Genomic DNA, 72089 nt, shown 5'->3' with positions numbered 1-72089 from the left:
GACCCCTGGGGTGCCACAAATGCATATGGAGAACCACATAACAGCAGTGATTTTATCAAAACTATAGCCAGCAGCCCAGTAAGTAACACAGCACTGGAATCAGGGTCACTGTCTCTACATACTGCTGCTCCTAGATTAAGTTGCAAAAACCTGATGACAGATTTTTTTTAAGTCAGTCAGTGGTTGGGCAATTTTGGAAAATGTGTTAATAAATTTACAATAGTAAATAACAAACTCAAGAAAGTGCTGCAAAACCTTGGGTTGCACCAAATTGAATGCTCAGCAGCTCTGTTCAAACAGATTACATCAGGTGAAAAAACAGTTGATTGGTGGGGGTGGCGCGTATCGGACCCCCACTGTTCTGGTATTGATAACCTGTACTGTAGATAGGTCATCAAATACCTATACCTGGACAATGCCTGTTATAGCTTGGACCTTTGAAGAATCCATTTGGTAACCTTATTGCAGACAATATATACCCCAGGAAGTTTACTTCCTTAACTATGATAACATATTTTTCAAGTATAGAAAATAAAGTATTGTCTCTGAGTCTTTGGAGCACCATACAAACATGTCGGATTTGTTATTCACAATCAGGGGAATAAATTAAAATGTTATCTAGACAGACAACCATGCTTCTGAATATGTCATATTTTGAAAAACTTATAAAAAAAAACTCAGCACGCAATAACTCTTTTGCAGTCCAAAAGTTAACAAACAGACGTTTTGGTCAATATGACCTTCATCAGTATCCCGACTGCTGTGGGTAATCAAGATTAGGAAGAAGGGGCAGGAGGATGCAATGTCTCAACCGTAATGGGTCTGTGCAATCTGAGACCCCAGTGTACCGGTGAGCGTGGTGAGGAACGCAGTGATCACCGCTGGTTCCAGTGACTGCAGTGGGCAGAATTTTACCGATAGCAATGACACGCAAAGGAAATACAATTTTGTTACTTTGGTATAAACAGTTTAAGACAGAACCACTTAAATCACAAAGATTTTTTAAGATAATACAAATAAGCAGGGAACAATAATTTTGCAGAATCCAAGGGAACTACCTGTGTGCCTAGGTAGGCATCACTGGATCCACCTAGGTGCTGGCACATTATTGGCGGCAATTGTAGTGGGCAAGCATGTGTCTGACATCCAGATTCTCCACAATAGCAATTAAGATCCAACTTTTGGCACTAGACTCTTTGAAGTTGATGCCACTGCATTACTACAGTCTACATAGGCTCCTCAGTAATTGTAAGTATTCAAGTGTTAGATAGAGGTGCAGAATCAGTGGTGTGTTCCTGCATGCGTTCACGCAGCCACCTATCAAGGCAGATTGGCTGAAAATGGCTGATTCAAGGATAACTTGAGGAGGAAACTGTAGAAGCATATTGTTATGATCTGCTACAGGAACTAAGGAAAGACATGAGATCTGTCCCTACAATATAACTAAACTAGATCCCTACGATGTAACGGGGAACCTGATCCTGCGATCAGACCCGCTAAAGTCCTCGGCTAGTCTGTACGAAGACCTATAGATGTGACGGAGGGATCCCTAGAAGAACTAGGGACTGGGATAAGTTGGACACCTCCTAGCAGAAATAGTAGCAGTCAAAGACAAACACACAACAAAAAGCATAGAGGTCAGAAGACCTAGCAAAACTAACAGAGAACGGGAACAGAGCACCAAGCTAGCTCAAGAGTAGTAAATACAATGAAGTCCAGCAAGGCCAGGAGGGCGGAGCCGGATTAAATAGGCAAAAATGGTCATGTGACCAGCAAACTAAAAAAAACCTAACAGGAGAGTTCTAACAGTACCCCCTCTTCTAAGAGGATCATCTGGATCCCCTAGGCCCGGGCTTATCAGGAAACCTCCTGTGAAACGCTCTGACAAGTCTGGAAGCAGAAACATCATCCGCCCTCACCCATGAGTTATCCTCAGGTCCGAAACCCTTCCAAGCGACGAGATACTGCAAACTCCCTCTATACCGTCTAGAATTTAGGATGCGGGAAATTTCATATTCCCCGTCCTCCACCACTGGAGGAACAGTGGCAGAGGCGTCATCATCCGACACGTCAGCTCTTTTCAACAGAGAAACATGAAACACCGGGTTAATCTTCCAGGAGGTAGGAACCTCCAACCTAACAGCAGATTGGTTAACTATCTGAAGCACCTTAAAGGGCCCTACGAACTTGGGACCCAATTTTTTAGAAGGAATCCTCAATCGCAGATTCTTAGAGGACAACCAAACCATGTCACCAACAGCAAACAAAACCTCTTGCCGTTTCCTATCAAAGTACCTCTTAGATTTTTTGTTAGCCTCCTGAAGATTACCACGTACATCCGTCCAAACTCTCTCCAAATCACCGGAAAAACTCTCCTCCTCAGGCCCAGCCGATACCAATTTGGAGAATGACCCAAAAGACGGATGTCTCCCAGAACAACAAAAAAAAGGCGAACACCCAGCAGAAGAGGATGTATGGTTGTTAAGAGCAAATTCAGCAAGTGGCAGAAACTCAGACCACCTCTCTTGATTGTCTGCCACAAAACAACGCAAGAACTGCTCAACATCCTGGTTCTTCCTTTCTGTCTGGCCATTAGACTCAGGATGATATCCGGATGAAAACGACAAATGAACTCCCAACCTGTCACAAAAGGCACGCCAAAAACGAGCCATGAACTGAGGTCCCCTATCTGAAACAATGTCAGTAGGAACGCCATGTAGTCTGACAATTTCCTTGACAAAGGCCTTAGCGAGTGTCTTAGCGCAAGGCAGTTTGATGAAGGGAACCAAGTGACACATCTTGCTAAAACGGTCCACGACCACCCAGATGACCGTGAAACCTTCAGAGGGGGGAAGGTCAGCAATAAAGTCCATAGCCAGATGTGTCCAAGGTGCACTAGGAACCTCCAGAGGGCAAAGCAACCCCGCAGCAGGAGCATGCGAAGACTTGGATCTAGCACACACAGTACATTGACGCACCCACTTAATGACTTCCTTCTGCCATCCAGGCCACCAAAAACTGCGACCCACAAGTCTCTTGGTCTCAGAAATTCCTGGATGACCTGCCAACCGAGACTCATGACACTCAACAAACAAATCTCTCCTAAAGGTCCTAGGCACAAACAACCTCCCATGGGGAGTGTTAGATGGGGCATTCTCCTGAGCTTTAAGAATCTCATCCTCCAAAACGGAGTCCAAAGCAGCAATCACAACACCTTCTTGTAAAATGCTCTCCTCTTCCTCCTCAGCACCGACCATGGGAGAAAAGCTGCGAGACAAAGCATCCGCTTTAACATTCTTGGTACCCGGGATGTAAGTAACGGAAAAATGAAACCGCGAGAAAAAAAGTGCCCACCTAGCCTGACGGGCATTCAAGCGCTTGGCAGCATCAAGATAGATCAGATTTTTATGATTAGTGAAAACTTGAATGGGAAATTCAGCACCTTCCAAGAGGTGACGCCAGTATTCAAATGCGAGTTTAATAGCCAGCAATTCCCGATTACCAATATCGTAATTAAGTTCAGTCTCAGAAAATTTTTTTGAAAAAAAGGCACAGGAATGTATTCCATCCTTATTTTCCTGAGACAACACCGCACCGACCCCCACAGAGGAAGCATCAACCTCAACCAAAAAGGCTTAGTCACATCAGGCTGAATAAGGATGGGAGCAGAGGTGAACCTCTCCTTAAGAAGCACAAAAGCCTCAATGGCCTCAGAAGTCCACTGAACCGCATTAGCACCTTTCCTGGTGAGATCGGTCAGCGGTTTGACAATAATAGAAAAATTTTTTATGAATTTTCTGTAATAATTGGCGAAACCCAAAAACCTCTGTATCGATTTCAAACCAATAGGCCTAGGCCATTCCTGCACAGCTTGAACTTTAACCGGATCCATCTCAAAACCTTCACTGGAGATAATGTAACCCAAAAAACTAATTCTCTGTACAGCGAACTCACATTTCTCTAGCTTAGCAAAAAGCGAATTGTCCATTAATAACTGTAAAACCTCACGTACGCTCTGCCAATGAGACTCCAGATCAGGCGAATAAATCAGAATGTCATCCAAATACACAACCACATTTTTGCCGATTAAAGGTCTAAGGATGTCATTAATAAGATTCTGAAAAAATGCTGGAGCATTGGTAAGACCAAAAGGCATAACCAGATTCTCAAAATGACCCACAGGAGTGTTAAAAGCAGTCTTCCATTCATCACCCTCCTTCATGCGCAACAAATTGTATGCCCCCTGGAGATCAATTTTAGAGAACCACTTGGCCCCCACTAACTGGTTAAATAAATCAGGAATCAATGGCAGTGGGTAAGGATTGCGTACAGTAATTTTATTAATCTCACGAAAGTCCAGACAAGGACGTAACCCGCCATCTTTTTTTTTAACAAAAAATAATCCAACAGCCACAGGAGACTTGGAAGGCCTAATGTGACCGGCGGCCAAGCTTGTCTGTATGTATTCCTCCAAAGCCTTTCTCTCAGGAATAGTAAGATTAAATAAACGACTTTTAGGAAGAGTCGCTCAAGGGACAAATTCAATGGTACAATCATAGTCTCTATGGGGAGGCAAAATTTGTGACTCCTCCTCAGAAAAAACTCTCCAAAAATCCTGAATAGGTACAGGTAATTCCCCTTTATCCACAGCAGCAATGCGCCCGTTACAACACTTGTCATAACACTTAGGGCTCCAGGACTTAATTTCATTGGTAGACCAATCCAGTACAGGATTGTGCAATTTTAACCAGGGCAACCCCAATATTACTGGAGAAGGCAAATTATTTAATACTACCAAATCCAAATTCTCTTGATGAATACCATTAATATTGAGGGGAAATTCACAGACCTTATGAGTAACACTCTTCAAGGGAGAGCCATCAACAGAAACCACAGTAATAGGGGATGACAAAGTTTTAGGTTTTAATTTAAGTTTTTCCAAGAATCCCCCATCAATCACATTCAGAGTAGAACCGCAATCCACAAAAACCCGAAATTCAATTAATTCATCCTGAGCAGCAGTAGTAGCAGATAGGAATACTCCCTTAGAATTTAAACAGGCTATTCGTGCATCACTGACCATTTTTTTTCTTTCTTCATACGAAGCACACAGTTCTTAATAAAATGACCAGAATTTCCACAATAGAAGCACAAACCTTCAGAAAGCCTGCGCTCTTTTTCCTGAGAGCGGGGTGCCATCGCCCCAATCTCCATCGGCTCTCCTTTGTCAGCACAGACCCTCTCAGGACTCGGAGCTGACATAGCAGAGGATTTGCTCTCATTAACCCTTGCACGCAGTCTCCTGTCCACCCGTATAGCTAATTGCATTGCCTCCTGCAAGTTTCCAGGTGTGGGATAAGCAATCAGTAAATCCTTAACCCTTTCACCAAGCCCTGCAAGAAACAAGCTTTTCAAAGCTGAATCGTTCCACCCCACCTGGGAAGACCACCGACGGAAGTGAGAACAATATTTTTCCACATTACCTGAACCCTGCCTCAGATGTCTCAATTTAGACACAGCAGATGAGACACGATCAGGATCATCGTACAACAAACCCAAAGCAGAAAAAAAACTATCCACTGATCTAAAGCACGGATCACTAGGTTGGAGAGAGAAGGCCCATCCCTGAGGATCTTTGCGCAAAAGTGACATTATGAACCCTATGCGCTGTGATTCATCACCAGAGGATCCGGGTCTCAAACGAAAATACAATAAACAAGCATTTTTAAAAGAAAAAAAATCTTGTTGTTCGCCAAAAAATAGATCAGGCAGACGTACCTTTGGTTCCACAAAATGTGCTCCAGAACAGCTACTCACGTGTTGTTGGAGCTTGTCCACCTCCAGAGAGAGTCCCTGCAAGCGTTGAGCCAAATCTTGAACCGAGACCATGATGGAAAACTGGAGGTCTTTCCTTAGAAAAAATTATTATTTTTTTTTTTAGGCTGGACTTACTGTTTTGATCTGCTACAGGAACTAAGGAAAGACAGGAGATCTGTCCCTACAATATAACTAAACTAGATCCCTACGATGTAACGGGGAACCTGATCCTGCGATCAGACCCGCTAAAGTCCTCGGCTAGTCTGTACGAAGACCTATAGATGTGAGGGAGGGATCCCTACAAGAACTAGGGACTGGGATAAGTTGGACACCTTCTAGCAGAAATAGTAGCAGTCAAAGACAAACACACAACAAAAAGCATAGAGGTCAGAAGACCTAGCAAAACTAACAGAGAACGGTAACAGAGCACCAAGCTAGCTCAAGAGTAGAAATTACAATGAAGTCCAGCAAGGCCAGGAGGGCGGAGCCGGATTAAATAGGCAAAAATGGTCATGTGACCAGCAAACTAAAAAAAACCTAACAGGAGAGTTCTAACACATATCTTTGACATGGTCATCAGATAATCGGTCAAGGAGGTTCTCCTTCAGTTCTAGAATTCATAGGATGCTATTGCAAAGGCTTTAATAGCTTCCTTACTTTGGAGCCGTTCTGTAAAATCCTGGAAAAATTGGACTTGGACCAGCATTTAGTCGACCACAGCTTGTAGGTGATTGGCCAATTATACTATAAAGTTAAGCTATGAATGGAAGCCTGTCAGTTCTTAATAGGAGTTCCACAGATGGACTTTGCCCTAGCCACTCCGTTTACCAGGTACCAGGTGAACCCTGTCCTTTACATTTTAACCCATATACAGAGATCTAGATTTACACAGGATCTCTTGGGTTATGTCTGTAGGCATAACAGGCCCACCAGAGTTGATGTGTAGGCCAGATTAGAGGTGTTGTGATGAACGAGCTTGGAGAATCAATACAGCACACACACATAGTGTTCAGCAAAAGATTTTGCTTTAATGAAATGTTAGTGGGTGTAGCGCTGGCGTCCCTGCCCTCTGCTAGGCAGGGACGCTGCTCCCCTCACCGCTCTGCTCCGTGCCCGGCGTCCTCTCCCCGCTCTGCTGTCAGCGCGCGCTCCTTCCCGGCGTCCTCCTCCCGCTCTGCTCTCAGCGCGCGCTCCTTCCCGGCCCCTGTGCTTAGGGCGCGCGCGCGCGCGCTCCCCTCCTCTTAAAGGGGCCGCGCGCGCCGTCCTAAGGAGTCCCCGGCCAATGGCCGGAGGACTTCATCATATATAAGGCACCTCCTCCAAAATGGAGGTGCCCGAGCAATGTTGTTTGCACCTGTGTCTCACCTGTGCTTCAGCCCTCAGGTCCCGTTGCCAGTTACCTGCCAGTTACCTGCCAGTTTCCTGCCAGTTTCCTGCCAGTTTCCTGCTAGTTACCTGCCTGATTCCTGCCTGAATACTTGTTACCTGCCTGCCTGCCTGAGGTCCGACGGTCTGCCTTACAACTCCGGTCAGTCTGTCTAAGGACCAACTTGTCCGCTCACCTGGGAGCGCACATCAGCTACCTGCCTGCTTGCCTGAGGTCCGACGGTCTGCCTTACAACTCCGGTCAGTCTGTCTATGGACCAGCTTGCCCGCTCACCTGGGAGCGCTTCTCCGTTACCTGCCTGCTTGCCAGCCCGGAGGCTCCGTTGTCACGTGCTGTGACCACCAGCTATCTCAGAGACTCTTGTCCGCTCACCTGGGAGCGCATCTCCGTTACCTGCCTGCTTGCCAGCCCGGAGGTCCCGTTGTCACGTGCGGTGACCACCAGCTATTCCAGGGACTCTTGCCCGCTCACCTGGGAGCGCTTCTCCGTTACCTACCTGCCTGCCAGCCCGGAGGTTCCGCCGTCACGTGCCGTGACCACCTGCTATTCCAGAGACTCTCGCTTGCTCACCTGGGAGCACACATCTACCATCTGCCTGCTAGCCTACCCGGAGGCTCCGCCATCACAGGTCGTACCTACCCCTTACCCAGAGACTGCCCTGATCACTTGCCGTAACTCCCTGTCCGTTCACCCAGAGACTGCCACCCGCTCCCTTACAAGGGCCGCCCCCTTGTATAGTAGCTCAGAGGTTCCGCCTCCCGGACCCGTTACAGTTTGCTCGGGCCATGGAACCCGGTGGCACCCAAGCTCCCTCGCTCTCGGACCTCTGTCTTGAACTGTCCCGTCAGAGGTCCCAACAGGAGGCCATCCTGGGTCACCTGCGGAATGTTAATACTCGCCTGAACACTCTGTCTGATCCACCAACAACCTCCGCCAGTGCCATATCTTGCAATCCGGCAGCTCCGCTGCCCACTAATACTATGGTATCCTACCCCGGACCCCGGCTCTCTGCACCTCCTCGCTTCGGAGGCGACCCCGTCCAGGCTCGGGGCTTCATAAATCAGTGCACCCTGCACTTTGAACTTTTGTCCCATCAGTTTAATTCCGACCGGGCCAAAATTGCCTTTATCATGTCCCATCTCACCGGGGAGGCCCTGGCCTGGCTAAATCCTCTATGGGAGAGAGGAGACCCCCTGGTGTCCAACTTGCCTGCTTTTCTCTCGGCTTTCCGGAAAGTCTTCGACGAACCCGGACGGAAGACCTCATCCGCATCCTCTCTGCTACGCCTCCGTCAGGAGGGTCTCACCGTGGGCCAATATGCCATACGGTTCCGCACCCTTGCCTCGGAGCTGGCCTGGGATAACGACGCTCTGGTATCCGTCTTCTGGGAGGGTCTGTCCGGTCGTATTAAAGATGAACTTGCTGGTCGGGACATTCCTACCTCTCTCGATGATCTAATAACCCTTGCCACCCGGATTGACCTACGGTTCCAGGAGCGTGCCAAAGAGGTCACCCGTGAGAGAAGGATTCCACGTTTAGCTCCTACTTTCCAGAAACCCGTCATTCCCTCCATCTCTCCCCAGGTACACTCTCCTGAGCCTATGCAGGTCGACCAGACCAAGATGGTCAAAACCCGTCAGGACTCACGCCGTGCCGAGGGGAGCTGCTTCTACTGTGGCAGTAAGGAGCACCGGATCCGTGCCTGCCCGGAGAGGTCGGGAAACGCCTGTGTCTAGGTTCGCTCAGAGAGGTCCACCTAGACAAGAATAAATCCTCTCCATCCCTGCTGTTGTCAGTTTCGATCATCTACGGGGAGAACCGTTATTTCGAACTAGCCCAACTTGACTCTGGAGCAGCCGGGAACCTTATTTCACAGTCCCTGGTTGAAAAATACCGCATCCCCACCAAGCCTCTGGCTGTACCCTTGTCTGTCGCTGCCGTGGATGGGGGCCTCTTACCTCGCCCCATTCAACTCATCACCGAATCCATTACCCTGCAGGTGGGAATGCTGCATTCTGAAAGTATCTCCTTTCATGTTCTGCCTGGACTCTCTCACGCCCTCTTGCTAGGTCTGCCCTGGCTCCAGAGACATGCACCCGTGCTAGACTGGCAAACCGGAGAGGTCCTTCGCTGGGGACAAGACTGTCATAAAACCTGCCTGGTTCCCGTCCATCCCGTCCGTCCCTCTCCTACCCCAGCTAATCTACCTGGACTTCCGATTCCTTATTGGTCTTATGCAGATGTCTTTAATAAAAAGGAGGCAGAGACATTACCACCACATAGACCATACGACTGTCCCATCGATCTGCTACCCGGTACTACTCCTCCCCGTGGGCGTATCTATCCTTTATCCGCTGCTGAAACCCGGTCAATGTCCGAATATATTGAGGAGAATCTGGCCAGAGGATTCATCCGGAAATCTACCTCCCCGGCGGGAGCAGGCTTCTTTTTCGTCAAAAAGAAGGACGGCTCTCTCCGTCCCTGTATAGACTATAGAGGCCTAAACCTGATCAGGGTGAAGAATAAGTACCCCCTTCCGCTCATTCCAGAATTATTTGATCGCCTGAGGGGGGCTAGGATCTTCACCAAACTGGACCTTCGTGGGGCGTACAACCTGGTTCGTATTCGTCAGGGGGATGAATGGAAGACGGCATTCAACACCCGGGACGGCCACTATGAATACCTGGTAATGCCCTTTGGTCTCTGTAACGCTCCTGCCGTCTTTCAAGAGTTGGTCAATGACATCTTCCGGGACCTTCTCTACTCCTGCGTAGTGGTGTACCTGGACGACATCTTGGTCTTCTCTCCGGATCTCCAGACTCACCGGAGGGACGTTCGTCAGGTCCTGCTCAGGCTAAGGCAGAACCATCTCTACGCTAAATTTGAGAAGTGCCTCTTTGAGCAGACCTCGCTTCCGTTTCTGGGCTACATTATCTCTCAGACCGGCCTACAAATGGATCCTGAGAAACTGTCTGCCATCGAGAAATGGCCCCGACCGGAGGGGTTGAAGGCCATTCAGCGATTCCTGGGCTTCGCCAACTACTACCGCCTCTTCATACCACACTTCTCTTCCCGGACGGCCCCAATTTCTGCGCTCACCCGTAAAGGTACTAATCCCAAAGAGTGGCCACCCGAAGCAGAGGAGGCCTTTCTTTCCCTTAAACAGGCCTTCTCTTCCGCCCCGGTGCTGCATCGCCCAGATGGCAACAAACAGTTCTTCCTGGAAGTTGACGCCTCCTCCTCTGGAGCCGGAGCGGTACTTACTCAAAAATCATCTTCCGGGAGGATGGTAACTTGTGGCTTCTTCTCTAAACTCTTCTCCTCCTCTGAGCGCAACTATTCCATAGGAGACCGAGAGTTATTGGCCATCAAACTGGCATTGGAGGAGTGGCGTTACCTGCTCGAGGGGGCTCTTCACCCAGTAATAATTTACACTGACCACAAGAACTTGGCTTACCTCCAGCATGCCCAGAGACTTAACCCGCGCCAAGCCCGGTGGTCCTTGTTTTTTGCTCGTTTTGATTTTGTCCTTCATTTTCGCCCGGCTGACAAAAACGTCAAGGCGGACGCCTTGTCTCGGTCCTTTCTGGTGTCTGATCTCGAGGAGGATCCGAAACATATCATCGATCCCGCCAGAGTAATGCAGGTGGCTCCCGTGAGTCTAAATCGTCTTCCTCCTGGTAAGACGTTCGTACCAGTACCTGATCGGGAGAAGATCCTACACTGGGGTCATTCGTCTAAACTAGCTGGCCACGCCGGTCAGAAAAAGACCCTCCAGCTTATTACCCGGCACTACTGGTGGCCTAACCTGCACAAGGATGTAATAGACTTTGTTTCTGCCTGTGTGTCCTGCGCCCGCAACAAAGTTCCGAGACACCTGCCGGCCGGCCGTCTCCTACCTCTGCCAGTACCTGCTGCCCCCTGGCAGCATATAGCGATGGACTTCATTACTGATCTACCCGTCTCTGCCGGTTGTACGGTCATTTGGGTGGTCGCTGACCGCTTCTCCAAGATGGCTCACTTCATTCCACTGCCAGGTCTTCCGTCTGCACCCGAGCTGGCTAAAGACTTTATCCGCCACATCTTCCGTCTTCATGGCCTGCCCCGTCACATCGTGTCGGATCGTGGGGTACAGTTCACTTCCCGTTTCTGGAGAGCCACTTGTAAATTGCTGGACGTCACCCTGGACTTCTCCTCCGCTTACCACCCACAGTCTAATGGTCAAGTGGAGCGGATCAATCAGAACCTGACCAGTTACCTTCGGCACTTCGTTAATGCCCACCATTCTGACTGGGTGGATCTCCTGCCATGGGCCGAATTCTCGTACAACAATCACGAGAGCGAGTCTTCCTCCAAATCCCCGTTTTTTGTAGTCTACGGTCAGCATCCTCGGATCCCGTTTCCCGTCTCCACCTCGGCGGACAATCCGGCTGCGGAATCTCTTGTTAACAAATTTTCCTCCATATGGGAGAGTACCCGGTCCGCACTCCTTCTGTCATCCGAGCGTATGAAAAGACACGCTGACAAAAAACGTCTGGACCCTCCTCAATTCCGCCCTGGGGATAAAGTCTGGCTCTCGTCCAAATATGTCCGGCTCAAGATCCCTTCCTATAAGTTAGGGCCTCGGTTCATCGGCCCACTGGAGGTCATCAGTCAGATCAACCCGGTGGCCTATAAATTGAAACTCCCGGCCAACTTACGGATCCCTAACTCCTTCCATGTGTCTCTCCTCAAACCTGTGGTGCTTAACTCTTTTTCCAAGTCTACAGGTACGCCTCCTGCTCCGGTTTCTGCTGAGGACGAGTTTGAGGTAGAGAACATTCTTGCCACCAAAAGGGTAAGAGGAAAGACCTTTTTTCTGGTAGATTGGAAGGGGTTTGGTCCTGAGGAGAGAACGTGGGAGCCCCGGGAGAACATCCATGCCCCTCTCATCCTAGCTAAATTTCTATCTGGCCTAAAAAAGGGGGGGCCTAAAGGGGGGGGTACTGTAGCGCTGGCGTCCCTGCCCTCTGCTAGGCAGGGACGCTGCTCCCCTCACCGCTCTGCTCCGTGCCCGGCGTCCTCTCCCCGCTCTGCTGTCAGCGCGCGCTCCTTCCCGGCGTCCTCCTCCCGCTCTGCTCTCAGCGCGCGCTCCTTCCCGGCCCCTGTGCTTAGGGCGCGCGCGCGCGCGCTCCCCTCCTCTTAAAGGGGCCGCGCGTGCCGTCCTAAGGAGTCCCCGGCCAATGGCCGGAGGACTTCATCATATATAAGGCACCTCCTCCAAAATGGAGGTGCCCGAGCAATGTTGTTTGCACCTGTGTCTCACCTGTGCTTCAGCCCTCAGGTCCCGTTGCCAGTTACCTGCCAGTTACCTGCCAGTTTCCTGCCAGTTTCCTGCCAGTTTCCGCTAGTTACCTGCCTGATTCCTGCCTAAATACTTGTTACCTGCCTGCCTGCCTGAGGTCCGACGGTCTGCCTTACAACTCCGGTCAGTCTGTCTAAGGACCAACTTGTCCGCTCACCTGGGAGCGCACATCAGCTACCTGCCTGCTTGCCTGAGGTCCGACGGTCTGCCTTACAACTCCGGTCAGTCTGTCTATGGACCAGCTTGCCCGCTCACCTGGGAGCGCTTCTCCGTTACCTGCCTGCTTGCCAGCCCGGAGGCTCCGTTGTCACGTGCTGTGACCACCAGCTATCTCAGAGACTCTTGCCCGCTCACCTGGGAGCGCATCTCCGTTACCTGCCTGCTTGCCAGCCCGGAGGTCCCGTTGTCACGTGCGGTGACCACCAGCTATTCCAGGGACTCTTGCCCGCTCACCTGGGAGCGCTTCTCCGTTACCTACCTGCCTGCCAGCCCGGAGGTTCCGCCGTCACGTGCCGTGACCACCTGCTATTCCAGAGACTCTCGCTTGCTCACCTGGGAGCACACATCTACCATCTGCCTGCTAGCCTACCCGGAGGCTCCGCCATCACAGGTCGTACCTACCCCTTACCCAGAGACTGCCCTGATCACTTGCCGTAACTCCCTGTCCGTTCACCCAGAGACTGCCACCCGCTCCCTTACAAGGGCCGCCCCCTTGTATAGTAGCTCAGAGGTTCCGCCTCCCGGACCCGTTACAGTGGGGTTTATATACACCCCCTGCAGAAAGGTCTTTATGCCAAGAAGCGAGAAACTATCTTGTGAGATTTAGAGATAGTTGTGTCTGGTTCGATCCAGTTTTCTCAGACACTTGGAATGTTTAGGGGAAGGTATCTGTATTAAAGTGCTACTTGATAGATTTAGATCATAAAATGGGGACTGAGAAGATAAAAGGATCCTGATTTCCCACATTTCCCTCCTTTTGTGATTTCAGGAGACCAGAAATGTTCCTGTGTCCATACTTCAGGAGCTAATCCATCCTACCAGACTTATTAACTCTTCCAGACATCAGATAATTTCGGGCCTCTTTGAACTAACAACATTCTTTCTTCCCATAGGAGGCGTCTTCTCGAAAATGCAGCCTTTAACTTAAAAAGAAAAACAGTACACATTTAGAACTATCATAACAATAAAGCATACAAACAACAGTACTAATGGTTGGAAAAGGTAATTGACTATCTGATTTCCTGAAGGTCTAAATCCCATAAAAGTATCATTCCAGTGATGTCCAGCAAGGTGACCTATAGATGAAAACATGCACTAGCTTATTTTTAACAAAAGCTGCATCTACCAAAGCTTCTTGTAAAGTGAGAGTATGATCCTTTATGTGAAAATTGTAATCACGTGTTTTCTACTAGTATACTCTTTAGGAAAATCTACTTCTAAATTCTCAGGAAAAATTAAATGTTTCATTATACTGTATTCCCTGTACTTACTGTACAATCCTGTATTCACTGTCCTTCCAAAGAGTATCTCAAAGGGTGTCAATTATGGAGTAACCATTGGCCGGAGGATTGAGCTGACAGAGAAGGGTCATCTGGCTGGAGAGGGCAAATACTAGATTAAATCATAGAGTAGAAATGAGGTCAAGATAGAGCCAGGTCAAAACCAGCAGACAGAGTCGCAATCATAAGGCAAACGGAGAGTTAAGTCTGTCCATTGTCAGCTACTGGTATAAAAGCTAATCAGACAGCTGAGAATTGATTTAACTTGATGGACACGTGTCTTTTTTCAACAATACTAACTAGGAGTTCCCTCACAGATTCAATATTATTGAGATGCACAGGTAGAATACAAAGCACAAAGTGTATCCTGATATTTCACAAAGGCTATGTGCCCACGATGCAGAAATGCTCCGGATTTTTTCCTGAGCGTTTCTGCATCTCCCTGGCAGAAAAAAATGCATGTGGATTGTACATGCGGATTGTACATGCGGATTGTACATGCGGATTGTACATGCGTTTTTCCTGCCAGGGACATGCGGATGTGAAGCGTTCTTCACTTGCATTTCCGCATGCGGGTTGACAAGCGCTTTCCAAGTGATTTTAGCATCACTTGGAAAGTGCTTGACAACTTGGTCACACTATATAAATCCATGCAAACGGCATGGATTTATATAGTGTGACCTTAAAGAATGGTAAAAAATAAAAAAATAAATCTATACTTACCTTCTGATGGCCCCCGCAGTCTTGCTTCGCTCCGTCCTGGCTGCCGGCAGCTCACGGTACACTGCACTGAAGGACCTGCCGTCACATGACTATGACGTCAGCGCAGGTCCTTCAGTGCACCGCGAGTTGCCGGCAAGGGAGGACAAGTGCAGCGGGGGCCGTCAGAAGGTAAATATCATATTTAGTTTTTATTTTATTCTTTTTTTTACAGGTACTATGGTACCCGGGTCTGGAGGAGTATTCAAGCGTTCCAATGCAAGTAAATGGCGGCAATTACGCTGCGTGTCCGCAAAATTAATGGACATGCTGCGTATTTTTCCCGCAATGATAATCTGCAGCAGAAATTTCCGCAGCATGTGCACATCACATGCGGATTATCATTGGGGAACATGGCAGGTCTTCTACCAAGCGTTTTTTAAGAGTTTCTGCAGCGATTTTGCCTCTGCGGAAACACTTAAAAAATGCATCATGGGCACACAGCCAAACTCTTATTAGGATTACAAACTACATAGTAAAGCTATTTACAAACAGCTGGCAAGCAAATTGATGTTTTGTTTTAAAATATTGCCTTCTTATGCGATAATAGTCATTGTAGTTATCATTTCAAGGATCCATTGTATGTTTTCTCAAAGTCTCACAGCAGTTAGTAAACGTTCTGTGAATGTTGTCATTTCCTGGATTCTGTCTCAGTCTTGGTTCCAAAAGCAAATAATTGGTACAACATTTTGGAAATTCCCTGTCTAGGATAATATGTGACCAAGAGCGTAACTAGAGTTCTTAGAGTTCTTTAGGCCCCTTGGCAACATTTGAACCTGAGTTTCACTGTGACACTAATGCATTTACTGTATATATTTATACAGTACAGACCAAAAGTTTGGACACACCTTCTCATTTAAAGATTTTTCTGTATTTTCATGACTATGAAAATTGTACATTCACACTGAAGGCATCAAGAGAATGCCAAGAGTGCGCAAAGTAGTCATCAAAGCAAAAGGTGGCTACTTTGAAGAACCTAGAATATAAAACATATTTTCAGTTGTTTCACACTTTTTTGTTAAGTATATAATTCCACATGTGTTAATTCATAGTTTTGATGCCTTCAGTGTGAATGTACAATTTTCATAGTCATGAAAATACAGAAAAATCTTTAAATAAGAAAATCTTTAAATAAGAAGGTGTGTCCAAACTTTTGGTCTGTACTGTATATATATATATATATATATATATATATATATATATATATATATATATATATGTGGCACCCCAGGGGTCTGGTTTCCACAGTAATAGCAATATTACGTCTGTGAGCAGGTGGGAGGTCTCCTGGGCAGGAATCCTAATCATGCCACACCTCCTGCCCAGTCCTGGGAGGGGAAGAACTTCCCCTACATAAACTGGGGCTGAGGCAGGGTTAAGAGAGAGGAGTTCCAGACAGAGACGGAGTCTGGTCTGGACACGCAGAAACAGGGACAGATAAACATCAGGAGCTCTGTAGGAGCCAAGGAGAAGCGCCAGGGGCTGGAGCTGTGCAGAGCTCGCCCTGGGAGAAGGTACAAAAACCGGACACAGGAGTCCGAGGCTGTGGGGACTAAGATATACCCAGCAGCAGAATCCATCGGGCAGGGGATTCCAGGTCCTCTGGCCATAAAAGCCCGGAGGCTCAGTCACAACGAAGGGACCAGCACCGCCATCCCAGAGCGGAGGCTAACAGGAGGCCCCAGGTCACCAGCCATACGGGTGAGCACCACACGGTATACCCAGGGACGTGGGCTACTTGTAACCGCCGAAAGCAGGGTAGCCAGGAAGGGTACAGACTAACGGGAAGGCCTACAACTCCACCTGGCCAGGGGAACTCCGGCTTACTCGCAGACTAACCAGGCCCCAACTACTAGCCAGTACTCCCGGGGGAATTTGCCTTGTACCATCAGTAAAGACCCTGAACTGTACCCTCGCGTCTCCGTGCTTCCTTGTCGCACCATTAGTGCTGGGACATCCACACCATCACTCCCAACATCAACCTCATCCTCTGCCCTGAGGCCATACCCCTCCCGTTGGGGGTTATACCATCCACGCTGCACATCCGTACCACCGGCCTCAGCGGACTGCCCTGCAGCGGCGGCTTCATAGCCGCATTCAACGGGTGGCGTAGTCGGATACTAATACCATCATACCAATAACTGCCACTTAGTTTGACCACCCTGGGCACGGACCGGGTCACCGCCACACGAAGACTACTACCCCCATCGGATCCGGCTCCGGGTATTCCCCGCGCGCACGCGCGCCGCACTATAGCACTGGCCCAGGGGGCGAGTCAATTTTTGGCGTAGTCGGCAGGATTACGTGCCCGCAACCACCGGGTACTGCGTGCCTGAAAAAAAAGAGACTTTTATACTTACCTGTGGTGAAGTTCCCGCCATCTGGAGCCGATTCCCGCCATCCGACGCCATCTTCTGCCTTCTTCCCGCCATCCGTGGAGTTTTCCCGCCATTGGACGCCATCTTGAGGGCGCCGCGCGGGAAGAAGAGGGGCGTGGACTCCGAAAGCCCGCGAGAACTGAAGCCCCGCCTCACGTCCGGACGTTGCGTAAGGTCCTGGAAGGAGCCCAGCAGACGCCGACGTCACAGGAGCGCGACGGAAGGTCCTCAACCCTGACGATCCACTGCGGAGCCGCGGCCTACGGAAGAGGATCATCGCAAGGTAGGCCACGGTCCACTAGGGGGGAGGAGGATGTCGGATACGGAGGAGAGCTTCACCGCCACAGCCGCCGCCAGCGCCACCGCTGCTGCGGTCATGCCTTTCACCATGCCCTATATCCCGGGGGCAGCCTGGCTACCCCAGTACTCAGGGGAGTCACATACCCTAAATGACTTCAGAGAAAGGCTGGATAGCCTCTTCCAGGTGTATCCCCTCACGGAGGCGCAAAAAGTGAGCATCCTGGTGGCCCAATTAATCGGGGCAGCCCAAAGGGAGGTAAAGTCCTGGCCACCTGGGAGGAAGAGGACTGTCAGAGACATACTAACCCGGCTGAAAGACACATTTGACACCCGCACCTCAGCCGAAATAAAACTAAGATTTTATGGGTGCAAACAACGGGCACATGAGAGTATAAGAGACTATGCTCTAAACCTACAAGAGGCCCTGAGAGCCATTAAGCAGGCAGACCCTGACAGCGTGGGAAATGAAGATAAGCTGTTAACTGAACAATTCATTGAGGGTCTACTGTGCAATGCCCACCGAACCCAGTTGCGGGCAATGGCCTTACAGGACCCTGACCTGGACTTTGCACAGTTCAAGGACAGAGCCATCCGGGTGCTCCGAGAACCGGCACCAGGTGGCGCTGTGACCCACAGGCGCCCTGCTATCACTTATCACCAGGAGACGGCGCCCTTGTCTGCAGGGCCTGTGGGAGCTGATGCGCAGGCTTTAAACAATGACCCAGTTACAGACCTGCACCATCAGGTCCAAGAGCTAACTAAAAGCGTTGCCGCGCTAACCCGAACTGTGCAGTCTTTACAGGTTTCTACTGCAGGGAAGATCGAGCTGGCATCCGGACCGGAGGACATCCCGTGGCGCCGACCAAGGAGGACCCCACCGGCCAGAGGAAGACCCAGCGATCGATACAACGAGGACGGACGACCTATTTGCCGCCGCTGCAATCAACCCGGACATGTGGCAAGGTACTGTCATTTAAACGGGCACAACCTGGGGTAGAGGGCCAACCCCCAGGCATAAGACCATCAGGCCCATCAAACTGGCGTGATAAATACGTAGGGGGACGTCCAATCTTGCCTGTGGTACTGGATGGCATTCCTATGAGTGCCCTACTAGACACTGGGTCACAGGTCACCACCATCCCGTACGTGCTCTTCAAGCAGTACTGGAATGATTCGGACATAACCCGCTACCCAGACGACGACCTGAGTATCAGCGCCAGCAATGGTCAGCCCGTGCCGCAGGTGGGATGCAAGGAGGTGACCATTAAAATCGGTAAAGTCGAACTAGCGGCACAAGGACTGATTATAGTGGACATCGACCGTCATGAGAGTCACCCTAGAATCACCCTGGGAACCAATGTAATTGAAAATTGTCTTGCAGAGGTGATTCTCATTTTACAGCAGGTTGCCAAGAACGCCAGTTCCGGCCAGCAGCGTGTGCTCCAAAAAGAGATCCGGGCACTGATGAAGCGGCAACAGGTGGAACTATCTGGTGGTGAGATAGGTAGCGTGAGAATGTGTGACCCGTTCCCTATTGCCATGCCCCCAAAAAGTGAGATGATGATTTGGTGCCGGGCAGCTATTGGTCTAAGAGGTAGAGACTACCAAGCAATGGTAGAACCCGTCTACTCAGACAGTAGGCCCACCATTTTGACAGCACGGGGGGTGGTCGATGTACGCCATGGGAGGGTGCCCGTTCGCATCATAAATATCGGTGAGAGAGAAGTACACCTGCCCCGGTATGCCACGCTAGCTAAATTGTTCACCATAAACCAGAATTCTGTACAGGCCGTGGAACCCTTGCCTCCATCTCAACCAGAGGAAGGTAACGGCTCTAAGAAACCAATGGAGGACTGGTGTCAGCAACTACATCTGGGTACTGACTCCACTCCCTCACACCAGAAACAAGGAGTCTATCGGGTGGTTCAAGAGTACGAGAGAGTGTTTAGTAAACACCCGTTAGACTTCGGGCGAGTAAAGGGGGTAGAACACCACATCCCCACGGGAGACCATCCTCCCATAAAGGAGAGATACCGACCCGTACCCCCTGCACACTACCAACACGCCAAGGGGATGCTTAGAGACATGAAGGAGGCTGGGGTAATCAGGGACAGCTGTAGCCCCTGGGCAGCTCCACTAGTCTTAGTGAAAAAGAAGGACAACACTATGAGAATGTGTGTAGACTACAGGAAGGTCAACCGTATCACACACAAAGATGCGTACCCGTTACCAAGGATAGAAGAGTCCTTAGCTGCATTAAAATCTGCTAACTTCTTCTCTACTTTGGATCTCACTAGCGGGTACTGGCAGGTTCCTGTAGCAGAGGCAGACCGGGAGAAGACCGCATTCACCACCCCGATGGGTCTCAGCGAATTTAACTGTATGCCGTTCGGGCTCTGCAACGCACCAGGAACCTTCCAACGGTTGATGGAATGCTGTCTGGGACACCGGAACTTCGAGACGGTCCTGTTATACCTGGACGATGTCATCGTCTATTCCAAGACCTACGAGGACCACCTGAAACACCTGGCGGAAGTGTTTGAAGCTCTGGCAAACTACGGCCTAAAGGTGAAACCCTCCAAGTGTCACCTCCTGAAACCAAAGGTGCAATACCTGGGACACGTGGTGAGTGCTGACGGAGTGGCTCCCGACCCTGATAAGATCACCGTAATTAAGGACTGGCCAAGACCCTCCAGCATAAAGGAAGTGCGGCAGTTCCTCGGGTTGGTAGGCTACTACCGAAGATTCATTCCCGGTTTCACCAAAATGGCAGCCCCTATGCAGGACCTCCTGATAGGTCAATCTCGGAAAGCCAAAAACCAGAAGCCGCCCTTCAGGTGGGAAAAGCTGGAAGAGGAGTCCTTCTGCCAGCTGAAGATGGCCCTCACGGGGGATGAAATCCTGGCATATCCAGACTACAGCCAGCCCTTTATCCTCCACACGGACGCAAGCAACATCGGGCTAGGAGTCGTACTGTCCCAGATCCAGCAGGGGAAAGAACGGGTAATCGCTTACGCCAGCCGAAAGCTACGGCCCACGGAGAGGAACCCTGAGAATTATAGCTCATTTAAGCTGGAGTTCCTGGCAGTAGTGTGGGCAGTGACCGAACGTTTCAAGCATTACCTTGCCTCCTCCAAATTCATCGTGTACACGGATAACAACCCGTTGACACACCTGGACACTGCAAGGCTCGGTGCTCTGGAACAGAGATGGATGGCTCGCCTGTCCAACTTTGAATTCACCATCAAATACCGGGCAGGACGCTCAAATGCCAACGCGGATGCCCTGTCTAGAATGCCGAACTTACCGGACGTAGGGGAAGATCCAGAAGATCTGGAAGAAGTTGAGCTCCCTGCGTTCCACCGTCATGGGATTACCCTGTATTCCAGCCGTGTGAAGGACAGGCGCTCCGCGACGTTCAATCCCTTGCCCCACTACAACTGGGGGGAGACGCAAGACAGTGATCCCGCAGTCCGTCTGGTGAAGGAAATGCTGACCCAAGCCGATGCCAGTCTGGACCCAGACGCCCCAGAGGAGACTAAGCAACTGTGGAAGGAGAAAAGTAGGCTGTTCCTCTACAGGGAGAAGTTGTGCCGGAGAATGGTTAACTCTCGAACACATGAGTTGACCTGGCAGGTAGTGGTCCCCAGACGAGACGCGGCTATGATTCTGGAGGCGTACCACAACGGAGCAGGACATTTCAGGTGGAAGAAGCTGGAGTTCTTGTTGCGTGAACGGTTCTACTGGGTAGGCATGAGAGGAGCCATCGAGAGGTGGTGCAGAGACTGTGGACCGTGCCACCTAAGAAGGAAGGACCGTGCCAGCCAGAAGACCCCCTTGCAGCCCATCATCACCCGACAGCCACTGGAACTGGTAGCCCTGGACCATGTGAAACTGGCTCCAAGCAGATCTGGGTATGTCTACGCCCTCACAATCGTAGATCATTACTCCCGGTTCCTGGTGGTGGTCCCGGTCAAGGACTTAACGGCTCAAACAGCAGCTAGAGCCTTCCAGCAGCACTTCTGCCGTCCACACGGGTACCCGGACCAAGTGCTGACAGACCAAGGGCCAGCCTTCGAAGCGGAAGTCTTCCAGGAGTTCTGCAACCTGTATGGCTGCACGAAGATAAGAACAACGCCCTATCACCCTCAAACCAATGGACTCTGCGAGAAGATGAACCAGGTGGTGATGGACCTCCTGAAAACATTGCCCCTGGAAGAACGCAGTATGTGGCCTGTGAAGCTGCCTGATCTGGTGGACCTATACAACCACATCCCTGTAGGTTCTACCAACTGTACCCCGGCTTACCTAATGAGAGCGAGACCTGGTAAGCTGCCTATCGACCTGGATATGGGAGTTCTGACGCCCGAGGACACCTCGCCAGAGGCAGACTGGGATACAGAACGGCAGCAGCAGTATCGGAAAGTACAGGAGAGCGTCGAGCGAAGTCTGTCTCAAGCTAGAGAAAGGCAAGAGAGGGCTTATAATCAGTATGCTCCCGCTGTTCCCCTGGTACCTGGAGAGCAGGTCTTGAAGAGGAAAAGACGGCTCCACAAGTTGGACGACCAGTGGGAGAAGGACCCGTACACCGTACTGCCATCAAGCCATGAGAGTCCAAAGATTTGCGTGATCAGTAAGGATGGAGGAGAAACCACAGCCGTTGTCTCCAGAGACCACCTGAAGAAGTGTCCCGAGCAGCTGCAAAGCCCTGAAGAAGAAGATCAAGAAAACCCTCGACCCGCAGAGGAAAGGGAAGAAATGATCAGGACTGTACTCGGAGACTTCCCCCGGTCTTGGACACAAGTAAACGGTGCTGTCGTGGTACCCGTCCTCACCTTTCTCCAGCCAGCCCCGCAAGTGCCTACAGAGGAACCGGAAGAGCTGGAAGAGCAGCCGGCCCAAGAGGCAGAAGAGTCCACACCAGCAGTACAGGAGGATCAACCCTCTGCTAGTAGTGAGCCTGCCGTGCCCCTAGTGAGCCAAAGAGTGCGCAGAAAGCTGCCCAGCCTGCCCATAACACCTCCTACACCCTGTAGTGCAGGACCAGTTAGTGAGCTCTGTAGGTCCACTAGGGTTACCAGAGGCCAGATGCCCGTACGTTGGAGAATCTAAGTTGGCTAGTTGCTTTAACTATTTTATGTTTACCTGTTTTGTTGTAGCCGTTGCTAATTATGTTTTTCAGTTACAGATTTCTTTATATGGACTGACAGGTTATGGACAGTGAGCAACCGGAACTCTGTTGTAAATATGTTTGGAGCGTAACCCAGGAATGGACTACAGACTGTTAAAGACTCGGGGCAGGACAGACCCCTACCTGGTTACGGCTCCCTGTTCTTTGGTGAAATGGACACCCTTATTGCTTCCCGGTTACGGACACGCCGTGACCATCTCATGTATTTAATTGTTATTGTTTATACCCTGTTATGTTTAGTCCGGGAGTACTAAATTTCACTAGGGGGGAATGTGGCACCCCAGGGGTCTGGTTTCCACAGTAATAGCAATATTACGTCTGTGAGCAGGTGGGAGGTCTCCTGGGCAGGAATCCTAAGCATGCCACACCTCCTGCCCAGTCCTGGGAGGGGAAGAACTTCCCCTACATAAACTGGGGCTGAGGCAGGGTTAAGAGAGAGGAGTTCCAGACAGAGACGGAGTCTGGTCTGGACACGCAGAAACGGGGACAGATAAACATCAGGAGCTCTGTAGGAGCCAAGGAGAAGCGCCAGGGGCTGGAGCTGTGCAGAGCTCGCCCTGGGAGAAGGTACAAAAACCGGACACAGGAGTCCGAGGCTGTGGGGACTAAGATATACCCAGCAGCAGAATCCATCCGGCAGGGGATTCCAGGTCCTCTGGCCATAAAAGCCCGGAGGCTCAGTCACAACGAAGGGACCAGCACCGCCATCCCAGAGCGGAGGCTAACAGGAGGCCCCAGGTCACCAGCCATACGGGTGAGCACCACACGGTATACCCAGGGACGTGGGCTACTTGTAACCGCCGAAAGCAGGGTAGCCAGGAAGGGTACAGACTAACGGGAAGGCCTACAACTCCACCTGGCCAGGGGAACTCCGGCTTACTCGCAGACTAACCAGGCCCCAACTACTAGCCAGTACTCCCGGGGGAATTTGCCTTGTACCATCAGTAAAGACCCTGAACTGTACCCTCGCGTCTCCGTGCTTCCTTGTCGCACCATTAGTGCTGGGACATCCACACCATCACTCCCAACATCAACCTCATCCTCTGCCCTGAGGCCATACCCCTCCCGTTGGGGGTTATACCATCCACGCTGCACATCCGTACCACCGGCCTCAGCGGACTGCCCTGCAGCGGCGGCTTCATAGCCGCATTCAACGGGTGGCGTAGTCGGACACTAATACCATCATACCAATAACTGCCACTTAGTTTGACCACCCTGGGCACGGACCGGGTCACCGCCACACGAAGACTACTACCCCCATCGGATCCGGCTCCGGGTATTCCCCGCGCGCACGCGCGCCGCACTATAGCACTGGCCCAGGGGGCGAGTCATATATATACAGTACAGACCAAAAGTTTGGACACACCTTCTCATTTAAAGATTTTTCTGTATTTTCATGACTATGAAAATTGTACATTCACACTGAAGGCATCAAAACTATGAATTAACACATGTGGAATTATATACTTAACAAAAAAGTGTGAAACAGCTGAAAATATGTCTTATATTCTAGGTACTTCAAAGTAGCCACCTTTTGCTTTGATGACTGCTTTGCACACTCTTGGCATTCTCTTGATGAGCTTCAAGAGGTAGTCACCGGAAATGGTCTTCCAACAATCTTGAAGGAGTTCCCAGAGATGCTTAGCACTTGTTGGCCCTTTTGCCTTCACTCTGCGGTCCAGTTCACCCCAAACCATCTCGATTGGGTTCAGGTCTGGTGACTGTGGAGGCCAGGTCATCTGGCGTAGCACCCCATCACTCTCCTCCTTGGTCAAATAACCCTTACACAGCCTGGAGGTGTGTTTGGGTAATTGTCCTGTTGAAAAATAAATGATGGTCCAACTAAACGCAAACCGGATGGAATAGCATGCCGCTGAAAGATGCTGTGGTAGCCATGCTGGTTCAGTATGCCTTCAATTTTGAATACATTTCCAACAGTGTCACCAGCAAAGCACCCCCACACCATCACACCTCCTCCTCCATGCTTCACGGTGAGAACCAGGCATGTAGAGTCCATCCGTTCACCTTTTCTGCGTCGCACAAAGACACGGTGGTTGGAACCAAAGATCTCAAATTTGGACTCATCAGACCAAAGCACAGATTTCCACTGGTCTAATGTCCACTCCTTGTGTTCTTTAGCCCAAACAAGTCTCTTCTGCTTGTTGCCTGTCCTTAGCAGTGGTTTCCTAGCAGCTATTTTACCATAAAGGTCTGCTGCACAAAGACTCCTCTTAACAGTTGTTGAAGAGATGTGTCTGCTGCTAGAACTCTGTGTGGCATTGACCTGGTCTCTAATCTGAGCTGCTGTTAACCTGCGATTTCTGAGGCTGGTGACTCGGATAAACTTATCCTCAGAAGCAGAGATGACTCTTGGTCTTCCTTTCCTGGGGCGGTCCTCATGTGAGCCAGTTTCTTTGTAGCGCTTGATGGTTTTTTCAACTGCACTTGGGGACACTTTCAAAGTTTTCTCAATTTTTCACACTGACTGACCTTCATTTCTTAAAGTAATGATGGCCGCTCGTTTTTCTTTACTTAGAATTTGTATTATGGCAAGAAAAAGCAGCTAACAGTCTATTCAGTAGGACTATCAGCTGTGTATCCACCTGACTTCTGCACAACATAACTGATGGTCCCAACCCCATTTATAAGGCAAGAAATCCCACTTATTAAACCTGACAGGGCACACCTGTGAAGTGAAAACCACTTCCGGTGACTACCTCTTGAAGCTCATCAAGAGAATGCCAAGAGTGTGCAAAGCAGTTATCAAAGCAAAAGGTGGCTACTTTGAAGAACCTAGAATATAAGACATATTTTCAGTTGTTTCACACTTTTTTGTTAAGTATATAATTCCACTTGTGTTAATTCATAGTTTTGATGCCTTCAGTGTGAATGTACAATTTTCATAGTCATGAAAATACAGAAAAATCTTTAAATGAGAAGGTGTGTCCAAACTTTTGGTCTGTACTGTATATATATATATATATATATATATATATATATATATATATGGGTCAATTGAGGAGGACATGACATCTACTTGTTTATACTGTAGAGCAGTGGTCCCCAACCTCTCTTACTTTGTGAGTCACATTCAACTCTTAAAGATGGGCGAGAGCTACATACAGTGCCCCCTCACTTTCCAGAGTAGTAATAACCATAGCCATTACCAGTATAATGGCAGCCAAAGCTTTTCCCCTGAGTGCACTCAGATGTTGTGCCCCTTCCTTTGTAGGCAGTATACTTACATCCAGAGGCTCCCACTTTACCCCCGTTTTTAATTTTCACATCAAGCATGCTCATCACACTTTTGTATTCAACTTTAAGCACCCCTCTTACTGGTAGTATAATCTATCTTTTTCATATTTATCCCTCCCCTACCATCACACCCATAATATCTGCATCCAAATCTGCTGTTCTGTAAAGGGCTACTCATAAAAGTCACAATCTGGAGGCATTCTCTTCATAGCTGATTGCAAAACCTGGTGCTAATGCACTAAGCTGGCAGGCAGCTGTGAGCCACCCAACATCGGCCTGTGAGCTATATGTGGCTACCGAGCCACAAGTTGTAGAATCCTGCTGTAGAAGCTACTGTTGACCAGACTCATGAGCGGTAAGGTGGGGGTTGGGGGACAATGATTCCCCGCCACCCACTCACCAGTGTAGCAGAGCGCAACTCCTGTTACACTCACAGCCAGTGCCCTCATTGAAGCTCTGTACAGGAATGTACAGCATGATATGTGCAGTCCCTAGAATGGCAGATGTTGTCTTGGGACAAAAACGCTGCCCCTAAGTGGATGCATTTTCTATTTCATTCATCGTCCTGGGATGAGCTATCTACTAGTAAAGATCTATGTACCTCTGTATTTAAAACACCCCCTCCTTAAATATATATATATATATATATATATATATATATATATATATATATATACAGTGGGTCAAATAAGTATTGAAAACGTCACCAATTTTCTAAGTAAATATATTTCTAAAGGTGCTATTGATTTGAAATTCTCAACAGATGTCAATAACAACCCCTCCAATACACACAGGCAAAGAAATCAAACCATAGATGTCCATAAATTAAGTTATGTGTAATAATGAAAAATTACATAGGGAAAAAGTATTGAACACATGAAGAAAGAGAGGTGCAAAAAGTGATGGAAAGTCATGACACCAGCTGAAATCTATCAGTAATTAGAAAGCAATCCTGCTACTTAGTGAAAAATAATATCAGCTGGTTCAACTGATGGCCTATAAAAAGATGTCTCATTACCAAGGTGCCACACAAGAAACATCTCATGAGGGGTAAAATCAGTGAGCTGTCTCAAGACCTTTACAACATTATTGTTGCAAAGCATACTGATGGCATTGGTTACAGAAGAATTTCTAAACTATTAAAAGTTATAGTGAGCACTGCTGGGGCCATAATCTGGAAATGGAAAGAACATAATTTTACCATAAATTGACAACGACCAGGTGCTGCCCGCAAGATTTCAGACAAAGGAGAGAAAATAATTATCAGAAGAGTTGTCCAAGAGTCAACTGTGGAGAGCTACAGAAAGACTTGGATTCAGCAGGTGCAATTGTTTCAAAGAAAACTATAAGTAATGCACTCCACCTCCATGGCCTGTATGTACGCTCACCACGCAACACTCCAGTGCTGAACAAAAATCATGTTCAAGCATGTTTAAAGTTTGCTCAATGACATTAAGACAAACCTGTGAAATATTTGGAGAATAAAGTCTGGACAGATGATACCAAAAGTATCCTCTTTGCACTTAAAAACACCAATATTGTCCCTTTTGTGCTTCCACGTGCTTTTCAAATTCGTGCAGGAAGGAAGGGTTTGGGTTCATGGAGAACTGGGCTGACTTTGCTGTCAGCAACAAGCTATACAGTAGGGATGGGTTGCACCTCACTGGGGAGGGTGCTGTTGTGCTTGGGGAAAAAAATTGTCAGATGGATGGAGGAGCTTTTAAACTAGGATCTGGGGGGATGAAGGGTAGTTGTGCTAAGAATGGGATAGATAGAGTGAGACAATAGGGGTTAATGAGGATTTAGGAGGGGCTGGGATATGCAAGGAAAGTAGGGGGCTGAGTAGGAGTAACAAAGGTACGAATAGTATTAAATGTCTGCTGGCAAAATGCAAGAAGTCTTGCAAGCAAGATGAATGAACTGGAGACTCTTATGTAGGTCACAGAACACGATGTGGTGGGCATTACGGAAACTTGGCTAGATGAAATCCATGACTGGTTGACAAACGTAGAGGGATACGCTACATCTAGGAAGAACAGGAAAGACAAAAAAGGAGGAGGGGTGTGTATTTTTGTAAGATCTAACTTAAAATCTGTGCTGAACAATGACATTGGGGGGGGCTGCAACAATGTAGAGTCAGTATTGGTAAATGTACATGGGGATGGCAATCATGGAAAGCTTCTAATTGGAGTTTGTTGCAAGCCTCCTAATATAGCTGAACAGGTAGAGGAGGAAGTGCTGCAACAAATTAAAAAGGCAGCAAATAACAATAGGGTCCTTATTATAGGGGATTTTAACTATCCAAACATTCAATGGGACATATAATCCTCTGATTGTGCTAAAAGCTGGAAGTTCTTATCCACATTTCAGGACAATTATCTCTCTTAGCTGTTAGATGAACCAACCAGGGGAGGTAAACTGCTGGATCTGGTTCTGTCAAATAGACCAGATACAATTTCAGAACTACAGGGCAGGGAGCATTTGGGAAGAAGTGACCATAATATGGTAAGTTTCAATGTAATCTTCAATTAAACATTCAAAAGGGGAAATGCCAAAACCTGGAACTTTCGGAAAGCTGATTTCAACAAATTAAGGGGAGAGCTTAATCATGTAGACTGGGACCATGTCATGGTAACTGGGGATATCGAACATAAATGGGGCATGTTTAAGGAAATACTACTAAAATCCTGTAGAAAATGTATACCCTCTGGTAATAAAATGTCAAGAAATAAAAAGAAACCACTATGGATAAATAATACAGTACAATGTTTAATAGGACAAAAACAAAGGGCATTCAAAATCTTGAAGGCCGAGAATACACAAACAGCATTTCAGGAGTATAAAGACCTAAATAAGAAATGTAAAAAATAAATCAAGCTAGAAAAGTTAACTACAGAGAAACAAATAGCTAACGACATTAAAATAAATTCCCAAATTTTCTATGAATATATCAATGCCAAAAAGAAAAAAACAGAAGGTATCGGCCCCTTAAAAGACGATAATAACAAGATAATTATAGAGGACAAAGAAAAGGCTGAGATATTAAACAGGCACTTTTCATTCATGTGCACCAATGGACCGTCTGTTCCAGGGATCTTTCAACAAGGCAAAAATCAAAGTTCACCACCTGATATAACTAGTTTAACACAAAAAGAAGTACACCTGCGTCTGAGCAAATTAAACATTGACAAATCCCCGGCCCAGATGGTATTTATCCACGGACTACTGAGGGAATTGAGCTCAGTAATTGACAGACCACTGTATCTCATATTCTTAGACTCTCTTGTAACAAGGGTGGTGCCATAGGATTGGAGGATAGCCAATGTGGTACCGATATTTAAGAAAGGTAAGAAGGTGGATCCAAGTAACTACCATCCAGTAAGTCTGACATCGGTAAAGTGCAAGGTTTTTGAGGGCATGGATTCATGAAAAATAGGTTGTGTCTAACCAACATGTTTGGGTTCTATGAGGGGGTAAGTGCAAATCTGGATGTTAGTAATGCGGCTGATGTGATTTATCTGGACTTTGCAAAGGCATTTGATACTCTACCACATAACAGCCTTATATTGAAGCTACAGAAGCAAGGACTTGGGGGAACTATATGTAGATGGGTAAGGAATTGGCTAAATGACAGGAAACAAAGAGTCATCATAAATGGTACGTTCTCTAAATGGGATATAGTCAGCAGTGGGGTGCCGCAGGGATCTGTGCTAGGACCGATTCTTTTTAAACTTTTTATTAATGACCTTGTGAATGGGATTTACAGTAAAGTGTCGACACCAAACTATGTAGGATATTAAAATCTGATCCTGACATTACGATATTGCAGAACGATCTGGATAGGATGACTGAATGGGCAAACACTTGGTAGATGAGGTTTAATGTAGATAAATGCAGAGTAATGCACCTAGGACGGATTATTCCTATTGCTGCATATACATTAAAAGGGAGTATACTCGGGACTACAGAGCAGGAGAAGGACTTGGGTATTCTGGTTACAAATAAGCTGAGCAGCAGTACTCAATGTCAAGCAGCAGCCGCAAAAGCGAACAAAATTTTAGGATGTATAAAAAGAGAGATAAAATCCCGCGATCCCAACGTATTGTACCCCTTTATAAATCATGAGAGAAAGAATTAGAACAGAGTATTAAGTTGCCTATTATAATTAAATATATGATATATACACCATTTAAAAATCACTGGTGAGGCCACATCTGGAATATGGGATCCAATTTTGGGCTCCACATTTTAAAAAGAATATTCAGAAGTTAGAGTCAGTTCAATGGTGGGCAACTAGATTGTTACAAGGGATGGAAGCCCTCTCATATGATGAGAAGTTGAAAAAGTTGAGCTTGTTCGCGTTAGAAAAAAGATGCCTCAGAGGGGATCTCATTTACATTTATAAATATACAGTCATATGAAAAAGTTTGGGCACCCCTATTAATCTTAAGCTTAATGTTTTCTAAAAATTGGTGTTTTTGCAACAGCTATTTCAGTTTGATATATGTAATAACTGTTGGACACAGTAATGCTTCTGCCTTGAAATGAGGTTTATTGTACTAACAGAAAATGTGCAATCTGCATTCAAACAAAATTTGACAGGTGCATAAGTATGGGCACCCTTATCATTTTCTTGTTTTAAATACTCCTACCTACTTTTTACTGACTTACTAAAGCACTTTTTTTGGTTTTGTAACCTCATTGAGCTTTGAACTTCATAGCCAGGTGTATGCAATCATGAGAAAAGCTACTTAAAGTGGCCACTTGCAAGTTGTTCTCCTGTTTGAAGCTCCACTGAAGAGTGCCATCATGGGCTCCTCAAAACAACTGTCAAATGATCTGAAAACAAAGATTATTCAACATAGTTGTTCAGGGGAAGGATACAAAAAGCTGTCTCAGAGATTTAACCTGTCAGTTTCCACTGTGAGGAACATAGTAAGGAAATGGAAGAACACAGGGACAGTTCTTGTTAAGGCCAGAAGTGGCAGGCCAAGAAAAACTTCAGAAAGGCAGAGAAGAAGAATGGTGAGATCAGTCAAGGACAATCCTCAGACCACCTCCAGAGAGCTGCAGCATCAACTTGCTGCAGATGGTGTCACTGTGCATCGGTCAACTATACAACGCACTTTGCACAAGGAGAAGCTGTATGGGAGAGTGATGCGAAAGAAGCCGTTTCTGCAAGCACGCCACAAACAGAGTCGGCTGAGGTATGCAAAAGCACATTTGGAGAAGCCAATTTCTTTTTGGAAGAAGGTCCTATGGACTGATGAAACCAAGATTGAGTTGTTTGGTCATACAAAAAGGCGTTATGCATGGTGGCAAAAAAACACAGCATTCCAAGAAAAACACTTGCTACCCACAGTAAAATTGGGTGGAGGTTCCATCATGCTTTGGGGCTGTGTGGCCAATGCCGGCACCGGGAATCTTGTTAAAGTTGAGGGACGCATGGATTCCACTCAGTATCAGCAGATTCTTGACAATAATTTTCAAGAATCAGTGATAAAGTTGAAGTTACGCAGGGGATGGATCTTTCAGCAAGACAATGATCCAAAACACCGCTTCAAATCTACTCAGGCATTCATGCAGAGGAACAATTACAATGTTCTGGAATGGCCATCCCAGTCCCCAGACCTGAATATCATTGAACATCTGTGGGATCATTTGAAGAGGGCTGTCCATGCTCGGCGACCATCAAACTTAACTGAACTGGAATTGTTTTGTAAAGAGGAATGGTCAAAAATACCTTCATCCAGGATCCAGGAACTTATTAAAAGCTACAGGAAGCGACTAGAGGCTGTTATTTTTGCAAAAGGAGGATCTACTAAATATTAATGTCACTTTTCTGGTGAGGTGCCCATACTTATGCACCTGTCAAATTTTGTTTGAATACAGATTGCACATTTTCTGTTAGTACAATAAACCTCACTTCAAGGCAGAAACATTACTGTGTCCAACAGTTATTACATATATCAAACTGAAATAGCTGTTGCAAAAACACCAATTTTTATAAAACACTAAGCTTAAGATTAATAGGGGTGCCCAAACTTTTTCATATGACTGTATGCAGTACAAAGGACTAGCACATGACTTATAATTTCCAAAGATCATACTAAGGACCAGGGGGCACTCATTAAGGGTGGAAGAAAGGCGATTCCAGCACCTAAACAGGAAAGGGTTCTTTACAGTCAGAGCAGTCGGACTGTCGAATGCCGACCACAAGAGGTAGTAATGGCAGACACTATAACAGTTTTCAAAAAAGGGCTGGACGATTTCCTTGATACACATAATGTGGCGCCCTGCTGCGCAATAGTGCCACAGATCCTAGAGGGGTGCATTAAAGGATTTCTCCACAAGAGGCCGCTCACAGCATGCACACACCTCCACCCTACCTCAGACCACCAGAGGGAGCCCGGATAGGGATATAAATACGGAGGGTGGAGTTAGGCAGTTCAGTTCAGTTTTCAGTTTCAGTTCAGTTCCTGCTGACAGGCAGAGAGGAACAAAGTCTGCTTAGGGAACAGAGTCAGTTCCTGCAGAGTGAGACACAGAAACAGGTCAGTCTGCAGTGGATCTCAGTCTAGTTTCAGTTTGCAGTCTAGAGAACACAGCTAAAGGTTCAGCAGCGGAGCACGAGGCTCCTGCTTGTCTAGACTCAAGCAGCTCAGGTTAGTGAGCCAGGAGCGTTGCCAACGCTCAGAGAGCGGCAGAAGAGGCAGCCAGCTAACTGCCAGTGTGTATAGCCTAGTGAGGGCCTGAGTAGGCTGAAGGCTAGAGGAGTGAATAGCATTGGGGGCAGAGGAGCTTTACCAGCTCACCCCAAAAGCATCTACCGGACACCGGGTCCGCGTCTACAGGGCTGTATACCCCCCTGTAGAGACAACCGGAGACCCCTGGAAGACTTCAGGTCCCAGGATCACCCAAGAGCTGATACGTAACAGAGCCAGGAGTCACGCAGGCCCCGCAAGCTGGGAGAGTGCTCTCCAAAAGAAGGCCCTACTGTTATGTTCTGCTACCAGAGCTAAGGAAAGAGAGGAGATCTGTCCCTACGATAGAACTCAGCTTGATCCCTACGATGTAACAGGGGACCTGATCCTGCGATCAGACCTGCTAAAGTCCTAAGCTAGTCTGTACGGAGACCTATAGATGTGGGGAAGGAATCCCTACAAGTACTAAGGACTGGGAGGAAAATGGGACACCTCCTAACAGAAATAGTAGCAGACAGACGAACAAACAAAATATAAAGAACACAGAGGTCCGTAGACCAAGCAAACTAACAGAGTAGATACAGAGCACAGGCTAGCTAGAAAGTAGTTATACAATGAAGTCCAGCAAAGCCAGAAGGGTGGAGCAGGATTAAATAGGCCAACAAGGTCATGTGACCAGCAAAGGAAAAAACCTAAGAGCAAGGTTCTAACAGTACCCCCCCTTCTAAGAGGATCCTCCGGATCCCCTAGGACCAGGCTTATCAGGAAATCTCCTGTGAAACGCTCTGATAAGTCTGGACGCGGAAACATCATCCGACCTCACCCAAGAGTTATCCTCGGGTCCGAAACCTTTCCAGGCCACAAGATACTGCAAACTACCTCTATACCGTCTAGAGTTAAGGATGCGAGAAATTTCATATTCCCCGTCCTCCACCACCGGAGGAACAGAGGCAGAGGCGTCACAATCCGATACAACCGCTTTTTTCAACAGAGAGACATGAAATACCGGATTAATTCTCCAGGAGGTAGGAACCTCCAACCTAACAGCAGATTGGTTGACAACCTGAAGCACCTTAAAGGGCCCTACAAACTTGGGACCCAATTTCTTAGAAGGAATCCTCAACCGCAGATTCCTAGAGGACAACCAAACCATGTCACCAACAGCGAACAAAACCTCCTGTCGTTTCCTATCAAAGTAGTCTTTAGATTTTCTGTTGGCCTCCTGAAGATTACCACGCACATCCGTCCAAACTCTCTCTAAATCACCGGAAAAATTCTCCTCCTCAGGCACGGCAGATCCCAACTTGGAGAACGACCCAAACGACGGATGTCTCCCAGAACAACAAAAAAAAGGCGAACAACCAGCAGAAGAAGATGTATGGTTGTTAAGAGCAAATTCAGCAAGTGGCAGAAACTCAGACCACCCCTCTTGATTGTCTGCCACAAAACAACGCAAGAACTGCTCAACATCCTGGTTTTTCCTTTCTGTCTGGCCATTAGATTCAGGATGATATCCGGACGAGAACGACAAATGAACTCCCAACCTGTCACAAAAGGCACGCCAAAAAGGAGCCACGAACTGAGGACCCCTATCAGAAACAATGTCAGTAGGAACGCCATGAAGTCTGACAATTTCCTTGACAAAGGCCTTAGCGAGAGTTTTAGCGCAGGGCAGTTTGACGAAGGGAACCAAGTGACACATCTTGCTAAAACGGTCCACGACCACCCAGATGACAGTAAAACCCTCAGAGGGGGGAAGGTCAGTTATAAAGTCCATAGCCAAATGTGTCCAAGGAGCACTGGGAACCTCCAAAGGACAAAGCAACCCCGCAGCAGGAGTATGTGAGGACTTAGATCTAGCACATATAGTACATTGACGCACCCACTTAATGACTTCCTTCTGCCATCCAGGCCACCAAAAACTGCGACCCACCAGTCTCTTGGTCTCAGAGATTCCGGGATGACCTGCCAACCGAGATTCGTGACACTCAACAAACAAATCTCTCCTAAAGGTCCCAGGCACAAACAACCTCCCATGAGGAGTGTTAGATGGGGCATTCTCCTGTGCTTTAAGAATCTCATCTTCCAAAACGGAGTCCAAAGCAGCTATCACAACACCTTCTTGTAAAATGTTCTCCTCTTTCTCAGCACCGACTATGGGAGAAAAACTGCGAGACAAGGCATCTGCCTTAACATTCTTAGTACCAGGGATGTAAGTAACGGAGAAATTAAACCGCGAGAAAAACAGTGCCCACCTAGCCTGACGGGCATTCAGGCGCTTGGCAGCATCAAGATATATCAGATTTTTATGATCCGTAAGAACCTGAACGGGAAATTCCGCACCTTCCAAGAAGTGGCGCCAGTGTTCAAATGCGAGTTTAATAGCCAATAATTCCCGATTACCAATATCGTAATTCAGTTCAGTCTCCGAAAATTTTTTTGAAAAAAAGGCACAGGGATGTAATCCATCCCCGTTATCCTGAGACAATACTGCGCCAACCCCCACAGAGGAAGCATCAACCTCAACCAAAAACGGCTTAGTCACATCAGGCTGCATAAGGATGGGAGCAGAGGTGAACCTCTCCTTGAGATACACAAAAGCTTCAATGGCCTCAGAAGACCACTGAACCGCATCAGCACCTTTCCTGGTGAGATCGGTCAGAGGTTTGACAATACTAGAAAATTTTTTTATGAATTTTCTGTAATAATTGGCGAAACCTAAAAACCTCTGTATCGATTTCAAACCAATAGGCCTAGGCCATTCCTGTACAGCTTGAACTTTAACCGGGTCCATCTCAAAACCTTCGCTGGAGATAATGTAACCCAAAAAACTAATTCTCTGTACAGCGAACTCACATTTCTCCAGCTTAGCAAAAAGCGAATTGTCCATTAATAACTGTAATACCTCACGTACGCTCCGCCAATGAGACTCCAGATCCGGCGAATAAATCAAAATGTCATCCAAATACACAACCACATTTTTGCAGATCAAAGGTCTAAGGATGTCATTAATAAGATTCTGAAAAAATGCAGGAGCATTAGTAAGACCAAAAGGCATAACCAGATTCTCAAAATGACCCACAGGAGTGTTAAAAGCAGTCTTCCATTCGTCACCCTCCTTCATGCGCAACAGATTGTATGCCCCCTTAAGGTCAATTTTAGAGAACCACTTGGCCCCCATTAACTGGTTAAACAGATCAGGAATCAATGGCAGTGGGTTAGGATTGCGTACAGTAATTTTGTTAATCTCACGAAAATCCAGACAAGGACGTAAACCGCCGTCCTTTTTTTTTACAAAAAAAAAATCCAACCGCCACAGGAGACTTAGAGGGCCTAATGTGACCGGCGGCCAAACTTGTCTGTATGTATTCCTCCAAAGCCTTCCTCTCAGGAATAGTAAGGTTAAATAAACGACTTTTAGGAAGAGTCGCTCCAGGGACAAATTCAATAGAACAATCATAGTCTCTATGGGGAGGCAAAACCTGCGATTCCTTCTCAGAAAAAACTCTCCAAAAATCCTGAATAGGAACAGGCAATTCTCCCCTATCCAAAGCTGCAATACGCCCGTTACAACACTTGTCATAACATTTATGGCTCCAGGATTTAATTTCACTGGTAGACCAATCCAGTACAGGATTGTGAAATTTTAACCAGGGCAATCCCAATATTACTGGAGAAGGCAAGTTATTCAAAACTACCAAATCCAATTTCTCATGGTGAACACCATTAATAGTGAGAGGAAATTCACAGACCTTGAGAGTAATATTCTTCAAAGGGGAACCATCCACAGAAACCACAGCAATGGGGGATGATAAAGGTTCGGGTTTTAAATTGAGTCTTTCCAAGAATCCCCCATCAATTACATTCAGAGTAGACCCACAATCAACAAACACCCGAAATTCCATTAATTTTTCCTGAGCAATCGTGGAAGCAGCTAAAAATACACCCTTGGAATTTAAACAGGCAATACGGGCATGACTGACCATTTTTTTTTCTTTCTTCATACGAAGCTCACAGCCTTTAATCAAATGACCAGATTTTCCGCAATAGAAACACAAGCCTTCAGAAAATCTACGGTCTTTTTCTTGAGAGCGAGGTGCCACCGATCCAATCTCCATCGGTTCACCACTGTTAGTACACACATTCTCATAACCAGAAACTGACATAGCAGAGGATTTGCTCTCATTAACCCTTGCACGCAGTCTCCTATCCACCCGTATAGCTAATTGCATAGCCTCTTGCAAATCTTCAGGTGTAGGATAAGCAATTAGCAGGTCTTAAACCCTTTCATTGAGCCCAGCAAGAAATAGACTTTTCAGAGCAGAATCGTTCCACCCTGTTTGAGTAGACCAACGACGGAAATGAGTACAATATTTTTCCACATTACCTGATCCCTGTCTCAAACGTCTTAACTCAGTCTCAGCTGATGCGACACGGTCAGGATCATCATATAATAGCCCCAAAGCAGAAAAAAAACTATCCACTGATCTGAAGCATGTATCACTAGGTTGCAAAGAAAAGGCCCACTCCTGAGGCTCTTTGCGCAAAAGTGACATTATGAACCCTATGCGCTGGGATTCATCCCCAGAGGACTTGGGTCTCAAACGAAAATACAATAAGCAAGCATTTTTAAATGAAAAAAATTCTCGGTGTTCACCAAAAAATAAATCCGGCAAACATACCTTAGGCTCCAAGAAATGTGCTCCAGGACAGTTACTCACGTGCTGACGGAGCTCGGCCACCTCCAGAGAGAGTCCCTGCAGGCGATGAGCCAAATCCTGAACCGACACCATGATGGAACAGAAAAATCTTTCCTTAGAGAATTTGCAGGCTGGACTTACTGTTATGTTCTGCTACCAGAGCTAAGGAAAGAGAGGAGATCTGTCCCTACGATAGAACTCAGCTTGATCCCTGCGATGTAACAGGGGACCTGATCCTGCAATCAGACCTGCTAAAGTCCTAAGCTAGTCTGTACGGAGACCTATAGATGTGGGGAAGGAATCCCTACAAGTACTAAGGACTGGGAGGAAAATGGGACACCTCCTAACAGAAATAGTAGCAGACAGACGAACAAACAAAATATAAAGAACACAGAGGTCCGTAGACCAAGCAAACTAACAGAGTAGATACAGAGCACAGGCTAGCTAGAAAGTAGTTATACAATGAAGTCCAGCAAAGCCAGAAGGGCGGAGCAGGATTAAATAGGCCAACAAGGTCATGTGACCAGCAAAGGAAAAAACCTAAGAGCAAGGTTCTAACACCTACCACAAGGTCAGCCGGTGCAGGACAGAAACCAAGTTAGGCCTAGCTGCAGGCAGGTCAGAAACTTACTACAGAGAGGCAAGAAACAGGAGGCCGTACACCCGCTCACTGGGGAGAATCCGGACGTGCACCCCTCACCCTACAGTGCTCCGGAGTGTCCCTGAACTAATTCCAGTAAAGGTACAGAAGTGACTTTCTTGTGTGCTCCCATTCTTGCTCTGACCTGGCTGGGTCCCCTCTGTCCTGCATCCCCCCTCCTACGCTGCCCTGAGGCCCTGCTCTACCTGTGGGGAGCGATACCATCTAAGCTGCCACAACACCGGCCTCAGCGGACTGCCGCAGCGCTGGTGACCCTCACCAGACACCACAGGTGGCGTCACGAACTTTGACATTTCATTTCCCCTTTTTTTTAAGAGAGACCCCGGGGTACGGGCCCGGGAGCAGACCACCGCGACATCCCCCAGGACCAGGCATCAAGGCCTGAGCGCCGAGTAGTCCCCATCCCTTGGGCGCCCCAATAACATTGTGGGTTACAGTTAAATTAGACAAAATGTACAATTGGGGGAGAAAGGTTGAACTTGATGGATCTAGGTCTTTATTCAACCTACGTAACTATGTAACTATTGTGACAGAGTCACTGGTATGGTATATGAGGGGAAAAATGTGTCACGCAGGTTGCTAGCCTGTGTGAACTAGAACCAATAAGTTTTCTGACAGCATGTTATATACTGGGGGTTAACTGTTTTAAAGGGCATGATTTTATGGGAATGACATAAAGATGGGAGGTACGTCATTCCCCATACCTCCACCCCAGGGTGTGGCTGAGCAACGTTTAAATGTTCAGTCCTGTTTTTTTTTCTCTGTTGTTAAGTTTGGAGTGGCAAAGACTCCAGATTGGAAGGCCACAGCTCAGAGAGGGTAGAGGTGCCAGTGCCCGCCCTTTTCCCCCGCTTGCTCAGGGCCCCGGCAGCCGGATACTTACTTCTCCCCGTGCCTCCACAGATCTTCTGTCTTCCTGTGACGTCTCAGGTCAGAGGGCGCGGTGACATCTTTCCACCGCACCCTCTCCTGAGCCGTCACAGGCAGCGCAGAGCGGGAAGACGCCGGCGACGCTGGAGTCCGGACCTGAGCAGCAGCAGCAGGTGAGGAGGAGTGAGGTGAGTATTTGATTTTTTTTTAATGAATGGAGGCATGGGGCATTATATGGGGGGGGGGGGTGACATCCTGCATGGGGCATTATAAAGAAGAGGGGTAACATCCTGCATGGGGCATTTTAAAGAGAGGGGGGTGATATGCTGCATGGGGCATTATATGGGGGAAAAAGGGACATCCTGCATGGGGCATTATATTTGGGGGAGAAGTGACATCCTGCATGGGGCATTATATGAGGGGTGACATCCTGCATGGGGCATTATATGGAGGGGAAGGGACATCCTGCATGGGGCATTATATGGGGGGTGACATCCTGCATGGGGCATTATATGGGGGGGGAGTGATATTCTGCATGGGGCAATATATGGGGGGAATTGACATCCTGCATGGGGCATTATATGGGGGGAGTGACATCCTGCATGGGGCATTATATGGGGGGTGACATCCTGCATGGGGCATTATATGGGAGGTGACATCCTGCATGGGGCATTTTATGGGGGGGAGTGACATCCTGCATGGGGCATTATATGGGGGGGGTGACATCCTGTATGGGGCATTATATGGGGGTGACATCCTGGATGGGGCATTACTGTATAAGGGGGAACAGCCTGCATAGGGCATTATGTGGGGGGAACAGCATGCATGGAGCATTATATGGGGGCCAGTATCCTGTATGGAGCGTTATAAGGGGACCAGTATCCTGTACGGAGCGTTATATGGGGGCCAGTATCCTGTACGGAGCATTTTATGGGGGCCAGTATTCTGTATGGAGCGTTATATGGGGGCCAGTATTCTGTATGGAGCGTTATATGGGAGCCAGTATTCCGTATGGAGCGTTATATGGGGGCCAGTATTCCGTATGGAGCGTTATATGGAGGCCAATATTCTGTATGGAGCATTATATGGGGGCCAGTGTTCTGTATGGAGCATTTTATGGAGGCCAGTATACTGTGTGGAGCGATTCGCCGGTTTCTGAGCTATTGTAGAATTTACAATAGATATCACTCATGTAATGTAAGATTTGAAATCTTCGGCATTGTACTATATCTATATTTCTCTGTCGTATCTGTGCATCATGAATCGTGGTATGTGTTAAAGGGGCCCACTGAGACTCTTTCATCTGGGACCCAGAAAAACTTGGAGCCGGCCCTGCTCTGACCACTCCTGATCTCTGGTAGCCTGCAGTCCTAAAGTTGCTTGTAACTTACTAGAGTAGGTGGTGGAGCTGGGAGCCAAGGACTCTGCCACATTTTTTAACAGTACTCCATGTTAAAATCATTGTCTGCACATAGTCTTCTTTGGGTCCAGTCGTGGTTGTACATCACTGTATGTGATATATGATTAGAAATAGAAGTTATTTCAGACATTCATGACATATCAATAAATTAAGCTCCACCCTATGGTGCCAGTGGATTGTTTTGGCAGCCACAAGCCAAATGAAGGCCCCCAAATCTGTCATGTTTGCACTAGTAGTATGACTTGCCACATAATGGATTTACTAAAAGATTGCTTAAAAATAGAACACAATACACTGCAATATTGTTCCTGCAATCAAGTAATCACAGGTTGGCTCCTTACACTTTACACAACCAGCTGGCAATTTCCTCAGCAGCATCTTACTCTTATGTTGCCTTGTGTCACCATTCCTTGCACCTTGTGGGCTGTTCAAGATGGTCCATTTGGAGTATGCAATGTTCACTCACAAAAAATAGTAGCTTTGCTTTCCCCTATGATGCCAATTCTCGCACTCTTTATATAAAGGTAGTAATTTCATGGAGGTTCGGCTGGTCTTCTACACCTGAGACAAACTAAAGCTACAGCTGTTCATATTGGAAATTCCTGTTTTGCTCCTAAATAGTCTTCTCTTTTGAGTATTGCACTAAATTTGACAAGTGCTACTCACCCCCACTGGTAGCTAGCTATAATGTAGACTCACCATACTGTATATCACAGCTTTTTTTCTACCGCCAGACTGACTGCATGAGTAGGACTTCTACTGGTGGGAAACAGAAATATTTTATGCTCTCTGTCAGGGATGTGGCTTTCAATTCTGGCCTTATGCTGCTCTTTAACACAGTCATGTAACGAACCACTTAGTGCATTAACTCTTTAAAATACGCAGCGCAATGCTCGCTCCTAATAAGCTACACCTCAGATCTCCCCTCTGCTCCCACAAATATGTAATTGACTTGCCTTATTCATGCAGCGATCTAAAAAATGTTGCATTTATGCAGTATAATGCATACTGAACTATAGTAGACAATAGTGATTGGCTGGCTATGCTTACTATTGGGAAACAACATAAAAATGGAATAGGAAATAACATAGTAAATACATTTTTCTTAAATTTTGCCAGCACATAACAGTGGGGATTGTCTGGCATAAGTCATTAATTTTTATAAGTGTAGCGAAAACATTGTCAACCTGTAGGCACCTACAGCATAGTGAAAAACAAAATGGAGGGCAGCTCAACACTATCACTGTCTGAATGCTGTCATAAAAAAGTCACAGATCACCGTTTTTTTTGTATTCATGCCTTGCCCAGGCAGTTCTTCTAATCAGGCAGCATCCATTATGATAGATGTTGGAGTACGGCTTTACACTTGGTGGGTGTTCTCAGTGCCTAAAATATTCTTCTTCAAATAAACAGAGTGATTCTCTATAAATCAGAGTAGCCAAAACATAGTGTAAAACCATTAACACATTTTTATTCCAAAACACAATTAGCACACTCACAAAAGAGTATAGGATAGTCAGCACATCAATATAATCCAATTTTGGAAAGCAAAGCCATACACTCAGGGTCCTCGGCAGCCACTTCAGCAGTCCCAACACTGTTTAACAGAGCAATAGCACATACGCTGCAATTCTATTTGCAACAGAATGAAGATCAGAGCAAGATTTGTATTCATACTGACAAGTTAGGCAGAAAAATAAGCTTTTTCATAAAAAACATTAACCCTTCACCATCCTAAACTATATAATACTTACTATATACTTAAATTAGATTAACATACTGTATAATTCTGTTAATTAATGTCATTCACCAAACCCGAAAGGAATGGGGTAACACTGCAATACTTTACACCGCCACGACTACGTACATAGTGAGCAGCTAGACCGAGTGAGGCAAGCATTGAAGAGGCTCCAGCATTTACATGAATGGTGTGGCCCCTTCAATTAGCTGATTTGCTGGAGTACAGAGAGATGGACCCTCATTACTGTGATTTTGATGACCTATTATAATAGACCATCAATATTCCAAACCTGGAAGACCCCTTAAACCTATCTCGGCCTTAGACCACCATGTATAATGTATATTAATATTACCCCCTTCATCAATTTAGAGCACCAGTGATAATAGGTAGAACTACTGTAGACCAGCAGGAGTATGACATGAATACTATTGCAAACCCCTATAGCACCTTATTTAAAATGCGTGATGTCAATTATGTAGAAGGTTGGAAAAGTCTGCCATTGCGGATACCAATGTACAAAGAAACCCCCTATGTTTTCCCTTTTGATATACTGTATGTATTTTAGCCAATAAAACATTTAAATACAATGCCAGAAATCTATTTTCAATAAAATACCAACAATCTAAAATAAATCTTCTACTTTCATTTCTACGTAATCATAGGGAAAAATTTCAAGTGGTTTCGGTCAACTTGTTCCCCAATTTATGCAATTATTCTATCCACTGCAATTTATAGCTTGTTTCTTTTATCTCCATTGTGATGCAAGAATTATACAAGAAGAATATATTGGTGACTTTTTTTTGGCAACAAAGGTGTTTTTTTAATTTTCAATTATCTTTACCGTTCTATTTAGAGTTTATGGTATTTTATTAAAATTCCCAAATTACGATATGCTAACTAGAGATGGGAAAATGGATTTCCAGGACTACAGTCCATCTGTCAGGTCAATAATCTATGATTGCTGAATGGAAGGCCTGTGAATCTCCTTATCTCTCAGCATTTCTTGCTCTTCTTTTGATTAGTCGGGCTGGCAAGATATTGCATTTGTACGTCACGCTGCAATGATCACGTTGCGCCAGCTCGGCTAATCAAAAGAATAGCCAGTAATGGCAGAAGGTAAGGCAATTTGCAAGTCCACTGTCCAATGGTCACAGATTACTGACCTGACCAATGGACCAGATTCCTCCAAATCGATTCTCCCATTTCTAACGTTAACCCTTTGAGGACCTGTTGTTAATGATCTTCCAAAGATACTGTAAAGGGAACAAGTCATGATCTGTAGACCAGTTATTATAGAGGATGAGGAGCTTATCAGATTGATATATATTTTTGTGGCAAAATATTCATTTTATTCTTTGAAATCCCTGGTGTTTGTATGCATTCAAGTCCAGTGGGCGGTCCTAATCAGTGATTGACAGATTTCTCTGTATGACTGTACATGATGAGATAATTATCAGTCACGAGTAAGACTGTATTCATATGCATACAAACACCAGGGATTTCAAAGAATAAGATTCTGAATATACTGAAGGTCTTCCAACAAACCTATGTAGACTTCTGCTCAGCTTCTCCTTCTCTATACCTGTCACCAAGGTGAGGGAAAGACTAAGTGTAACACGAAGGGAAGAGGGGGAGGAAGCCCAAACACTAGGGAAAGGGGGAGTGGAGACCCCTAGGCAGATCTAATATCACCCTGCCTACCCTATCCTCCCTATATAGGTTCCACACCTATCGCCGAGCAGGACCCTAAGCCCTGGATGTCCCTAGAGCTTGGCCCTAGATAGGGAGGGGGAGGGCAGAGCACTGGTCAGGCCCAGCTACAAACTAAAGTCAACAAGGTAGACAAAGAAAGGGGATAAACTTAGCTTGAGCAGACACCAGAGGAGTAACGCCAACTGTCCTCCAAGGGCACCAGAGAAGAAGCTAGCCGACTGCTAGTGCTCCAAACCTGCACAAAGGTACATAGAAGTATCACCGGCGATTCCCTGGAGCAAACTGAGTGTTTTTAACTCAGAGGCAAGGGTGTGTCAATCAGCAGCAGGAGGGAGGTCATCGCTGGGTCCTAAAGGACAATACCATACAATTTCCCTTTAACGCAGAGGATGCAGCGTTCCTATTTATACTGTATGAGAGATGTGCAGTTCCAAAAAAGAAAGGATGAAAAGCATCTTAAAGAGGATCTTCAACAAACTTTGATATTATGCTGTGGGAATGTAGATAATAACATTTTTTTTTCGTTTTTTCTCTACTCCATTGTGGAGATACAGGGTACCAAAATTACTGGCGCTTTATGGGTTATTTTGTTTCATCATTCCAGTTGGTGGTTTATTTAGGTAAACTCTGATGGCGTGGACTGTCAACCCACTATAACATTGTACAATCATAAAAAGGCAGAAACATAGCTTGGAAAGGTACAGTACAGACCAAAAGTTTGGACACACCTTCCCATTTAAAGATTTTTCTGTATTTTCATGACTATGAAAATTGTACATTCACACTGAAGGCATCAAAACTATGTATTAACACATGTGGAATTATATACTTAACAAAAAAGTGTGAAACAACTGAAAATATGTCTTATATTCTAGGTTCTTCAAAGTAGCCACCTTTTGCTTTGATGACTGCTTTGCACACTATTGGCATTCTCTTGATGAGCTTCAAGAGGTAGTCACTGGAAATGGTCTTCCAACAATCTTGAAGGAGTTCCCAGAGATGCTTTGCACTTATTGGCCCTTTTGCCTTCACTCTGCGGTCCAGCTCACCCCAAACCATCTCGATTGGGTTCAGGTCTGGAGACTGTGGAGGCCAGGTCATCTGGCATAGTACCCCCATCACTCTCCTTCTTGGTCAAATAACCCTTACACAGCCTGGAGGTGTGTTTGGGGTCATTGTCCTGTTGAAAAATAAATGATGGTCCAACTAAATGCAAACCGGATGGAATAGCATGCAAGATGCTGTGGTAGCCATGCTGGTTCAGTCTGCCTTCAATTTTGAATAAATCCCCAACAGTGTCACCAGCAAAGCACCCCCACACCATCACACCTCCTCCTCCATGCTTCATGGTGCGAACCAGGCATGTAGAGTCCATCTATTCACCTTTTCTGCGTTGCACAAAGACACGGTGGTTGGAACCAAAGATCTCAAATTTGGACTCATCAGACCAAAGCACAGATTTCCACTGGTCTAATGTCCATTCCTTGTGTTCTTTAGCCCAAACAAGTCTCTTCTGCTTGTTGCCTGTCCTTAGCAGTGGTTTTCTAACAGCTATTTTACCAAGGCATGCTGCACAAAGTCTCCTCTTAACAGTTGTTGTAGAGATGTGTCTGCTGCTAGAACTCTGTGTGGAATTGACCTGGTCTCTAGTCTGAGCTGCTGTTAACCTGCGATTTCTGAGGCTGGTGACTCGGATAAACTTATCCTCAGAAGCAGAGGTGACTCTTGGTCTTCCTTTCCTGGGGCGGTCCTCATGTGAGCCAGGTTCTTTTTAGCGCTTGATGGTTTTTGCAACTGCACGTGGGGACACTTTCCCAATTTTTCGCACTGACTGACCTTCATTTCTTAAAGGAATGATGGCCACTCGTTTTTCTTTACTTAGCTGCTTTTTTCTTGCCATAATACAAATTCTAACAGTCTATTCAGTAGGACTATCAGCTGTGTATCCACCAGACTTCTGCACAACACAACTGATGGTCCCAACCCCATTTATAAGGCAAGAAATCCCACTTATTAAACCTGACAGGGCACACCTGTGAATTGAAAATCATTTCCAGTGACTACCTTTTGAAGCTCATCAAGAGAATGCCAAGAGTGTGCAAAGCAGTCATCAAAGCAAAAGGTGGCTACTTTGAAGAACCTAGAATATAAGACATATTTTCAGTTGTTTCACACTTTTTTGTTAAGTATATAATTCCACATGTGTTAATTCATAGTTTTGATGCCTTCAGTGTGAATGTACAATTTTCATAGTCATGAAAATACAGAAAAATCTTTAAATGAGGTGTGTCCAAACTTTTGGTCTGTACTGTATATGCCCATGTTGTGGGTGAAATAATTTGCCCAGTGAGATAGTCAGAACTGTGTCAGCGTAGTCATGTGAGACTGTCCCACCCCACATTCTGTGTGTCAGGAACAGTAACACCTCCCAGCACCTCTTGTCAGTGATGGAGCAGCCTCGAATCCAGGACAGTAGTACTACAGCTAAGTATTACTTATAGATTTCCTCTATGTAAGAAGCTCTGCCCTGATAACTTTGATGACCACCGCAGCACCTGGCGCCTCCCCTGTGGCTCACCACAATATGGATTCCTGTCCCTGGAGCCCCATCCTATCTTGATGCTTTAGAAGAGGAAGCAAGTGATTTTAAAATCAAAAAGTGTCTGTGCTTGAGTTCGGCTTTCACCTTTGAAATTCATGAGAGTTAGGGCTTGGGCAGACTGACGTAGATTCTCTCATTCGAGAGAATCGGACCGATTATGCAAATGACACTCTGATCAGAGTGTCAGCATAGTGGATCCGATTTTCTCAGATGAAGAGAAGAGGGATAAAAAAATTATCTTCTCCATTGTGTCAGTGCGCAGAAATCGGACTGCCCTCAGATGTCATCCAAGTACGGTCTGATGATTTCCACAGACTCATTGACTTACATTGCCAAGTACGATCCAAATATTGGATCAAATTCGGACATGCAGTAATTTTTACATTATAATACAACTGTTCTGAGGAAAAAACGTGGCTTACATGTTAACCACACCACACAAATTTGGACATGCAGCAATTTTTTACCTTGGACAGACTCTATCCGAGGAAAAAAATTGGACACGGGCATGGCCCCATAGAATAACATTGGTCCAAGTGCAGTCCGATGTTTTGTCGGATTTGGATCGCACTAGGACCGATAATATGACCGTCTTCACCCGCCCTTACAGAGAAAGCTCAGCACGTCACTCCCATAAACTACAATAGAGAGCAGTCATCTCTCTATAGATGGATGCAACAACTGGTCAAAGGTAGCAGTTTTGCACGAGCAAAGTCAGGAGACTCTTGTTCTGAGAAGAGGGACCCCCACCTACCATATCTTGGGGATATACCGTAAGTGCTTGACATGGTAAAACCCCTTTCAGTATGACAAAGGCTGAATATTCAATGATATCTGGCTTATGACGTAAGGACATTGTTATACTGGACATGATTGTCTTCTCTGTTGATTTATTTATCATTTATTTCTAGTGTTGAGTGAGCACTAAAATGCTCGGGTGCTCGAAGCTCGGGCCGAGCTCACTGTGAGACTCGGGTGCTCGACCCGAGCAACGAGCCCAATGTTAGTCTATGGGAGACCCGAACATTTTTGCGGCGGCTCCCCCGGCAGTCTGTAGACAGCCTAAAAAGTGCCCAAAACGATAGTGACAGTGCTCAAATGACATGGGGACAGCATGGGGATCGCCCCTGGAAGCATTTCTGACCCCCAGGTCACTGCTGTCAACAACGTGGTCAGAGGTATTAAGCCACTTTTACAGGCTCACAATAAAACTTTCAAAAACGAAAGTGAAAGTGCTTTCCTGTGAAATATGTTAACCCCTTAACGACCATGGGTCTTTCTGTTTTTGTGTTTTCCTTTTTTGCTCCCCTTCTTCCCAGAGCCAGAACTTTTTTAATTTTCGTTCAATATGGCCATGTGAGGGCTTATTTTTTGCGGGACGAGTTGTAATTTTAAACACCATCACTGGTTTTACCATATCGTGTGCTGGAAAATGGGAAAAAAATTCCAAGTGCAGTGAAACTGCAAAAAAAATGCAATTCCACAGTTGTTTTTTGGGTCCTTTTTTTACCACGTTCACAGATTGCTAAAACTGACCTGCCATCATTATTTTCCAGGTCGTTACGAGTTCATAGACACCAAACATGTATAGGTTCTTTTTTATTTAAGTGGTGAAAAAAAAATCCAAAGCTTGCTAAAAAAAACAAAAAAAAATGACGCCATTTTCCGAGACCCTTAGCTTCTCCATTTTTCGGGATCTGGGGCCAGGTGAGGGCTTATTTTTTGCGTGCCGGGCTGACGTTTTTATTGATACCATTTTGGGGTAGATACGATGTTTTGATCGCCCGTTATTGCATTTTATTGCACAGTTGTAGCGACCAAAAAAACTTAATTCTGGCGTTTAAAATTTTTTTCTCGTTACGCCGTTTACTGATTGTATTAATTCTTCTTTTATATTGATATATCTGGCGATTCTGAACGCGGCGATACCAAATATGTGTATGTGTTTTTTTTTTTTATATATATATATTTTATTTTGAATGGGGCGAAAGGGGGGTGACTTAAACTTTTATATATTTTTTATTTTTTTTATTTTTTTAAAAACTTTTTTTTACACTTTCTGCTTGCTTCTATAGTCTCCAGAGGAGACTAGAAGCAGCAGTTGTCTGATTGCTTCTACTGCATACAAGCGATGAGCAGATCGCTTGTATGCAGGAGAAATGCTCACTTGCTATGAGCGCTGACCACTAGGTGGCGCTCATAGCAATTGAGACATGACAACCACAGGCGTCTGCTGCAGACCCTAAGTAGTCATGCCCACCCATTGGTGACCCGCGATCACGTGACGGGGTCACTGATGGGCGGGGCTTAGGACTCCCGGAAGAGCGAGTTAAATGCCACTGTCAGAGATTTAACATATTAACAGCCGGGTGGATTGCGATTCCAATAATCAGCTGACATGTGCTCGCTTCAGTGCGGGCTCACCGCCGGAGCCCCCGCTGAACCGGCCTTCCCTACCTGGTGCGTACTATTACTGACCAGGTCGGAAAGGGGTTAAGGAACATCCTTTCCAGGGTAAAGACTTGTGTATAAGGTAAAATAAATAACCAAAAACAAAAATACTCCTCCACACCTTGGGCTATGTTCACAAGTAGCATTTTTTATGCGTTTTTGCACGTTTGTATTGCTTTCAACCGTGACAAATGCATTCACCGGGAAATGTCATTTTAACATTTTACAACCTTATCTGGCCATGTGCTGTGTGACACATGCATACAGTGCTGAAAACACATGGGAACAGCATGGGGAAGACCCCTGGAAGCATCTCTGACACCCAGGTCACTGCCTAAAAGTGTGCCCATCAGAAGTGATCCTTGCCGCATCAGAAGATGCAGACTTGCAACTATCCCCGTGCAAGTCCTTGTCCCAGGGCAGTGTTCAATTGTACCTCCCCCATTACTTGCAATACAAGCGCAAGTATGCAGCCTGCCACCCACCCACCCCCCAGGCTGCAATACCATACTGCTAGCTTGCTTGCACTTGAAATTGGGCCTTTTAGGCATGTGGAGGTGGAATCTGGCCACCACGTCATGGCTGCGTCGGTAGCCTGGTATTCATACTCAGTCCCCAGCCGCCCGGCGGCCGGGTGTCCACGCTTGGTCCCCAGCCGCCAGGGGGCGGCCGGGTGTCCATACTCAGTCCCCAGCCGCCCCGCGGCCGGGTGCCCACACACAGTCCCCAGCCGCATGGGGGTGGCCGGGTGTCCATAAACGGTCCCCAGCCGCCCCTATTTGTCCCGGTGCGCCTTATACACAAGCGCGCATACCAAAACATTACCTGTGCCCTCCCCAGTGCATTTAGTGGGAAGGACAGCCTAACCACAAACACGTGGACAAGTGAATGTGGCCAGGAATGGTCCATCTCACTGACGCCTTCACACTGGGTTAATATTGTGGAAGCCGGGACACAGTTGGACACTGGGATGCAACACGTCCTCCAGACATAGAGGATTGCGGGTCCTGGGTCAATCAGGCTTCAACACAAAGTTCAGAAGGTAGACAGCAGCAGTGGTCGGCCTCCTACACAACGAGTAAATTATTCATGATCATGAGGCCATCCACCTCCTTAGCTTTCTGTTCCTTGGAATGCAAGCGCATGTATGTAGTAGCAGCTAGGCCTGAGGTGGTCAGCGTTTTGGTGCATATTCTACCTCCTTCGAGGATTGCTGGATGTTTTCCTGCTACTATCCCAGTTCTATGACTCCCGTTAAAACAAAGCTTCAGGTGATGAATGATGGATGAGGTGGTGGCAAAGGAGAAAGAGCAGGAGGAACAGGGACCATTCACATCAATATCAGGCGAGCCAACCACACATGTCTTGTAGGATATGTTTCCGTACCAAAAGGAGTGGTTCAGCTACACAGTTATAAGGCATACAGTGAGTGCAATGCCTACCAAAAATTTCGAGGCACTCCAATGCCCCTTGGAAGTGACATGGAGGTCAGAGGGCCTTAACTAAACCGTTTTTTCCATTTATAGCAACTGGGTCTCCTGTACACTGTTGGCCTAAGCAGGGAATGGAAGGCTTTCCAAAAATTATTAGGCACTGCAATGCCCCTTGAAACAGACGTGGATTACAGCGTATTAAAAACCTTCTACCCATTATTGGGGAGTGGGTCTCCCTTAGTGTTCGCCTATGCATTGAAAAGCAAAAGCTGACAAAAATTAGGAGGAAATGCAATGCCCGTTGCAAGAGTCGGGGAGGTTAGAGGTAATTAAAAACAACATGTCAATGCCCCTTGGAAGAGCTGTGAAGTTCAGAGTGGTTTAACAAGACGGTTTTAATGCTCCTTAGAAGAGACGTGGAGTTCAGAGTGGTTTAACAAGACAGTTTTAATGCCCCTTGGAAGAGATGTGGAGGTCACAGTAGCTTAACAAGATGGTTTTAATGCCCCTTGGAAGAGACGTGGAGTTCAGAGTGGTTTAACAAGACAGTTTTAATGCCCCTTGGAACAGTGGTGGAGGTTACAGTGGAATAAAAAGACAATATCAATGCCCCGTGGAAGAGACGTGGAGGTCACAGTAGCTTAACAAGATGGTTTTAATGCCCCTTGGAAGAGTGGTGGAGGTCGCAGTGGAATAAAAAGACAATATCAATGCCCCTTGGAAGAGTGGTGGAGGTTACAGTGGAATAAAAAGACAATATCAACGCCCTGTGGAAGAGACGTGGAGGTCACAGTAGCTTAACAAGACACTTTTAATGCCCCTTGGAAGAGTGGTGGAGGTCGCAGTGGAATAAAAAGACAATATTAACGACCCTTGGAAGAGACGTGGAGGTCACAGTAGCTTAACAAGACGATTTTAATGCCCCTTACAAGAGCCATGCAGTACAGCATATTAAAAACATTATTCCCATTATTGGAGAGTGGGTCTCCCATAGTCTTTGCCTATGCCTTCCAAGCAAAAGCTGCCAAAAATTAGGACAGAGGAACTTGCAATGCTGGCAACATGGACCACGGTCACCCTGGTGGTATAGTGGTCGTGGAGGCTGAGGATAAGGAGAAGAGCAAAAAACAGCCGAAATGAGGAAGCGTATACCCATGTGTGGGTGTGAAGCGATGCATGGGAATACACCTCCCGAAATAACACAGTGGATTTGACTTTATTTTACTCTGCTGTCATTTGGTGGTGATGAGAAGTCTGGCCCAATCCAACCCTTGTTCATTTTGATAAGGGTCAGCTTGTCAGCATTGTCAGTTGACAGGCGAGTGCGCTTATCAGTTATAATTCCCACAGCGGCACTAAAAACACGCTCCGATAACACGCTAGCGGCAGGGCAGGCCAGGACCTCCAAGGCATACAGAGTGAGTTCATTCCAAGTGTCCAGCTTGGATACCCAATAATTAAAAGGCACAGAGGAATCACGGAGGACGCTGGTACTCCCTCACCATCTTTTGAAACTTTCCACTCCTTGTGAGAGTACCCTGCGCCTCAGGGCCTGTAAGCTGGGCAGGTCTCAGAAAACTGTCCTAGAACATTGACAGTGTTCCCCTGCCTCTGCTGGATTGGAGTTGCGTCTCTCTCGCCTGTATGCCTTAGTTGGGCAGCGAACTGTGACCTCTGCCGCTACCATGTTCAGATGGGAATTTTTTTAATAGTTCTGCAGCAAGGACCTCCTGGTACTGCCCCATTTTTGTAGACCTCTCCAACTCAGGAATAAGAGAGTGAAAGTTCTCCTTGTAGAGGGGGTCTAAAAGTGTCATCAACCAGTAATGACTGTCACCCAACATTTTGACACGGTTAAGGCAGCGTAACATAAAGTCAGCCATGGGTGCCAGACTGGTAACGGGCAAGACTTCCGTGTCCTCACCAAGATGACGACTGATAGTGTTGAGCGATCACTAAAATGCTCGGGTGCTCGAAGCTCGGGCCGAGCTTACCGTGATACTCGGGTGCTCGACCCGAGCAACGAGTCCAATGTTACTCTATGAGAGACCCGAGCATTTTTGCGGCAGCACCCCCGGCAGTCTGTAGAAAGCCTAAAAAGTGCCCAAAACGATAGTGACAGTGCTCAAAAGACATGGGGGCAGCATGGGGATCGCCCCTGGAAGCATTTCTGACCCCCAGGTCACTGCTGTCAACAACGTGGTCAGAGGTATTAAGCCACTTTTGCGGGCTCACAATAAAACGTTCAAAAACGAAACTGAAACGGTTTTCCTGTGAAATATGTTAAGGAATTTCCTTTCCAGGGTAAAAACTTGTGTATAAGGTAAAATAAATAACCAAAACCAAAAATACTCCTCCACACCTTGGGCTATGTTCACAAGTAGCATTTTTCATGCGTTTTTGCACTTTTGTATTGCTTTCAACCGTGACAAATGCGTTCACCGGGAAATGTCATTTTAACATTTTACAACCTTATCTGGCCATGTGCTGTGTGACACATGCATACAGTGCTGAAAAGACAAGGGATCAGCATGGGGAAAACCCCTGGAAGCATCTCTGACCCCCAGGTCACTGTCTAAAAGTGTGCCCATCAGAAGTGATCCTTGCCGCATCAGAAGATGCAGACTTGCAACTATCCCCGTGCAAGTCCTTGTCCCAGGGCAGTGTTCAATTGTACCTCCCCCATTCCTTGCAATGCAAGCGAAAATATGCAGCCAACCACCCACCCACCCGCAGGCTGCAATACCATACTGCTAGATTTCACTTGAAATGGGGCCTTTTAGTTTGGAGGAGGCCGAAGCTGGCCACAACCTCATGGCCGCTTCGGCAGCGAGGTATCCATACTCTGTCCCCAGCCGCCCGGCGGCCGGGTGTCCACGCTCGGTCCCCAGCCGCCAGGTGGCGGCCAGGTGTCCATACTCGGTCCCCAGCCGCCCTGATTTCTCCTGTCACCTTCCCCCACACTTTTCTTAGCCTGGCCTGCTTTAGGGCAGCATTGGACGAGCCCACCAGAGAACCAGACTCCTCCGGTGGGCCCTGGCTTCTCCATCAGGGGAGTTGAGAGTGCCTAGGTGAGGAGCATGATGATGATGATAGAAGTTAGCATCTGCTTTGTTTTCTTGGAATGCAAGCGCATGTATGTAGTAGCGGCTAGGCCTGAGGTGGTCCGCGTTTTGGCGCATATCCTACCTCCTACGAGGATTGCTGGATATTTTCCTGCTACTATCCCAGTTCTATGACTCCCATTAAAACAAAGCTTCAGGTGATAAATGATGGATGAGGTGGTGGCAAAGGAGAAAGAGCAGGAGGAACAGGGACCATTCACATCAATATCAGGCCAGTCAACCAGATATGTCTTGTAGGATATGTTTCTGTAACAAAAGTAGCGGTTCGGCTACACAGTTATAGGGCATACAGTGAGTGCAATGCCTACCAAAAATTTCGAGCCACTCCAATGCGCCTTGGAAATGACATGGAGGTCAGAGGGCGTTAACTAAACCTTTTTTTCGATTTATAGCAACTGGGTCTCCCGTGCACTGTTGGCCTAAGCAGTGAAAGGAAGGCTTTCCAAAAATTATGAGGAACTGCAATGCCCCTTACAAGAGCCATGTGTGGCACCCCAGGGGTCTGGTCACCACAGTAATAGAGATATTACGTCGGAGAGCAAGTGGGAGGTTTCCTGGTCAGGATCCCTTAAACATGCAACATCCTCCTGCCCCAGTCCTGGGAGGGGAGAATTCTGTCCTTATAAACTGGATCTGGGGCGGGGTTGAGTGAGTCAGAGAACAGTCAGAGTCAGAGTGAGAGCAAGGGAAAGTAACAGCAAGGAGCTCTGTAGGAGCTAGGAGCTAAAGACCAGGGGCTGGAAGCTGAGCAGAGCTCGCCCTGGCAGAAGACAATAGGAACCGGACACAGGAGTCCGAAGCTGTGAGGACTTATATATCCAGCAGCAGAAACCAGCCGGCAGGGGATTTCAGGTCCTCTGGCCATAGAAGCCCGGAGGCTCAGTCACAAGCAAGGGACCAGCACCGCCGTCGTCGAGCGGAGGCTAACAGAAGGCCCCAAGTCACCAGCCATACGGGTGAGCACTACACGGTACACTCAGGGATGTGGGCTACTTCTACCCGCTTACAGCAAGGTAGCCAGGAAGAGTGCAGACAGACGGGGAGGCCTACAACTCCACCTGGCCAGGGGAACTCCTGCTTGCTCACAGACTGACCAGGCCTCTTATGCTAGCCAGTACTCCCGGGAGGGTCTACCTTATAATCATCAGTAAAGACCCTGAACTGCACTGCAAAGACTCTGAGTCGTTCCTGCTGCGCTCGTGCACCATCACCCCCATCATCCACACTCACTGCCCTGAGGCTATACTCCTCCCGAGGGGAGTTATCCCATTCTATGCTGCGCACACAACACCAGCCTCAGCGGTCTGCCTCGCAGCGGTGGTACTCCCTGACCGCAATCCACGGGTGGCGCAGTCGGACAATTAACCTCAAAACCTAAGAAAGACTGCCACTGGTTTGACCAGCCTGAGCCACGGGACCGGGTCACCGCCACGGAGACTACAGACCCCAGAGACCCGGCACCGGGTATCCCACACACATGTACACACGGCCCAGGGGGCGCGTCACATGCAGTACAGCATATTACAAACATAAGTCCCATTATTGGGGAGTGGGTGTCCCATAGTATTTGCTTATGCCTTGCAAGCAAAAGCTGCCAAAAATTAGGACGGAGCAACTTGCAATGCCCCTTACAAGAGCCATGCAGTACAGCATATTACAAACATAAGTCCCATTATTGAGGAGTGGGTCTCCCATAGTATTTGCTTATGCTTTCCCAGCAAAAGCTGCCAAAAATTAGGACGGAGCAACTTGCAATGACCCTTACAAGAGCCATGCAGTACAGCATATTACAAACATAAGTCCCATTATTGGGGAGTGGGTGTCCCATAGTATTTGCTTATGCCTTGCAAGCAAAAGCTGCCAAAAATTAGGACGGAGCAACTTGCAATGCCCCTTACAAGAGCCATGCAGTACAGCATATTATAAACATAAGTCCCATTATTGGGGAGTGGGTCTCCCATAGTATTTGCTTATGCTTTCCCAGCAAAAGCTGCCAAAAATTAGGACAGAGCAACTTGCAATGCCCCTTACAAGAGCCATGCAGTACAGCATATTACAAACATAAGTCCCATTATTGGGGAGTGGGTGTCCCATGGTATTTGCTTATGCTTTCCCAGCAAAAGCAGCCAAAAATTAGGACGGAGCAACTTGCAATGCCCCTTACAAGAGCCATGCAGTACAGCATATTACAAACATAAGTCCCATTATTGGGGAGTGGGTCTCCCATAGTATTTGCTTATGCTTTCCCAGCAAAAGCTGCCAAAAATTAGGACGTAGCAACTTGCAATGCCCCTTACAAGAACCATGCAGTACAGCATATTACAAACATAAGTCCCATTATTGGGGAGTGGGTGTCCCATGGTATTTGCTTATGCTTTCCCAGCAAAAGCTGCCAAAAATTAGGACGGAGGAACTTGCAATGCTGGCACCCTGGTGGTATAGTGGTGGTGGAGGCTGAGGAAAAGGAGAAGAAGATTAAACAGCCGAAACGAGGAAGCGTATACCCATGTGTGGGTGTGAAGCGGTGTATGTGAATACACCCCCCGAAATAACACAGTGGATTTGACTTTATGTTACTCTGCTGTCATTTGGTGGTGATGAGAAGTCTGGCCCAATCCAGCCCTTGTTCATTTTGATAAGGGTCAGCTTGTCAGCATTGTCAGTTGACAGGCGAGTGCGCTTATCAGTTATAACTCCCCCAGCGGCACTAAAAACATGCTCCGATAGCACGCTAGCGGCAGGGCAGGCCAGGACCTCCAAGGCGTACAGAGCGAGTTCATTCCAAGTGTCCAGCTTGGATACCCAATAATTAAAAGGCACAGAGGAATCACGGAGGACGCTGGTACGATCGGCAAGGTACTCCCTCACCATCTTTTGAAACTTTCCACTCCTTGTGAGAGTACCCCGCGCCTCAGGGCCTGTAAGCTGGGCGGGTGTCAGAAAACTGTCCCAGAACGTTGACAGTGTTCCCCTGCCTCTACTGGATTGGAGTTGCATCTCTCTCGCCTGTACACCTTGGTTGGGCAACGAACTGTGACCTCTGCCGCTAGCGTGTTCAGATGGGAATTTTTTTAAGAGTTCTGCAGCAAGGGCCTTCTGGTATTGCCCCATTTTTGTAGACCTCTCCACCTCAGGAATAAGAGAGTGAAAGTTCTCCTTGTAGCGGGGGTCTACAAGTGTCACCAACCAGTAATGACTGTCACCCAACATTTTGACAACGCGAGGGTCTCGGTTAAGGCAGCGTAACATAAAGTCAGCCATGCGTGCCAGACTGGTAACGGGCAAGATTTCCGTGTCCTCACCAAGATGACGACTGACCATGCTCTCCTCCTCCTTCTCCTCCTCTTCCTCCTCCCCCCTGTCCTCAGGCCACCCACGCTGAACCGACGGTATGACACTTGTACAGGTACTACCGTCTACAACGCATGATAGCAGCTCCTGTTCTTCCTCCTCCTCCTCCTCCTCTCCCTCATTGTCCCCCAATGCACGTTGGAGTGAGATGAGGCTGGGCTGTGTGTAATCGCCTGCTACGGCTTCTTGATCCATCTCATCATACTCTGGCTGCAATGCCTCCTCTTTAATTCTCTGCAGAGAGCGTTGCAAAAGACAGACAAGTGGGATGCTGACACTAATGATGGCGTCATCGCCACTCACCATCTTGGTGGCCTCCTCAAAGTTTGTCAGGATGGTACATATGTCAGACATCCAGGTCCACTCCTGAGGTCTTATGTGTGGAGTCTGACCTGAATATCGACGGCCTTGTTGCAGCTGGTACTCCACAACTGCTCTCTTCTGCTCACAAATCCTTTGCAACATGTGGAGGGTAGAGCTCCAACGTGTGGGGACATCACACACCAGTCAGTGTGCCGGAAGCTGCAAACGCTGCTGCAACACAGCAAGGGCGGCGGAAGCTGTAGCCGACTTGCGAAAATGAGCTGACAGGCGGCGTACTTTCACGAGCAGATCTGGCAACTCGGGGTTCGATTTAAGAAACCGCTGAACCACGAGGTTAAGCACATGAGCCAGGCATGGTACGTGTGTGATCTCACCTCGCCTCAGAGCCGCCACCAGGTTACGGCCATTGTCACACACGACCATGCCGGGATGTAGGTTCAGCGGTCTCAGCCACAGATCTGCCTGCTCTTTCACAGCTGTCCACAACTCACAAGCAGTGTGAGGTTTATCACCTAAGCTTATGAGTTTCAGCACAGCCTGTTGCCGCTTGGCGGAGGCAGTACTGCAATGCTTCCAGCTTGTAACTGATGTGGTGATATCTGAGATGGAGGCTGAACATGAGGAGGAGGAGGAGGAGGATGCGCAGGAGCTGTACACTGTGGGTGCAACTCTTACTGACATAGGGCCCGCAATCCTCGGTGTGGGGAGGATGTGTTCCGTCCCAAGGTCCGACTGGGTCCCGGCTTCCACTATGTTTACCCAGTGTGCCGTCAGAGAGATGTATCGTCCCTGGCCACAAGCACTTGTCCACGTGTCCGTTGTCAGGTGGACTCTCCCAGTAACTGCGTTGTTGAGGGCACGGCAGATGCTTTGGGACACGTGCTTGTGTAGTGCGGGGATGGCACACCGGGCAAAATAGTGTCGGCTGGGGACCGAGTACCGAGGGACAGCCACCGCCATAAGATTGCGAAAGGATTCCGTCTCCACCAGCCTAAAAGGCAGCATTTCCAATGCAAGCAGTCGTGAAATGTGCGAATTTAGGACTGTGGCCTGTGGGGCGTTAGCTGCGAATTTCCACTTTCGTTCAAAGGTCTGGGATATGGACAATTGAACGCTGCGGTGGGACGTGGACGTGGACGTTGATGCTGTTTCTTGAGAAACTGCCATAACAAGTGAAGACTGAGAGGAGGGGGCATCTTTACATGCAGTATGGACAGGAGATTGCCTTGCACACACAACAGGGGGTTCTATTGCACACACAACAGTGGAAGAAGCAGTGGTGACACCCGCTGACACTGGTCGTGGACCCTGGGTTTCGCCCCACAAAGTCGGGTGCTTTGCTGCCATGTGCCTGATCATGCTGGTGGTGGTCAGGCTGGTAGTTTTGTCACCCCTACTGATGCTGGCATGGCAGGTGGAACATATGGCCTTTTTGGGGTTATCAGCAGAGTCTTTAAAAAAATTCCAGACTCTGGAAGACCTACCGCTTGTACTGGCAACGTCCCTCGTGTTGGTGTTACGGGGAACGGTTGCCTGCCTTCTGTCTGCGGCCACCACACTGCTTCTTCCTGCCTGTTGGGGTACTCTGCCTCCCTCCCCCTGTGTGCTGCTGGCCTCACTCTGCATGTCCTCCTTCCACGTTTGGTCAGTTACTAGATCATCCACCACCTCCTTCTCTTCCACTTGCGCACCACGATCCTCCTCCTCATTTCCTGGCAATTGTGTCTCGTCATCGTCCACCTCTTGTGAGAGATTGCCAACGTCGACTTCCTGTGGCCGTGGCTGTTCAAATATTTGGGCATCGCAACATGGGATCTCCTCTTCCACCACTTCAAGCGTATCAGGCGAGGGGCCCAGATATGGAAATGGACCAGTGAACAGCTCTTCAGAGTGTCCAAGTGTGGGATCACTTGCTGTCTGACGACACTCGGCATGGTGGGAGGAAGGAGCATCAGGGTGAGGAGGAGTATGCGGTCGAGACTCACGGCTACTAAGAGTTGACCGTGTGGAAGACAGACCGGAGGTGGTGGTGCCCAGGTAACTGGAAGTATTGTCTGCTATCCAATTAATAACCTGTTCACACTGATCAGTTCTCAATACTGGTGTTGTTCTGTGCTTCCCTAGTAATTCGGTCAAGAAGTGGGAGCGAGAAGATGTGGCTGTTGGTTGTGGCACATTTTCACCTTGGCCACGGCCCCGTCCTCTGCACGAACCATCACCAGAACGTCCACTTCCACGTCCCTTGCCACGCGCCTTGCCCATTGTAAATGAAGTAAAATAGCTTACACTTGCACTATCAATGGAAAAAGGGTAATAAAGAGTAGATTAGAACCGTGGAAGAGGAAAACCACAGTTATTGTTTACTGGGGTATACCACACTTTTTTAAATAGAGATATTTGCGGCTGAACAGTGAGCGACACACTCAAACTGCTTTTTTTTTAGATACCAAAGGCCCAAAACTGGATAGTACAGCGATTTGATCCGTGGAACTGCGAAACCACACTGGGATGTCGGGCCTACACAAGACTATTTTCAACAGATATATTTTTGTGTCACAACAGTCAGGAGACACTACTGTTTTTCTTTACGGAAAAAACTACCAAAACCTGAATAATAGAGATTTTTTACCGTGGAACAGCAAAACCACAGTTATAATTTACTGGTGTATACCAGGCTTTTTAAAATATATATATATTTGCGGCTGAACAGTGAGCGACACACTCAAACTGTTTTTTTTAGATACAAATGGCCCAAAAGTGGATAATACAGAGGTTTGTACCGTGGAACTGCAAAACCACACTTGTATTTCTCGGGCCTACACCAGACTATTTTCAACAGATATATTTGTGTCTGAAAAATCAGGGAGACACTATTTTTTTTTTTTTTACAGCACAAAATGCAAAAAGCAGGATAATAGAGATTTTTTACCATGGAACAGCAAAAGCACACTTCTGTCTCTCTGGCCTACACCAGACTATTTTCAACAGATATATTTGTGTCTGAAAAATCAGGGAGACACTATTATTATTTTTATACAGCAAAAAATGCCAAAAACAGGATAATAGAGATGTTTTACCGTGGAACATCAAAACCACAGTAATAATTTACTGGTGTATACCAGGCTTTTTAAAATATATATATATTTGCGGCTGAACAGTGAGCGACACACTCAAACTGTTTTTTTTAGATACAAATGGCCCATAGAACTGCAAAACCACACTTCTATTTCTCTGGCCTACACCAGACTATTTTCAACAGATATATTTGTGTCTGAAAAATCAGAGGCACACTTTTTTTTTTGGGGGGGGGGGGGGGGCACCAAAAGGTTAATAAGATGGGTATTTGTACATTGTGAAGGAGGAAAAAAAAAAGAGGATTTAGATAAAAAAAAAGGATTTTTCCTGGCCCCCGGGACCTGGAGCTAAGTCCAGCAATTTCAGCAACAGGAGCAGCACACAGGACTGTAATGCAGCGTTTGCTGGTATACCCACTGCGTCTCCTATACAGCCTGCCTGCCTGCCTGATATACCTGGGATGGATATTAGTCCTGAGAAGGACTGTTTGTTTGATCTGGCAGCCTTTACAGACCCTACACTAACTATTTTGCAGGATATATCTCTCCCTAAATCAGCAGCGCTGTCCCTACACTGTCTGATCCGGAGCGACTGTGTCCAAGATGGCGGCGCCCGGTTTTAAATACTCGAGGTGACGCTGTGCGGCCAGCCAATCACTGTAATGCCCACAAACAACATGGCTGCGGCATTACAGTGACTGGCTGGCAATCCCTGCATGTTCATTGGCTCTGTAAAGAGCACCAAACATGCAGGGCGGAGACCCGAGCTCCCGCCCGAGTAACCCGGAAATGCTCGGTGCTCGCCGAACATCCCGAGTAGTGAGATGCTCGGGCGAGTACCGAGCAGTGTCGAGTATGTTCGCTCAACACTATTTATTTCACATTTGGTAGAAGGAAATATTTATTTTTCTGACTTTATTCACTTTGGAAGCATCAGTGACCGAAATGCTTGATTCATCCTTCGTAATAAGAATGGCAGCCGCTCCCAGTAGACCTTAAAATGACTTCAACTTTTGCTTTTTATGTGGTCTCACTCTGAGTCATCACTTCTGGTTTCAACATTTTCTTTTCGCTTGAAACCTATAAATATGTTCATACTAGAACACTGGAGCACAGTTTTTTGTTCCTAGGGCCACATTTTCATACTGAACCAATTCGGGGGCCACACTAAAAATTAAAGGGGTATTACCTTTTGTGATATTTGTGACATATTGAAAGTATATACCATAAATGTGTGATAGGTACAAATTCTACTTACAGGACTCTTTCCTCCCAACATCAGCACTCTAATGTCATGTTCACATTGAGTTCTTTGACAAGGATTTAGAAATAGATTATTCTTCTAAATCCGTATCACTAACAGCATTAAATACTCTTTGAATAAGTTTCTGACTGATTTTAGTGTAAAAAGTCCTATAGTGCATACAGTCAGTGTCGGACTGGGGTGTCTGGGGCCCACAGGAGGAATTAATCCTCAGGGCCCACCCTACAGCAATATGCAAATAACTGTTAGCCGATATTCCCGTTATAGTGGAGCGTCGACTGTAAATCACAGGTAGCTCCTGCACATCTACTGTGCACCACCATAACTGGGATGTACTATTACAGTAGTTTGCATTAAAGGGGTTCTTTGGTTAAAACAAGTTATCACCGATAGAAGCGATCCACAGGTTCGGTGATCACTTATTGATCGTTTGGGTCCGAACATTGGAAACGCAGCTAGAATGGGGAAGTTTTATCCCTGACAGGACACTTATCCCCATTTTAAAATACAGTGGCAGGTGGGACGTCTGACCGCAGCCTCATTCATTCTCTTTGGGGCTTCCAGAGAGAAAACAAGAACAGCCACTGAGGGAATGAATGTGTCAGTGGTCAAGTCGCACATGAGCTCCAGTCTAATGGGGATAAAAGCTCCACATTCTACCAATCGGTGCAGGTCCCAGCAGTCAGATCCCCACTAATCAATAATTTATCACTTCTCCTGTGGAGAAGTGATTACTTGTTTTCCCTGGAGAATGCATCTTGTTTCAAGTATTTAATCACTAATGGGAATAAAGAATCTTCTCCTAATTAATATCAGAGAGAACAAATGACCGCCATACACAACACAATCCACTATACCAACACCAATAGTACCACATACAAGGGAGAAATACTGCCACACCATGACCAGACCACATATTACCACCACATAGTGACCGAATAATACTGCATACAAGGGAGAAATACCACCACACCATGACCAGATCACATATTACCACCGCATAGTGACCGAATAATACCACATACAAGGGAGAAATACCACCACACCGTGACCAGACCAGATATTAATAGCATATAGCATTCAGATAATTCCCCATCATTTCTCTCCCCCACCTCCATCATTGCTCTCCCCCATCCCCATCATTGCTCTCCCCCCACCTCCTCCATCAATGCTCCCTCCTATCCCCATCATTGCTCTCCCCCACCTTCTCCATCATTGCTCTCCCCTACCTTCTCCAACATTGTCATATCTCCCCCACCTCCTCCATCATTATTGCCATATCTCCCCCACCTCCTCCATCATCATTGCTATATCTCCCCCCACCATCTCCATCATTGCCATATCTCCCCCTACCACCCCCTCCATCATCATTGCCATATCTCCCACCACCACCTCCTCCATCAGCATTGCCATATCTCCCCCTACCTCCTCCGTCATCATTGCCATATCTCCCCCACCTGCTCCATCATCATTGCCATGTCTCCCCCACCTGCTCCATCATCATTGCCATATCTGCCCCACCTGCTCCATCATCATTGCCATATCTCCTCCACCTCCTTCATCACCAGTGCCATGTCATATCTCACCCACCTCCTCCATCACCATGCCATGCATATTTCCCCACACCTCCTCCATCATCATGCCATGCATATCTCCCCTCACCTCCCCCGTTGCCATGCCATATCTTCCCCCACCTCCTCCATCATCATTGCCATGCCATATCTCCCCCACCTCCTCCATCACCATGCCATATCTTCCCCCACCTCCTCCATCACCATTGTTCTCCCTCTTCTCCCCAAGCCTCCTCCATCACCATTGCTCTCCCTTATCTCCCCCCATCATCACCATTGCTCTCCCTCATCTCCCCCACCATCACCATTGCCCTTCCTCATCTCCGCCCACCTCATCCATCACCATTGCTGTCCCCATTTCCCCCCATCTCCAGTCTTAGTTAAAAAAAAAACAAAACACTTACCTCTCAGCATGCTCCCCCGCAGCATTGTCCTCTGCTTCCTGCCCAGCATCTTTCTCCCTCACACAGGCTCGCGCTGCATGATGACGTCATCAAGCAGCGCGAGATTGTGTCAGGGAGGAAGCGCGGGCAGGAAGCAGAGGTGAGGACAGATACCTGCAGCCCCGCTGCCATTTTCCTACTGTCAGCAGCGGAGCTTGAGGGATCGCTCCCCGCCCACCGCACAGGAAGAGGGCAATCTGGCCATAGGCCCCCAGGAGCCTGGGGGTCCGAGAAGCAGGCCAGATTGCCCTCATCAGCCGCACTGCCAGGGCCCTCCTGTCCTGGTGCCCCAGTCCGACCCTGCATACAGTGCTGTTTTTTTCATGCTATTTTGAACATTTAACTGTAAAACTAATAGGAACCTTATTCACAGAGTATTTGAACCATTTTTTATGTGGATTTGCAGTAAAATCCGCTTCTAAATCCTCGTAAAAACGTTCTAAATAGATCCTAAAGAGGGGGAGGTCATGCGCATGGCTCTACTGTACAATAGATCATGAGTCTTTCCTTACTGCCTAATGATTTAGAACTCCCATAAACTACAGTCGAGCCACAGACAAGGATGCCACGTGTCTAATTCACATACTCCTTTCTGGAGTGCCGAACTGATGACGAGACCCCATTCTCCTGATGTATGAGGCATCCAGAGATGTCTAGTCTATACTCAGTATACCAATTGTACTTGCCAGTTCCTGCTCCTCAGCTGCTGCCACTACTCTTCTGTGCATGACTCTCACATATACATAGTTAACCTGTCAGACAAGCAGTTTTTCTGTCCATATGGTTGGGCCTCAGACAGAATGGCTCCTTTCCCACACGTGCACACCTGTACTAGAATATTAATTTCTTATTATACTGTATCAAAGGTGCTTCCAGAACTAGGGAAAAAGGGATCTACTTTATCTCATCAAAAGTGTTACTTTTATCCATGGGCTGAAAAGGGATGAACTGCAGTACCAAGCATAACCATTTTACAGTAGTGGTGCTGTTTCTAAAATGGAATGTAGATCCCTTGAGGAATTTATCTAAGGGTGTAGTGAGCATGTCTAGCCTTCAGGCTAGATTCACACAAGTTTTTAATTTATAAAAGAGATAATAGGAGAAAATGAATAGTACTATTTGTTACGAAATTTGTCTTGAGTTTGCCAATACCCCATAGGTGGTCGAAAACTATTTTTTTAGACACAGTGGAAAGCTCAGAAGGGAAGAAGCGCCATATTGGAGTTCAGATTTTGCTGCAATGGTTTGAGGGTGCCATGTGAAATTGGCAGAGCCTCTGAGGTGCCAGAACAGCAGAACCCCCCATAACTAACCCTGTTTTACAAAAAACTCCCATCCATGAATTCATTTAGGGTTGAAGTCAGCATGTTGACACCACATGTGTCTCTCATAATTTTGGGCGGTGAAGAAAGAATAATAAAATGTTATTTTAGCCCCAAATTTAAATTTTTATGAGGGCTAATAGGAATTAATAAACCTCATAGTTTGTTGTGCAATTTCTCCTGAGTGCACCAATACCCTAAATGTAATCGGAAAATACTTTTCAGGTACAATGAAAAGCTCAGAAGGGAAGGAGTGCCATATTATAGTGCAGATTTTACTGTTCTGGTTTGCATGTGCCATGATGACCCACTGGAGGAGCCCCTGAGGTGCCAGAACAGCAGAACCCCCCATAAGTGACCCCATTTTACAAACTGCATCTCTCAATGAATTCATCTAAGGGTGCAGTGATCATATTGACACTACGGGTGGGTTATAAAGAAACAAGTAGTAAAGAAACAATAATTACATTTTTACCATTAAAATTTTGTTTTAACCCCAGATTTAACACTGGGAAATGGGTAAAAATGGCACCAAAATTTGTCACACAATTTCTGCTGAACGTGGAAATACCCCATATGTGGCCGTACAGTACTGCTTAGCCACACGGCGAGAGATAGGAGGGACAAAGCCTTATTTGAAAAAAGGGGTGACCAGAGATCAGCGCAAACGATAAGAAAAAAGTGTATACATAATAATTGGCATGTGCCAAGATACTCATCGATCCACATGTCAGTGTCAGGATATTTACTTATGGATCCTTTTGCCACAGATCTTGTGAGGAACCATCATCCGTTGGGTAAATACGTTGAGATATTAAGCCCTGAAGACTGAAATGAATGATGTATTTGGAGTGCTGTTGTTAGGATGCCAACCCCTTTGGGTTTTTTTTCACTGACAGAATCTGTCTGTGAAAAAAACAACAGCATGCAGCAATTTCTCTCTGAAATTGGATGGGTGATGCCATACAGAGGTACAATATGGCATCTGACTTTTATGGATGCATTGCAATTCTGTAGCATAGGAAACTGTAAATGGCCGTGTAAATTATTAATAATTGCTGAGTTAAAAAAACAGATCACATGCTGATGAGAAAAAAAAATCAAACCACTTTTCTGGATGAAAACCGATCCGATTTTTTAGACTGTCGCACAACCTTAGCCTTAAACTGTATGGGGTCATGCACATGGCTTTATTACAGCTCCATACATGATTTGATAAAAAAAAAAGCAGTAACTATTACTTAAATGTAAGCCTATAGTGCCATCTTTTGGTTTTAAATATATTTTAACAACTTATTTAATAGATGCATGACCACTAGGGGTCCACCCCTTGAAAATCCAATAATGAAGATGTGTCTCATAAACCTTATTTGAATGAAGTGGTGGTCATGCATACTCACTATTGCTTGTTTTCACTAGCAACCTGCTAATGTAGTCACTAAATGAGTGCCTGCCAGACACAGTTCTTGCCTTCATTGTTTGACTTTTTAGACATTTTGGGCCCGAATCATCAAAGCTTTTAATCCAATATTCTGGCATAAAAAGCTGTGAAAAGTCATGTAATTTTGGCACAACTCGAGCCTGCGCTAAAATTTTGCGTCTTTTGGTGTTCTCATGCCATTTTTGCCCAGTTCAGACAAAGTGGGTGAGACGGGGGCTCGTCAACAAATTTATGATGAGCGAAGGCGTTCGCTGCACCACAGATATTAGGGCTCATTTTCATCTGCATATAAATCGAATGAGTGCAATCCAGTAAAAAATCAGATTGGACTCTGACTAATGTTATTGAATGATTCAGTAGTTATCTGCAATTTTTTTTTCCCGGACTGAGAAAAAAAATCGCAACATGCAGCGAGGTTGCTTATATCGGACGAGACTCACCAAATGCAAGTCAATGGGTGTGAGAAAAAAAATTGCGGCACACGGACCATGCGTGTGTAGTCCGATTTTTAGACACATATCTCAAAAGAAACCCAACATTTCATCAGCCAAGTACAGTAAATTCACAGATAGAATCGTCAGAATAAAATAGATAGAATAGACATATAGGTAGAGTATATAGAAAGATGTTAATTAGATATATACAGGGTGGGCCATTTATATGGATACACCTAAATAAAATGAGAATGGTTGGTGATATCAACTTCCTGCTTGTGGCACATTAGTATATGGGAGGGGGGAAACTTTTCCAGATGGGTGGTGAACATGGCGGCCATTTTGAAGTCCCCCATTTTGGATCCAACTTTATTTTTTTCACTGGGAAGATGGTCATGTGACATATCAAACTTATTGAAAATTTCATAAGAAAAACAATGTTGTGCTTGGTTTTAACAAACCTTTTTTCTTTCATGAGTTATTTACAAGTTTATGACCACTTATAAAATGTGTTCAAAGTGCTGCCCATTGTGTTGGATTATCAATGCAACCCTCTTCTCCCACTCTTGGCACACTGATAGCAACACCGCAGAAGAAATGCTAGCACAGGCTTCCAGTATCCATTGTTTCAGATGCTGCACATCTCCTATCTTCACAGCATAGACAATTGCCTTCAGATGAACCCAAAGATAAAAGTCTAAGGGGGTCAGATCAGGAGACCTTGGTGGCCATTCAACTGGCCCACGACTACCAATCCACTTTCCAGGAAACTGTTCATGTAGGAATGCTCGGACCTTACACCCATAATTTGGTGGTGCACTATCTTGTTGGAAAAACTCAGAGAACGTGCCATCTTCAGCGTATAAAGAGGGCAACACATCATCATGCAGCAATTTCATATATCCAGTGGCATTGAGGTTTCCATTGATGAAGCATGGCCCCACTATCTTTGTACCCCATATACCACACCATACCATCAATTTTTGTGTTCCAACACTCTTGGAGGGATCTATCCACTGTGGGTTAGTGTCAGACCAATAACTGTGGTTTTGTTTGTTAACTTCAACATTCACAAAAAGTTTGCCTCATCACTGAACATAATGTTCTGTGTAAACTGAGGGTCCTGTTCCAATTTTTGTTTTGCCCATTCTGCAAATTCAGTGTGCCGATCTTGGTCATCCTCGTTGAGATGCTGCAGCAGCTGGATTTTGTAAGGGTGCTATTTGTGAGTGAGTAGCTAATATCTGCCAAAGGGATGTTCGACTGATGCCACTCTCCAGTGACATGCGGCGAGTGCTACGCTGCGGGCTCTTGCTGAATGAAGCTAGGACAGCCACTGATGTTTCTTCATTAGTGACAGTTTTCTTGTGTCCACATTTTGGCAAATCCAACACTGAACCTGTTTTACGAAATTTGGCAAGCAGTTTGCTAACTGTAGCCTGGGAGATGGGTGGTCTCGTAGAATATCTTGCATTGAAATCTGCTGCAATGACCTGGGTACTGCGCTCCCCAGACATCAACACAATTACTATCCACTCCTCACGTGTTAACCTCTGCAACATGTCAATGGCTGTAAACAAAGAGAAACTTTAAATAACTCATGAAAGAATAAAGTTACGTTAAAACGAAGCACACCATTGTTTTTCTTATGAAATTCTCAATAAGTTTGATGTGTCACATGACCCTCTTCCCATTGAAAAAAATAAAGTTGGATCCAAAATGGCCGACTTTAAAATGGCCGCCATGGTCACCACCCATCTGGAAAAGTTTTCCCCCTCCCATATACTAATGTGCCATAAACAGGAAGTTGATATCACCAACCATTCCCATTTTATTTAGGTGTATCCATATAAATGGCGCACCCTGTATAATCAGAGCATTGCTTGTGTAGTTTTCTGCACTTGTATTTAGCTAATAAATCAATAAAAAAATGTAAAAAAAATGTCGTGGGGTCCCCTTAATTTTTAATAACCAGTTAAGAGAAAGCAGACAGCTGTGATTTGGTCTTATTTGTCTGGGAAGGGGACAATATCCATTTAGCTTCCCAGTTTATTAATGTCAGCTCACAGCTGTCTGTGCAGCCTTTACTGGTTATTAAAAACAGGGACCCACCAAAAAAATAAGGTGGGATCCAGGGGCGTACATAGAAATCATGGGGCTCTATAGCAGAAGCTCTAATTGGTCCCCCCCCGCCCCACAAAAAAAAATAAATATTTGTCTGTGTCACAGAAGAGTAGATCTCACAATTTTCCAGCCTTTACATTTTAATTTTTCTCCTGCTGAAGTCCTAGATTCCTCTTTCACTGCCCCCATAAAGTATGATGTCAATAAAAGTGCCCCCCAAACACAGTATGATACCCCCATGGTACATTCCTCCACATTAGCCTCCACATGCACAGTATGATGACCCTACTGTAACCCATTTCAACTCCCAAGGCAAAGTATGGTGACCTTAACACAGTATGATCCCCCAACTGTGACCCCCACGCAGCCCTCCATGCAGCATAATAGACCTACATACAGTATAATGGCCCGTACTAGCCCTTCAAACAGGATAATGGCCTGCACAAGCCCTATCCTGGTATGTGTGGCCTCCTCATCCCCTCAATCCTGGTATGTGTGGCCTCCTCATCCCCAAATCCTGGTAAGTATGGCCCAATCACTTTACACATAAAATAAACACTTATACTCACCTTCCTTTTTCACCTCTGCTCCAGCGCTGTGTCCTGTCTGCCAGCAGCTCATGTCGGCATCTGAGCAGCGCACGTTCTCAGACACTCATGTGAGCTGCTGGCATATTCACTCCTCTCCACTCCGGAACTATGTGCGTGGAGAGGAGCGAATACACTTTCTCTTTAGTAGGGGGCACTGTCAGCAGGACCCGCGGCTCAGCGCTCCTCCGTGCCCCCTGCTAAAGAGAATGAATATTCATTCTTCTCCTTGCCCATGGGAGTGGAGAAGAGGGAATATTCATTACCCTTTAGCAGCGGGCATACATGGTAGCTGTAGCAGCCTCTACTGCGTGTGCACCGCTCATGTGCCACTGCAACATCCCCCCCCAATACTCACCTATCCTCCTCGTTCCCCCGCTGCTTCAGGGCCCTCCCGGCCATCAAAGGCTAAGCAGACAGCTGCAGGCTGATATTAATAGGGTGGGAAGGGGCCATGGATATTGGTCCCTTCCCAGACTAATAACACCAGCCCTCAGCTGCCCCAGAAATGGTGCATCCATTAGATGTGCCAATTCTGGCGCTTAGCCTCGGCTCTTCCCGATTTTCCTGGTGCGGTGGCAATCAGTGTAATGGGTTTGGGGTTGATGTCAGCTGTTTAATGTAAGCTGACATCAAGCCCAGAGGTTAGTAATGAAGCGGTTTCTGTAAGACACCCCCATCATTAACACCGTAGTGAAAAGAAAAGTCCTTTAATTGTAAAAAGTACTTCCTGACAATTACCCTCTTTTAACCATTTATTACCCCAAAAAATAATCCACAGGGTCTGCTGTAATCCCTAATATGATGGCCCCATGACGATCCCAGTCTTCTTCGTCCAGTCTATGGAGCCCCGTTCAGAGAACGGAGCTCCATAGACTGGAACTGCAGCCACTGCCAGGTCTCAAGCTGCACAGCGTGAGAACCTGGCTGCTTAAGGTTACCACCGGTCACAACCAATGAACTATGATAACCTTACTGATGTCACCGCTCACAGCATGAGAAATGACCCTCCATCTTCTCTAAGGGAACATGCCAGATCATGCAATTATTAAATACAGCACAAATTCTGGAAAAAAAAAAGATTAATACAAGTATATCTAACCAACATTTAAAGAGGACCTTTTACAACTTTTTACATGTGAAACTGGCTATATAATGCTAAATTGGCTTTTTGATATATCTCAACTCTGCTGTGGGAATATTGGCTTCTAAAGTTTAGATGCTAATTCCCTTTTAAAGGAAGTAGGCATTAGAAGAGATTGTCTCTAGAGACATCTACTTTTTTAACTGGATGATGTTACCAAATGACCACATCAGTCGGAAGCTGAAAGCACTGCAGCACTGCCTCGGCCAAGCGGCAACAGGCTATGCTGAAGCTAATATGCTTAAAGGACAAACCGCACACTGCTACAGAGTTGTTGACAGCTGTAACAGAGCAGGCAGATCTGTGGCTGCCACCGCTGAACCTACAGCCTGGCATGGTCGTGTGTGACAATGGCTGGAACCTGGTTGCAGCTCTGAAACTTGGCAACCTTGCACACTTACCATGCCTGGCCAATGTGCTCAATCTAGTGGTTCAGCAATTTCTCAAAACCTACCCGGATCTGCCTGAGTCGCTTGTCAAAGTACGCCGTGTGTCTGCCCATTTCAGAACGTCAGCTACAGCTTCTGCTGCCCTAGCCATGCTTCAGCAGCATTTGCAGCTCCCAGCTCACCAACTGGTATGCGATGTCACCATGCGTTGGAACTCAACCTTGCATATGTTCGGAATTATTTGTGCGCATCAGAGGGCAGTTGTTGAGTACCTGCTTCAACATGCCCATTGGTATTCAGGTCAGCCTCTGCACGTAAGAGCTGATGAGTGGGCATGAATGTCTGACATGTGAGCCATCCTACAAAATTTTGAGGACTCCACCAAGATGGTTAGCGGCGATGACACCATAATTAGCGTCACCATCCCGCTTCTCTGTCTACTGAAATGCTCGATACTCACAATTAAAGAGGAGTCATTGCAGGCAGAGCACGATGAGATGGAGCAAGGAATTATGCAGGGTGATGCCACACAGCCCAGCCTCATCTCATCTCAAAACAGATTGGGTGATAATGAGGAGGAGAAGGAAGAGCAGAAGGAGTAGGAACAGGAGCTGGTTTCCTGTGCTACAGACGGTACTACACATACAACATCCTTACCGTCTGTTCAGTGTGGATGGCCTGAGTAGAGGGAAAACGAAGAGGAGGACGAGGAGGAGTATGAGGAGGAGGAGAGCATGGAAAATCGTCCTCTTGGTCAGGACAGGGAAGTCTTGGCTGCTGACAGTCTGGCACACATGACTGACTTTATGTTCCGCTGCCTTTCCCATGACCCTCGAGTTGGATGTATTTTGGACCACAGTAATGACTGGTTGGTCACACTTCTAGACCCACGCTCCAAGGAGAACTTTCTATCTCTCCTTCCCGTGGGGGAGAGGTCTAATAAAATGTTGCAGTACCAGAAGGCCCTTGTTGAGTAATTATTAAAAAATCTGAAAACACTGGCGACAAAGGTCACAGTTCGTTGGACAATCAAGGAGTACAAGAGAGAGAGACACGAATACGATGCAGCAGAGACAGGGGAACACTGTTAAAGGTGTGGGACAGTTTTCTTAGACCCTCCCAATGCACAGTCCCTGATGGGCGGAGTACTCTGACAAGGAGGAAAAAGTTTTGGAAGATGCTGGAGTACCTTGCCGACCATACCAATGTCCTCCGTGATTTTTCTGTGCCTTATAACCATAGGGTATTCAAGCTGGACACGTGACATGACC

General features: G+C 46.8%; 1 long non-coding RNA gene across 1 annotated transcript; it reads right to left on the bottom strand.

Moving 5' to 3' along the window:
- Window positions 1–13317: 13317 nt before the first annotated feature.
- Window positions 13318–63433, bottom strand: LOC141264252 (uncharacterized). Its single transcript, XR_012319857.1, has 3 exons — window positions 63339–63433; window positions 14039–14159; window positions 13318–13690 (listed from the first exon to the last, which is right to left on the bottom strand). It is a non-coding gene; the product is annotated as an uncharacterized lncRNA (long non-coding RNA).
- Between the last annotated feature and the right edge of the window lie 8656 nt (window positions 63434–72089).

The sequence above is a fragment of the Phyllobates terribilis genome, unplaced genomic scaffold (genome assembly GCF_046119375.1).
Source record: "Phyllobates terribilis strain yellow unplaced genomic scaffold, ASM4611937v1 Scaffold_4__5_contigs__length_816908805, whole genome shotgun sequence".
In the NCBI taxonomy this organism is placed as follows: Eukaryota; Metazoa; Chordata; class Amphibia; order Anura; family Dendrobatidae; genus Phyllobates; species Phyllobates terribilis.
The sequence above is the reverse complement of the archived record's forward strand: the minus strand, read 5'-3'. Positions and strand labels throughout refer to the sequence as shown.